This window comes from Alligator mississippiensis, chromosome 5 (genome assembly GCF_030867095.1).
Source record: "Alligator mississippiensis isolate rAllMis1 chromosome 5, rAllMis1, whole genome shotgun sequence".
In the NCBI taxonomy this organism is placed as follows: Eukaryota; Metazoa; Chordata; order Crocodylia; family Alligatoridae; genus Alligator; species Alligator mississippiensis.
In genome coordinates this window covers 92,501,412-92,562,359 of record NC_081828.1, presented here as the reverse complement: position 1 = coordinate 92,562,359, position 60,948 = coordinate 92,501,412, and the positions used below count along the sequence as shown (strand labels likewise).

General features: G+C 42.7%; 1 protein-coding gene across 1 annotated transcript; it reads left to right on the top strand.

Annotated features, from left to right (window-relative positions):
- The first annotated feature begins 316 nt into the window (after positions 1-316).
- On the top strand, positions 317-48,076 carry SPMIP7 (sperm microtubule inner protein 7). The gene is made up of 9 exons (XM_019483853.1): positions 317-824; positions 8,076-8,173; positions 9,747-9,820; positions 13,778-13,916; positions 19,587-19,654; positions 20,326-20,367; positions 21,431-21,538; positions 42,325-42,432; positions 46,597-48,076. The coding sequence occupies exons 1-9, from the start codon at positions 317-319 to the stop codon at positions 46,718-46,720; spliced, it is 1,269 nt and encodes a 422-aa protein (XP_019339398.1). The 3' UTR covers positions 46,721-48,076.
- Positions 48,077-60,948: the final 12,872 nt, after the last annotated feature.

Here is a 60,948-nt window from a genome sequence, read left to right as displayed (position 1 = left end):
CCTCTAGGTATCAGGTTATGATGATTACACAGTTACAAGTTGCATTGTGTGTTAGTGTTCCGCTGTTGCCAAGCAACAAACAGACTTTTTGCTCATCTGACAGCTTCATTCTTTCTCTGGCTTCCTTTTTTGCTCTTTTACAGGGAAGAATTCACCTTTTAAACTAGTGTTTTGGCTTTTAGGGTTTATCTGAAGTGTTTTTTGGTGGATGCACTCCTATTTACTGTGCCTTATTGGACAGGATTTCAGAAAGTGAGAAGTAAGATAAAGTCGATCCTTTAATTTGCTGTCAGCTAAGGGGGTAAAGAGAATGACCATGGTTTCCCAGGGAGCTGAAAGGCAGATTAGTGGCTTGAAAACAGTCAATCTGTCAGTCAAACCAATTCACAAGATGGGTCGCCAGCAATATCAAAATCTGTTACAGAAAATGTACATGCCTTCTGTGAGAGGACCTGATGACAGACATGATTTTGACAGCTTCCAGCAGAGAGACAGTAAATCTTTTCTTAAATTCAATCCTTACACTCCAACAGGTGGGCCGGACTATCCTTTATTCCCACACTGGGACAATGTGCCTTTGGTTGACCCCTGCTCGGGATTCATAAGTGCAGGAGCTGATGCTCTTTTGCAACCAAACTGTGGCAGAACCATTGATTCACTGGTGGATTACAGTGATGTAAAACCTCATCAGCGGGTTCCCGCTCCAGAAAAAACCCTGCAGGCTGCACACAGAAGGCATATGATTTTGTTAGAGGAAATGAACCAGGACAGACGTTGGAATTCCAGGAAAGTGTCAGATGCTTTGATCAGGGCACGACTTGGAGGTAAAGCAAGTTATTATTATTACTTGTTAATCACAGCTTGGGCTCTACAAGGCACAAAGACACTCTCTGCCCCACAGAACCTACAAATTATGACCTTAATATAATACGTTTGCATTTGATATTTACATTGAAACCAACCATGGAAAAAAACAGAACAGATGATTAATTGTCCCAAGAGCAGCATCCAGGTGCCAAATAGGAAATTATAGCTTACAAAGAGAAAGCAAAAGAATTTGAAATTAATTAATATAAAATAAACCATAATCTCTTAAAAGGTAATTAAAGTAATAAAAATGAGTAAGCTGGTATAGCTTATCAGTTTGAAGAGTAGCAACCCTAAACACTGATGTATCTTTTGACATGGCATGCCACAGAGCTAAAGTCACTTCAACCAGGGCACAACTTGACAGTGATGTGGATCGTAGAGTGGAATTCCTCTAGAACCATTGAGGTGTCTTGGTCCAAATACATGCTGTTTAGTTATATATACAACAAAATATCAGATAGTATTCAAGAACTGATACATGGAGCTGACTTGCCCATTGGGGCCTGATTCTACTCCCCTTAAAGTTGGCAACAAAACTCATTGACTTTAGTGGGAACATGATCAGACTGGCTTAATCCTTCAAACCAGAATCTGTTGAAAGAACTGAAACTATAAAACACTCTATAGGGTACTTCTAAAAGCAAAATGCATCACAATCATTAAGCAGTACAGCAAAACTTTTTTTTTACAGTTTAACAGAATCCAAAAATAATTTCCTTAATGTTCTTAGAAACCTGAACAAAATTTTAGAAGATCCTTGGGCATACTATAACAAAGTTTCTGAAAGATAAGAAGATCCATATGATCTTTAGTGTAGACTGCATTAATATTCAGAACTATAAAGAACGTTTTTACAATGCAAAAATACCATTGTTAGCACTGTAAATTAATTGTGTTTTATTCAAATTAGTCATCATAAAGTCCTTGAGTTCCACAAATTTTAGCAATAATTTTGGTTACCTTTGTCATATCATTTAAAATTTTTTGCTTTAAATAAAAAACATGAAGCCTACTATAGTTCCAAAAGTAATTTTTTAAAGCCACAAATAAATTAGTAAATGAAGTATAACCTTAACCAGTCTATCAATCTTTTCTTTGTTCAACCTCTATCACTCGTGCTCAGTTTCTCAAATTCTGTTCTTTTAATATTTTCTCTGATTCAATGTTTTGTTTTTACATATATTTCTGGCTTTTATGGCAAAATAGCACAAATCACCAGAGGTAAACAGCTGCTTTTCTGCTCGTTTCTGGAGAAGAAAATGAGGGGACGGAGGATCTTAGCTAGAGATGGCTGAAAAGGGACATAGATCAAGAGAAAACATGAAACTCTGTGACCAAGTCATTGTCTAACTTACAGTGGTCTGAAATGGCAGATAAATCCAAGACTCAGGCACATACAAGTTTCCATCACTTTATGTTGTACGTGTTCCTGGAAAATGGCGCATAATTTGCATAAAGGGAGCCCACTTTGCAATGTAACAAATAGGGATACGTTCCAAGACCTCGACTGTACTGACCCCCAGACCCATTTCTACCACTTTTGCAAGGCAGTTTTGATAGTCACCAACAGCAGACAGTACACACAAGCATAGGATGGTGGTGAATGTTGCCATAATGGGGATGGCAACTACAGAAACATGTGTTGCAGACAACGAGCAAGGAGCACAGATCCACACAGACTATATTTTAGTGCACATCATTCCCACAATGCACCTCACAAAGCGGCTGACTGTGAGCTTCCACCACACCAATCACTTAAGAGTGAATTTACCTCGCATATAATTAATTTTTGGTATAAAAAGACTGCATAAGAGTGCATTCCCATATACAGAACCTGTATAAAGCAAGGGAAACCTGTACCATCAAATACTTTTCTTCAGGTATGTCAGAAAGACCCAAGTTAAGGTCTTAGGGTTAAATCTTAGTTCCACTGAAGTCAATGGCAAAACTCAGAGTATCTTAGGAAAGACACCTGAAAGAGCCACTCCAACAGCAATTTCTTCATGAAAGCTGGGCAAAAGCTTTCCAAGCCTGGTTTTATTTACAAGTGTTTTTGGACATTGGCTAACCTGATAAGGAGAGCTTTAAACTAGATTCTATGGTGGATGGCAGCAAAACTACCACATGCAAGTGTACAGAGGATCATGACCTGGAAAAAAACGTGGTGGAATAATTCCCGTAAGTGGAAAATTGTTGGGGGGGCGGGGGGTAGCTTGTTTTAGAAGTTAGGTCCAGGAAAAAGGGATCAGACATTTCACTATATGTCAAGAATGGATTAATTTAGTCCAAGCTCTACCCCCGCCCCCTCCAAAAAATTATTTTTAAGCATATGTGGTTGAAAATGAAGGGAGAATAGAATAGTGATATTATGGTGGAGGCCTGCTATCAACCACTAAATCAGTAAGCAAGTAGATGAAGCATTTTCCTAGCAAATAACAAGAATACTTAAGATTTGTGAAGTAGTAAAAATGAAGAATTTTAATTTTCTTGAAATAGCAAAATACAAGAAAGGCCAGCACATTTTTAACAGCTTTAAAGGACAATTTTCTGGAAAACTAAAAGAAAGGAAGCAAGTAGGGGTTCCTTTATTTTGGATCTGCTTCTCAGCAACTGGGATGACCTGGCTGCAGGTATGAAGGTGGTTGGGAATTTGGGAGAAAGTGATAATGTTATTTACAATATTTACCAGAATAACCTCCCCTCCAAGCTGATCTGGATGTGGGGCAGGCTTCAAACATTGTGTCTCCCCATCTCCTATCGATCCAGGAGCTGCTGGATCAGGAGTTCCAACTGATCCTGTCCCATGCAATGATGTAGATGCCTACCTGGTCAAACGTTTTATCCTGCCATCAAGAAGAAAGGGAAGAGGGGACACCCAGAGTTAACAAAAAAATAATAAAGTCAAATATTTGTAGTAAAAAGAGCAAGACTGTCTGTTTACTTACCCAAGGACTCATAGTTTATATAGTTCACAATCTCTGCAGCATATAAACAGCGTTAACTAATAATAGAATACTGCCTTCTGGTACTAACCAAAAATCTGTTTTTGACAGCACATGTACTTAAACAATTATACAGCATACATTGAAATGTGTAACGGCATGCTTCCTAATAATCCTGTAAGCAGCTCATCCAGAAAGTGCTGCATCAAAATCAAAGTAATCCCTCAAGGGCTCTCTATTACTAGTAAAACCAATTGTATTTCCTCCAGGGATTTGATAATTTATGATCTGCGAAGTTATATATATTCATCGTGTGATAGCTTTTCACCATTGCCAAGTAGAGGAGAAATTCTTTGCTTGTTTAACAGCCTCATTTCTTCTATGTGGCTTCATTTGTAATCAACCTTTGCAATTTAAGATACTGTTTTTATTTTGTTTCTTTGTGAAATCAGTTTCAGTGGCTGAGTTTAATCTTGAAATGGTTCCATAGGAAAAGAGAAACGAAAGAGCGAGTGAGTGGTGGGACATATTTATTTTTCTGTTACACAAATCAAATTTGACAAAGAGCTGAAACAAACAGTAAAGTTTAAACCTAGGATCACAGCCACCTAATAAGGGGGTGTACCAGTAGCAGCGTCCAGCCCCAATGAAATAAACACTAGCTCTCCCATTAACCACCAGTGGATAAGGTCATGCCTTTAATGTACAATGCATAGCCTTAATGAGAGGATGCAGTGTTGACAACTCATGTCATTTTGGTGTTTTTATAAAACTTCTGCTCCTGGTTTTATGCAAGTAAGCACAAATCTCAGTTTTCACATTAAAAAAAATAGGAAATGTTTACTTCTCTTGGTGCCTAAGAAATTGAAAATGTGACCCAAGTATACCCTCAAGGGATGCTGGCGCAGAAACAAAAAGATAAATTAAAATGCACCCAAATTTATAATTGCCATAAATCCCTGCTTTGTAAGAGTTGAGGGGCTAATTTCAAATAATAAGTCAACTTGTTCTTGGTAGTTAATGTGATATAAAACCAAGCCAGCGAGTTCCCAATCTTGACAGGAGCAATCAGAGCATGCTGCCTTCAATCCTGCAGGATGAACAAGGCTACAGGGGGAAATTGCAAGCTGAGAAACTCGACCCCAGGGCAAAAATTAATATGACTATGCTGAATCTCTGTTGAAACCAGAAGGAGAAAGGACAGTTAGAAGATTAATTATTCCAGCAGCAGGATGCAGGTGTCAACATAGCAAATTATAATGTACTGTGATAGAGCAGAGGTCCCTGAAAATTCATATGTCCAATTATTAAAGCAAATGTAAAATTAGAGCTGTGTCCTTATAAGACATGCAGGCAGCACAGCTGTCATATTTATTTTATACATACAGCATGAGGAATAACTCCTGCAACATTTGGCCTTTAATCAATGAGTCTATGGAACGGTGTTTTAGTACTGTATAACCACTGGAGGAACCTACTTATAATACATCTGCATGTCTGCTTCTTGCCTGTAGAGGGCAGTCATACACATGTACTGTCTATATACACAACTAATACAGCTTTATAGGAACGAAAACAACATCAGAAAGCTTCTTAATGGGCATATTAGGCTTGTATCATCCCAGGCAGCATTCTAAGTTCACACAAGGCTGAGGCAAATTGAGGATGCAGTTGTGAACTTTTAAGTGACCCACATCTGCTTGTTTTTGAGACATTTCTCAACAGGCTTCTTTTACTTGACAATGATTTATTTGAAAAAACATTAACTGGGGGCATCTCCATGAGACGCTTACTGTGGAGTTGCCTAATTAGCTCCGCAGTAAAGCATTACCGTCTACATGTATGGAGCTGTTAGGCCAGAGCAAACTAATTAACTCCACTGTAGGTTAGTACTACCCAACATAGGTAGTATCCTACAGTGGAATTATTTACTCCACCACAATGCACATGTAAATGCTGACTGGGACTGGCTGGGGTACAAGGCTGCTACAGTGCAGTTGCTGCCTACTGGTTAGTCCTGCACTATATCACCCTCCTGCCCGAGCCAGCTCCTCCATCGTAGGCTGAGTCAGGGGAACAGCTCCAGGCTGGCAGACTGACTCCCCACGGCCCCTGCCAGCCAGGGCTGCGCCACCCCAGCTTAACATGCTGCAGTGCCAGGCACATGTGTAAACACTGCACCCAAGAGCAATAAATGCCAGAATGAACTGCACCAGGGTTTATTCAGGTGCACTAATTGCAAATGTAGATGCACCCACTATTTAAAACAGCCTAAAATGAGGTCAGCGGTAGCTGTTGGATACTCAGACCTTTTGAAAATCAGGATGCTGACTTAACAGCCTAAATACTGAAGGCTTAGTTTCATTTCCTTTTCTGAAAAATCTTGGCCTTGTGATTTAAGCTGTTTTATTAGCCCTAGTCATATTCAAAGGACTATTTGTTTCTGGGGAAGACCTGACTTTAACTACTGCCAGATACAGTGGCTCATATATTCTTGGTACTAAATACATTATAATAAGCTTTGTATTCATTGGATAACCTTGATAATTGTGCCAGAGACAGGAGAAAAGAGTACAGAGAGAAAATTTGATCCCTTCAGATTTGAGGGATAGATCCAGACATGTGGAATTTGTGGCACCGCAGATCTCTTTGTGGTGCCACAAAATGCATGCATTGCACATTAAACCACACACGATGATGCTAATTTGCAGCGCCAGGGCAAAATTGGACACTGGGATTTCCTGGTAGTAAAAAAAAAATATGCAGAAGAGAAAAGCAGTGCCAAAAAGGTCTGGGCTGGCTGCTCCCCTGTCTCCATGTGCCTCGGTGTGGAGACTCCCCCAGAGCTCCCCCACCTCAAGGCACACTGTGCCCCAGCCAACTGCTTTGTGGCTGACTAGGGTGCAGAGTACCTCAGCACAGGAGCTCCACAGTGGATTCCCTCCTCCCCACACAGCACGTGGAGCAGTAGGACAGAGTGTCCTGTAGCAAAGTTCATAGGGGCATGCACTGGGGCACAAAGTAGTGGCACAAATTTGTGCCTCTATTATTTGTGCTGCTGCAAACATACACCTCTGCTCATGTGGCTATGGCTGAGAGGGGCAACTATAATGAGGGTGAGAGATGGTATGAGAGGGGAGTATTCTCATAGCACAGACAGAACTGTGCTGTGACTGCCTACCAGCTACACCTTTTGAAAAGTATACCTCTCAGAATCAGCAAAAAACAGACTGCTTCATAAAGGTATTACTGCATGGACACTGTGCACAACTTACAACCCAATCCTCTGTATGTTGAAATGCATGCTTTTCATTTGATAAGTGTACAAGAACCTAGGTAGTTTCAGCAATGTGCATGTGATGACTCTTTTCAGTTGTATTAGTGCAATTTTATTATAATTACTGATTGGGATATTTTTCTTGCATGCATTAAATAAGGTAACTTTATTTTCATTGATAACACATCATATTCTGATATTAGGGCCAAATCAGCTCCATGTATTTTTAATTTATTTTGGTGCAAGTCTGTAAATCTCTCTGAGGTTCTAGAAATGGGTGAATGAATATAGTTTTATGGTTTTCATGATAACATATAGACTACAGTACAACCTCATTATAATAAATCTATTTATAACAAAATCCAAACCTCCACTTTTAACAATCCCACCACAGGAGTTAATTTTTTCATTGTGATTATACAACAAATTATAATAATAGAATCATATAAAATTAGGGTTGGAAGGGACCTCAGGAGGCCATCTAATCAAACCCCCCCAGGAATGTCCCCAACTATATCACCCCAGCCAAGGCTTTGTCTAGCTGGGTCTTGAAAACCTCCAAGGATGGAAATTGCACCACCTCTCTGGCTAACCTGTTCCAGTGTTTTACTACCCTCCTAGTAAGAAAATTCTTCCTAATATCTAACCTAAACTTCCCTTGCTGCAACTTGAGACCATTTGCTCCTTGTTCTATCATCTTCCACTGAGAACAGCCTAGCTCCATCTTCTTTTGACCCTGCGCCCCCTTTCAGGTATTTGAAGGCTACTATTAAATCCCCTCTCAGTCTCCTCTTCTCTAGACTAAATAAGCCCAGTTCCCTCGAGAAATTTACTAACAGTATTATAGCAAACATCTTGTTTTAATGAACTTCTTTCCCATGCATATATGGTTTTGTTATAAAAAATGCATATTATATATGCTTTCATTTAGTTTAACAAATTGTTGCTTTAAAATGATTCACACAGTATCAAGTCCTTTCTTTCAGGGTGGACAAGTCCAGTGAAAGTTACTCCTGCTCCACTTAAACAAAATGATGCCATTCCAATACATAAATGTGCATTTCACGTGGACCCAAACCTTAAGGTAATGTGTCTGATGCTACTTGTTTTAATGATTAATCAAACCTGGATTCTAGAAAACATTTTTAAGATTTCTAATCTGCACAGTGGTTTCCATTTAAAATAATTCTTGCCAACTATTTTCGTGTAATGATGGCATCTGAGAATACTACGTCAATTTCTTTGTCCAATTAGAGTGAAAGAAGCACTGTGTTTCAGATGAGTGCGTACTGTTTAGTTAAAATAAAATGCTCACTTTGCAGTAGTGAACACTGCCTCTGATGTTTTGCAAAATCTTTTTGTTGCATCTTTAAATCCTGCATAAATCAATCAAGGGGCAATTATGAAGTCAGCTACATATAGTCCTGTTCCTTAATTGAGGCTCTAGATCAGCATTTCTCAACCTGTGGGTCATGACTGAAAAGTAGGTCACAAAAATCAGTGTTGCAGACAAACTTTAGAAATAGATCAACAAACTTTGAAAACGGATTCTCCTTTAAAGGAGAAAAATTTGGGAAAACAGGGCTTTTCCCTTGCAGGCTGGCAGAGTTCCAGCCTGCAAGGGACTGCTTGTGGCCTCCCTGCCCACCACTTCACAATCCCTACCCCCCCCCACACACACTTGGGTGCTGGTGCCTGGGGGTGGGGGCTGCGGATCAGCAGTGAAGGGCACTGGGTTGGGACTGACCATCAGTGTTTACAAATGAGCCCTAGTACAAAAAAGGTTGAGAACCACTGGTTTAGATGATAGTGTGAGATTTGATTTGCAGACTACATGAATATTAATAGTTGTGTAATATGAATATATATGTCTACATACCCACACTAGAGATAGAGAAAGGGCAAAGATTTGAGATTTCAGAGAGATGCATCTAGTATAAAAATACCCCTCTGCAGTGGTGCTCAGCCTTCGGGACCCACAGGTCAGATGAGTGGCATGGGGCCAGTCCACAGGTCAGATCCTGTAGGCAGGTTTGGTCTGCGGGCCAGATCCAGATTGATCCATGGGCCAGATCAATCTACAGGATTGATCCAGCATGCAGGACTGTGTCATCCAGCTGTGGGGATCTGCAGAGGTCCAGACATTTGGCAGTGAGGGAGTGGTAGCAACATTAACTGAGGCCTCTTCTAGAGCCAGACCTACGGGAAGCTCAGTGGGTTAGATGACAGAGTCCCAACAGCCAGAGTTTGAGTACCACTGCCCTCATGCGATAGTTACTCCCCCTTTGGGGTCTGAAAAAACGAATGCATCTAAAGCAACCTCCCGATAGCACTGTTTCTAAAAGGAGATGATCCTTATTCTTCTACATTGTCATTGAACCCATTGACTTTTTCTGTTCACATGTTTAAAGTTACTTACATGCTTAAGTCCATTGTTGAAGTGGAACACAAGAGTGGAAGTTCGACTTTTGAAAAAAGAGTGTAAAATTGCTTATTCCACATTTTGATACAAAGGACAAATTCAACTTCCACCAAAACAAACCTCTCAGCTCATCTCCCCTCTGCCCCCCAAAACTCAGTTTCATGTGTGTTTGCGGCATTGCGTGAACTATTTTTTGCACTCTACCATATGCTGTACCACATTATATTTTCTATAGAAATCAAGTGACCCTTCTGCAAATTGGAGAGAAGAGAAAGCAAGGGACTATTTCTATCGCTCAAGTACCCAAAGGTGAAAAATCTTTTTCATGAAGAGATTATTTTACTTCATTGTCATCATCTGCCTTTATGCAGTTTTCAGGAGCTGTACATTTAAGTGGGGGAGTGCAGTTCAGCAAAACTGAACTACTGGGGTTAGGAGGAGTTACTCATTCTGTACCAGGAGACTGGGGGCTAATTTGTTAATCTTCCAAGTAGGGAACAAGATCAGTTCTGAATGACAGCTGTCTTTCAATCTATGTCATAATACCCATTTCCTTCAGTGCCAATTATGGGACAGTTTTATTACATATAATTCTAGACTGCTTATTTCCCTTAAAACAAAATAAGCATATTTGTTTCACCTATCATCTGTGTTTGTCACAGAATGGTCTCTTCCCATCCATTTTTTGCTGTTGCAAAAATCAGAGAATTTAAAAGAAGGATCCATTTTGATCATGGTTTTATTTTAATATGACAAAGCAATAATTTATGGTTCAGCCTCTATGTGTGGGTAATAGTGATTTCAATATTCATTACACTAGGAGTTACTTTATCCACATACATTAGAAATTCTTAAGTGTCCTCCAGCTTTGTTAAGAACTTTCTTCCCTAGAATGTGAATAGTGTTTTTACTGAAAATAGGGTGTTTCTACACGAGACTCTTTACTCGAGATTAGATGCTTACTGTGCAGTAATTGGCGCTAATTATGAGTAAATTTGCTACCTGTAAATACAAGTAGCAAATTTACTCTCGATTACTTACTGTGCAGTAGTGCATGTGTAGATGCCTGACCAGGAGCACATTTGCTGCTGGGCAGCAAGGGGCAGGAGATTGCTCCCTACCCCCAGGAGATGCTTGCTGCCAGGGCAGTCTCCACCACCAGATCTCGGGTGGGGTCAATGTCCCTCTGCCCCAGCAGTAGGGAGCTCCCAGCCCCTGGCCTGTGATCACAATCGTGGGGCTGGCCATCTCCTAGCCCAAGCTCCACGGTCATGGTGTCAGTGCTGAGAGATTCTTCTCTCCCAGCCCAAGATGCACAGTTTCAGGGCCGGTGCTGGGAGATCCTTATCTCCCAATGCTGGCCCCACAACCATGAAACTGGCATTGGGAGATAAGGAAAGATGTCCTAGCCCCAGCTCTCCAACTGTGGAGCTCAGGCTGGGAGATAAGGATCTATCTGTGCTGGCCCCATGACCATGGAGCTGGCGCTGGGAGATAAGGATCTCCCATCCCTGACCCCACAATCACAGAGCAGGGCCTGGGAGCTGCCTTCTGCCGGGACGGGGGGACATTGTTCCCACCCGGGCTGCTGTAGTGGAGTCCGCCTCAGCAGCAGGAAACAATGTTCCAGCCTCCACCAAGAGACAGCTGTCTCCTGGCCCTGTGTTCCCTGCTAGCACCCAGGGGGAACCTAGAGCTACCCCTGGCTGGTGCAGGGGCCTGGCGCAGGGCTGGCAGGGGAGGGAGCAGATTCCTGCCATAAGCATCAAATTCACTCCTGAGTCCCTGCACTTGTAGATTTGTGCCCAGGAGAGTTTACTGTAGAGTAAACTGGTCCTGGATTATTTGCACATGTAGACGTGTCCACAGTGCACTAGTTATAGCCTAAATAAATACATCTTTACTCAGTACTAAAAATGCAACACAGTTGTTTCACAGATCCTGGCAGCCAGAATTGGATGCCATAGGTCAAGCTGATGGGACACACCAGGCATCCCATGCTGTAGATGATAACATGCACGTAAGTCAGCAGGAGGGGAGAGAAGGGCAGTAGTTCTGTCCTGCAACCTAAAGTCAAAAACATAAAATCCAAGTAGGCCACTGTGTCAGCTTTATTTCAGAATGCTGCACCCTTCCTTGTGTATCTTCACTCAGGGTCATCACAGAAGACTGTGATAATTAGAACTCGGATCAGAACCTGGGAATCACCAGCCCAGTGATTTGGGTTAACCACAGTAAATACTAGTGGAAAGTCTGCAGTGGTTGTTTCATAGCAGTTTCCATCGGGAAACTCCCAGCACTTGCAAGAACCATAGCCTCTTTACTGAGGCAGGAAAAGATTAAATGATCTCTGTATCTACACAAAGCTTAGACATGGGATTTGAAATAAGGACTCTTGGCTAAGGTATTGAAAGCTATTCCACCTCACTGCCTGGATGCATCACAGAGATCTTCCTGTACTATAGCTTTTTTCTTTGTGAAATTTGCTTAATGGTATTTAGGCACATTGTTATCTGTAGGATCCAAAGCACTTGCCAAATATGGATACCAATGAGTACCTCCATTATACAGATTGTGCCCCATGCCTGTGGTATACAGACTTCCTTCATTCCAAAGAGGCAAGTCATGCCACATCAATATCATGTCTGGCAGTTTTGCAGCTAGTTCTTAACCACCTTGCTGCACTGCACCCTATCTATAGCTCTTTCTGAAAAAATGCAGCCAATAATACTTTCCAATTTCAAAGCAGTTTCTGTTTGTGTGTGTAAAGATGGCATGCAATGTGAGCATACTGAGGTTGCTTCCAAACACCTAGATCCGGTTTTTTTAATGATACATTGTGAGTCCTCTTTTTTCAACAAGCCTTTCGATAAGTCTCAGTTTAAACAGTCCTTTTCTTCCAAAACTTCTACCAGCTTCCCCCCAAAAAAGTCATACCCCAAGAGGACTTTTGAACTCCTGAAGTGAGAGGTGCCAGGGACTTTTAATATGAAACTGTCGCAGGGCACTAAGGTGTGCCTGCTCATTTAAGAGCAGAAACTGCCTAGAGAGAGGGCCTTAGGAGCCAGGCAGAAACCCCACAGGTGCAGGTTGCTGTGGCAGCAGGCTAACGAGGGAATTAGCCTGCACCTGCACCCAGTCAGCTGACCAGAAGAAGGCAGGGCCCTGGGCACATATAAGCTCCAGGGTTGGGACTGAAGACAGTTTGTGTTGTTGTTTTTAACCCGGTAGACTGGCTGAGGTTATTGGGGAAGGAGAAGGCCTCATAGAAGCAGAGTCAAGAGCCCAGCACCAGAGAGGGCCCAGTGACAGGGGCTGCGGAGAGCCCAACGCCAGAGAGGGCACAGTGACGGGCTGCGGAGAGCCCAGCACCAGGGAAGGTGTGTAGACAGAGGCCAAGGGCCCAGTGACGACAGGAGGCCAAGCTAGACTAAGGCCTCAGAGGGACAACATTTGAATTCCACCTGCAAGGCATGGGCTGTGGTAAAGGGGCAGTTTTGGAGTCATGCATCTAGCCCATAAGGCTCAGGGTGTCTCAAGAGGCATGGACTTTGAGTAAGTCCTGGCAAGGGATCCAAGGACAGCAGGATTTAGTTGGGTTCTGCAGGACCATGACCACACAATCTCATGGGCAGCCTCCCACTTTACTATTTCAAATAGTAAGACATGGCAGGCGAGATTAGAAGGCACCCACAGGGGGAAGCTGGCACGGTTACAGGGCCCTAAAGAAATCACAGCTATCTCTAGGGACCCCACCCCATGATAAAAACTTTAAGGCAGATGCATGTTTTTCAGAGAGATATTGTGGCTAAATAGTTAACGTTTGTCACTGTCATCTCAGTATTATGTTCTGCTCCCAGGCTTTGCTGGAAAGGGTAGCACCTTATTAAGACTAACTGCAGAAGAGGTTGAATTAGAAGATCTCCTGGCTCCATCGAATTCTCCTCCCCAGGAGTAAAGGGTTATATAGTAAGATAAGGATGACCCTTTTTGCTTGCTTCCACATCTCTCCAGTGCTCTCTCTGGGGGCACTCATTTGTACAGATCATTCTTTTTCCCTGATCCTTAAGAAATAAATCACATTTCTTGTGCCATCATGTTACCAGACTGTTAGGAGTTCCATTACAAAATTCAGTCTACATATAGAAGGTGCATTTTAATCCCCTAAATTGATATCATTCTGTACGCTAGTTGTAAATGTCAGTCCATATACAATCTATAATTATTGTTTTAAAACATTTTTCTTTTCTTTTCTTAATGGTCTAGAGCGTATGAAGAAGTTCCCTGGGATAATATGTTACAGCCCAAAATCCCACCTCCAGAATCAACAGTAGAAAAGATGGCTGATCCCATCTCACCATGTTTTACAATTAAGAGATATTATCCTGTGCCAGATATAAGCCAAGTCAGTATACTTTTTATGACAGTTTGTGGGGTTTCTTGTATACTAATGGGACACACCACAAATTACAGTACATAGGACATATGTATCCATATGTTTTAATTAGAGGTAGCTCCAAACCATGACCATATATCCAAATGCTCCAATAGTTTGGAAAAATTTGGATCTTGATCCTAGCCTTATAGTTCAAGACTGTCTTTTGTTTCAGGGCTTCATTTCTGACAAACAAAAGATTTAGTAAATGCAGTTGCATGCTAGAAGAGCCATTTATTGCAAATCCAGTGCTCACTGAGGCCAGTGAGAGTGTTTTCATCAAAGCTGGTCAGAAATTGTTTTTTATTCAGTAACAAGTGAAAAAGATAAACATAAAAAGATGTTTCCACTAACATTTTCCATTCCATAATGGAGACAGTATCTATATGATGGACAATAAAGATGTGTCATGCTCAGATGCTCATCTGTAAGTCTGAGTTTTGTGACCACGTTATCTCTTTCAAGATGCATCCCTAGCTTACCTCATGATGTGAGGAAACAGTTGCATCAAAAGACCCCTCTGGCTGTGGTCCATAACAGTAGTCTAATTGTGATATCCACCCTCCAGGGGATATGAGAAAATCCAGCAACAGTTCCCATGAAGGACCAGGGTTCTAAATATATAGAACTTGTCTCAATGACTCAGGAGGCCTTTTCCAATCTTTTGTCCCTCATTCGCATCTTGTTTTTCAAAGAAAAACCAAAAAATTTCACAGAATTTAGGTATTTCCTAGGAAGAATTCTGCTTGACAAACACCCAGTTTTCCATTAAAAACAATTTTGACAGAAAATCTTTGACCAGTCCTACTTCTATTGATTTCATCATACACTGGCCTGGGGCCATTGACTTCTCTCTCCTGTATTTTTATAGGACAAGATATTTTAGAAATAAAATGTATAATATAATATTAAAAACATTTTTCCTTTAGCTGAGAATAAGACAGTTAGTGAGGTAGGGTTAGATGGTTCAGGCTATTGATTTTGAAATATAGAGACTTATACCTCTGTCACCTCTTTAAATGGGGCTCAGGTTGGTGAAAGAAAGTGTTGCTAATTGATAACTACTCTGTAGCCTGTCTGATTTGGGTTGGTGGTTCCCATTTAGTTTCCTGCAGAGAAAAGTTCCCATTAAAAAATGCTGTTACAGGTAATGGTAATGGGCACCTTTGGTAGCCATTTTAACAGAGGTGAAGAATTGAGTGAGTATGATGATTGCACTATTATCTCATCCCTCCAAAAAGTCGATGGGCAGAATGAGAAATTTCCTCCAGCTCCCAGCACTGCTGCCAACCCTCTTCCCCTGCTCCCCTGCCCAGCTCCCCCGCTGAGAAGAGCCCAGTGCCACCCTTGGTCTCAGCCCACAGCAGCAGCCTGCCCTCACCCCGCACACAGATCCTGGGGTACATGCCTCCTGTGGGGTGTGCACAGCAGCAGGAGCTGCCCCCTTTGCCCAACGAGCTGCTTGGAGCTCTGTCCTGCTCGCTGCCCTGGCTGGGCAGCACCTGCCTCTGCCCCAGTCCCACTCCCTCCCTCACCACAGGGGCCTTGATCTGCCCCCTCCCACGCCCCTTCCCCCACAACAGACTTACCAGCTGGATGCTGCTCTTCTAGCTGCCAGGCTGGCCGTATGCATGCAGTTGCTGTGCATATGCATGCGGCATTTATCGGCAATATTATCGGCCACGTCAGCCAAAAAAAACTGATTGCTAATAATGTCAATTTTCCTTTAGTTGTGCCAATATGATATGGACCGAAGCATTGGTGCACCTCTGTTAATTAATACTGTGTTTGTTGAATGTAATTATTTACTTTAACATCATATTTTCTCGTATACAACATACTCTTTTTCCCAGAACAAGCTGATGGAAACTGCAGTGAGCATACCTCTCAGTGGGCACATCTACACAAGACGCTTACTGAGCAGTAGCCTAATAACACTGCAGAGTAGCATGTCAATTAAAAACCATGTTAATACACTACTGTGCAGTGTTATTAAGCTACTATGCAGTAAGTATAAAAAAACAAAACCGTGTGCCAGCACTAGTGTGCTGTAATGCAAGTTACCATGCATTGAATTAGTACTTGGTTAACCAAATACTAAACTTAATGTGTAGTAACTAGGGTGTATTAATGAATGTGTAGCCACCCCCAGTGTGCAGGAAACTGAGGCTAGGTACAGACATTCAAAAAACCTGAGGTGGAATCAATTAAACCTTTGCAGGTTTCTGTAAGGTTAGTTCAGGAGTGAACAGAACACACATTCATCCTGTGGTTGTTGGGGGGCATGCAGACTGCTGCACTGGCTGAGGCCAGCAGGTTGAAGGTGCTCCTGCCTGCTAGAGAATGCCTAGATTGGCTGCCAGCTCTATGCAGCAGAAGCCTCAGTTCCTCCCCACAACTCGTGCCTGGCTGAAGCTGACAGCTCACCACAGGCAGGAGGCAAGGCTGGGGACAGAGGCTTTGCTGACTCAGCTCTGACACCTCGGGGGGTGGGACACACTGAGAGCTCAGCTAGAGCAGCAGAGCTGGGGGCGAGTGCTAACACAGCTCCCTGTTAGGGGGATTAGCAGGAGCTCCAAAGGTGCCTGGGATACCAGCAGATGGCACCTAACATGAATCAATAGGGGATCTGGTACAGAAATTTGCACTGGTGTAACCTAAATTAATTAAGTTCTTGCGTGCACATTGATCCAGATCTATCTTAAACTGGGTTCCATCATTTTTAAATCAGTCTTTGTGTGATGCACTTCTGTTCTGTTATGGGTATAGACTAATTTTTGGTCACTTATACCAGTTTATGTGTAATGTCCAGGGATCCTGGTTTTTGCTATTTGAAAATCCCAAATTCTCTGATAAAATGCAAATTCTCTGATTAAAAACACCCAAATCCATGTTTTTCCTCAATGAAAATGAAACACCACTGTATACATAGGTATCAGTTGAACACAATATTTTATTTTTGTTTATATTTACAATTTTAAAGCAATTTGAAAGCCTACCAGTACCTCAATCATTATAATAAAATACATTCTAAATACCTATTTAGAGTATTTATTCAAAGTACCTATTTTGGTGTTTGATTTAGGATTTTTTATCATGGAAACTCAGAGCTCCCCCTGCCCTCTTTGTCACCAGGATGCGGATCCAGCTGCCTCTCAACCCCCCGCTGCTTTGTGGTGCTGAGCACCCTATATGCCAGTGTCCTGTCCCAGCCCTGCTGATGTTCCTCACTCCCAACCTGCAGCCCCCTGGCCCTGCTGGTGCCTTTCACTCCCAGCCTGCTGCTCCCCACCCCCAGCATGTAAGGAAGGGAGTGGAGAATGGGGAATGGGGGCACTGGGGGAGGGGGGCACATGCCCCTCCAGATTTCTGTCCCACAGTGGGGTGCGGGGCTACAGCCAGGCTGGACCAGCTCTAGGTAGGAACTGCCTCCGCGGCCCAGTGGGCAAGACATGTGTGGTAGAAAACACTGCGCTGCCATGGCCACCAAGCTGAGGCACTCCCATCCAGCCCAGCAGCAGCAGGGGACACAACTCCAGCACTGCTGCTGTGCCTTACCATGGTGGCATGGCACTCCTGCCTATGCCACATCCCACCCCACACATGCACATGGCGCCCCTGGACTCCACTCCCCCTGCCCCAGCCCCCCAGCTGGAACTCTGCCAGCCTGCAAGGAGAAACCCACAGTTTCCCAGTTTTTCTCCTTTAAAGGAGAAAAATCTGTTTTTCCTCAACAAATGGAAAACCCAGATTCCTGATAATGTCTGTACCTGGCCCAAGAAGTATGATGAGAACAATTTCTGCCATTTATAGGCAAAAGTAAAAGTAAAATTTGTACCTGACTCAGAAGGAGCAGAAAAATGGTTCTTTGGTTTACTGGCTTCTGCTACGCAGTTACTTAATACAAGGAAAGATCTGTTTTCCCCTTCATTCTGCCTTTCAGAAACAAGGTGTGTATTAAACTCTGGGGCACATTGTATGTGAGAAAATATGGTAGTTAAAAGTGTTTTATGACTACTGCTGTCACACTCTAAACAATAACTGAGGACAGATAAAGCTGTTTCTTATAGCAAATCCCCTCTATTTTTTTGAGGAAAGGAGAAAGAGAAACACAGTTCAGTTTGAAAAGTTCCAGTGTGTTAAAAACTTAATTGGCTTTTCATTAAATGTAATCATTTCTTTTCAAAAAGGTTAAACACTATAATCTTTGTCTGGTTTCCAGACTTTCCTGTTTCTACTAAGCCTCATTAATGATATTTTGAAAAGTAAGGCTCCGTCCTGCAAACGGGTTAGTCTTTATCTTTGAGCATATCCAAGCGAGGATCAGTGCATAAATATGTCAAGCTAACTTAATTAAGGTAGTCTATGTGTCAAGGAGTATTTGTCATGGATCATGCATCTTTCAAGGGAAGCTCTTCCTCAAGACTCCTCAAGAAGCATCTTTATTCAATCTTTCTCCTTCAGGGCCCCTGCCCTGGTGTGGCTTTTCAGGGGGCGAGCCTTTGACTTGACACTGGTTCCTCTCTGGCTTCCCCAGTGATTTGTAGCACACCCATTGCAAAGAGCTCCTTCTTTTTGGTCAATCCTGGGATTACCAAGTCCCAAAATACACCAAAGGCTCTCCAGGTATTTTGGGACTCCCCAGAAAGAGGCCTTTATTTGCTCTCCTTCCTTCAGGATCCCCTAAAGCTGACCTTGGTGTGACTTTGCAGGGGGCAAGCTTCTGCTTTTGAGATGCAGGCTTTTCTCTGTCCCTGACTTTCCTGGTGATCCATAGCAGTCTTGCCTCAAAGAGCTCTCCTTCTTTTTGGTTAGCTCCTGGAAAAATCTGATGATTGGCAGTCCCCAGAAGAACTTGGCTGTCCTTTTGACCCGTTTAATTCAGGTTGGCTTGAAACACCTGGAAAGCTGCCCCTGGGACCCAGCAATCTTATGATGCTTGGAGGTCCAGGGTCACCAAATGCTCCAGAAAATGCAAAGGGTATGATGATACTTCCCCCCTGTACCTTAGACTACTTTATCAGCACTCCATAGTGCCCGCACTTCAAAGAGCTCTTTTTTTTGGTCAACTCCCAAGAAGACAAGGTAGACTTGTCTCAAGGTGGGTTTTCTTCTTCAAAGAAGTGGGGGCACAGTGTCAGCATCCCAAATAGTACAGCAGACAGCTCAGTCCCAAACAGTCTTTGTTGTGCCACTGCAGTTCCCACCGTCTTTCCTTGGACCTTACTCTGTCCTTCCTTGAATTATTTCTTTCTCTCCAGCAATCTGCCTTCCCTAGGACTACCCTTCCTCCCCTCAACTCACTCAGAGCCTCCCTTTCTCTTCTCAGCCCAACCCGTCACCCTTGCAACAAAACTGCCACAAAAGCATAGCATTTAGCACAGGGACTAACAGTCGCCCAATAAAATTAAACATAATGCCATGTGGAACTAATCAGGGAGTAGTCTCTGTAGCTTGCTGTCAGGCCTGGACTGCCATCTCCCCGGGGTGAAAAGGGCATCTATAATGTCCTACTTGTGAAACTATTTGCAGCAACTATGTTCATCAACTGTGAGCCCGCCATAGTGTTCCCCACCAGCCCACAGGCTAAAACTCAGTCCATTTAGCCTCTTTATCACAGCAGTCTTATTTTAATTCTAGTCTGTTGGAGGCCTCTGGGACAGATTTCAAACAAGATGTTTTACCTCACCGCAGAAACCAATTGATTTGTAAGTTTCTCTCTTGATACATTTTAACGGCAAATGTCTGAGTCTTTTCAGTACTGTGATTCTGTTCTGTTTATGACATAGTTTGATTTTTCAGGTATGAAGTTATATAAATAACATGTTTGCTGATCATCTGAGTTAATGGTGACTCCTGTTCACTTCACAAATATACTGTAACTCAGGATATCACAATATTTTGATTAAAAAGTCAGGGTTTTTCAGAAGAGTTAAACATGAAAACTAGCTTGGAAATAAGCCAGCTGTCCCCCACCTTCCTCAAGCTCTTCGAACCTCAGCCCCACTTCCCTCCCAAAAGGTTTTGCCTGGGATGCAAGCCTCAACTGTTATGTCCCTGAATCATTCCATAGAATTGACTGAAAGACCAGACACCTGAGCTGGGCTTTGGAAAGCTGGGGCTGTACCTGCTAAACATTGGCAAAAATGTGAGCCAAACCCCCTGCAAAAATCCTTTTCTGTTCCTTTCCTATGCATCCTCTCAAAATCAAAGCTCTGACTTCCCTCTGCCATGTTTGCAAGTCCTCAAAAACGTATCTCTCAGTAGCTCTCTCTTTTTTTTTCCTGTCAGCTGCATAAAGTCTGCTTAACATAGTAGTCTGTAACTTACTGAGGAAAGAAAGATGTAACTAATTTGTTTTGTATTTTATTCTTACCAGTGTAAGCCCAAGCTCTCGCACTCAGCACATCCCTCTCTACACGTAAGTAAAGTTTTTTGCTATATCATCCATTTTGCAATTTTGATTTAGTTCAGCCTGGTTTTTTTTCCCCTGCAGGCTTGTAGCTTGACTATAAGATGTGATCTGCTTTTACAGATTTTTTCTTGAGGCAATGGACATATCCACAACCTGACAGCAACTTGTCCCTGCAAAGACATTCCCAATCAGGCTCTGCTTACATGCTCCAAGTGCACAAATAGACTGGTGAAGATGTTCCAGGGACATCACTCCATGGCTTATCTTGAGACCTCATAAGGTCCTACAGCTCCAGTTAAGGCTCTGATATGGTGCCGGGGCCGGGAGAGACATCCAGCTCCCATCTTCTGCAGCACACCACAGCACATTGGAGTCTTCAAGGGCTCGTAATCTAAATAAAATGTGTTTTATTTAGATCATGGTAAGCATTACTGTGCAACTGCTGAGAAAACTTTCTAACTCACAGTAAGACTTATTACAATCTAAATAAAACATGTCCTAAGTGTAATGTGCTACAGGGTCTTTACAAGTGTATTCCCATGTTTGGAGCATGCAACTAGGAGCAGAGAGGGGAGCTGTTCAGCACCATCTCTGTTGGGACATGCTGTCATTGTGTGGCTATCCCCAGTGAGTCTAACTGTCCTCTGATTAAGCTGGTGTAATGCAGCAGACGTCAGTAGCATTTGTCCTGATTTACAATACTGTAAACTGAGAATCAGGCTCCTTTGTGTCTTCTTTGCAAACATATCTTACTCTAGCATAGCATAACAGATACAGGACTAAACGGAGAGGACAGATGTTTGTCACATTATTGCCTGCTTCCCTGAAAATCATCACTATGCATATGTAATTAAGTTATCTTTAATTATATGCTGCTAGTACAGTGTGTATGTGTCTTCATCTTGGGATGTGTGTAGATATAGGATAGTTTGTCTCCATTTTTTTTCTTCCTGTGGATGACTTTAAATAAATAACTGTAATCTTGGAGTGCAGAGTACGGCCCAGTTGTCTCAACCAGATATCTTATGGATAATGTACATGTCTTTGCTTTTCCTTTTTGTTCAAATAGTGGCTGTATTGGTGCTGAGAATTTTGAAGACAAAGACAATGCCAGTGTAGACTTGATCACTCTTACCAATGTTCGGACTTTGAAACCTTGCTACACAACCACCTCCCAGTATGTTGCTTTTATACCTTCCCTTTTTATATGATAACTGTTTGAGAGTTGGTTATGAAGAAAAACATTTTTAAAAGTCCAAGGCTCTGTGGAAAAGGAAATAGGATTGTCCCTGTCCTGGGTGGAGGTATTTGAAAGATGGGAACTATTGTGTTTGCAAGTACTTGGAAAAGTTGTTGAAGTCACCAAGGGCTGAGTCAGTGAAAGAAGATCCCTTGACATCAGTGGCCATGATATGATATCAGGCCTACACAGATCAATGCAGCTGAGTCAGCTTACAGAGCCATTCCAGCTGGCTGTGCAAAACATAGTCACACAAGCTATTTGTAAGATGAGTAGAGATTTCTGCAGCAGGATGATCTAGTGTAGTTTGATTAAATTCTATTCTGCATGTTCATGTTGGAGTATTTCACTTACTTGTGGCATACACATAGTTAGGCTAGCTATAAATTCATCATGGAATCCTAGGTCATAAAGCTTGGCATTACTGCTGTTTTAGGCTGAGGCAATGTCACAGTTTTCAGTGGAGCTATGCTACTGTAAAAACTGGAGTGACACAGTAGTGAAACAGATCTTTAACCTAGAAAAAGATTAACTTAGCAATCATATTTACCCACCTAGAATCATAAGGCAGGGAGGGATTTTAAGGGTCATCTGGTCTAATCCCCTGTACAGAAACAGGATGTACCGTTCCTAAATCACCCAAGGGCAATGCCTATTCTGACCCTTCTGGAAAACCTATACTGTTCAGCATGTTCTTTGTGGTTTCTTTTCTTCTCTTGTCAAATTTTATTCTTCTTTTAAGACATCCAAATCAAACTTCCTTTAATGCAACTGTGGCTGGAACTGTCTTAATCAGTATTTAATCAGTACATGAGGAAAAATAAAGTTAGGTTGACATCTGCATTTTTATTACAATTTATTTAAAATCATTAATTTAATTACAGTAGAAGACTTTTTTTTTCATTGATTAAAGAAACTCCTAAATATTTTGAAAAATATAGTCTGGTGTTTGAGAATCATTAGGACAAGATCATTCTGTACATATGCATCTTATTGTTGTCCCACTGCTGAACAGTTGCTGGGTATTGCAGGTTAATTTCCTGTGGAGGAAAAACAAAGAGCCTAAGTATTTTTTATTTTTTTTTACACTATGCATACCAGTCCTTGAAGAGAGGTAGCCAGATAACATATATATGGATACCCACCAGTGCTACATTCTTAGGCAGCAAGAGTTGACTGTAATTATGGAGGTCCTATTTGACAGAGACCAGATTGTCCTTCTGTTTGCAACTGCTTCCACAAAAGGAAACACATCACAAAATTAACAAGAATACACCATTTCTTCAAAGACCAAACATTGTTTGCATGCTCATAAAAATAACTTTTTATACTGTTTATAACAGCGGCTCCTGGTGTGATAATATGACTTAGTAGGGCTAACAGAAACCTGGTGGGATTCATCCCACGACTGGGCGGTACATTTTGAGGGTTATAGAGGGTTATAGATTGTACAGAAAGGACAGGCTGGGGAAAAAGGGGGGAGGGGTTGCGCTCTATGTCAATGAGCAGTATACATCGACCCTCATCAAGACGGAATCCAAGGATGAGGAAGTAGAAGGATTGTGGGTTAGGCTACATGGGGGGCAAGGAGAAAGGGATTTGGTGATAGGGGTCTGCTACAGGCCCCCACATCAAGGGGAAGAAATAGATTCGGGGCTCTTGAGGCAGCTCTCGGAGACCATAAAAGCTAAAGAGGCGGTAGTCATGGGGGACCTAAACTACCCAGACATCTGCTGGGAGACACAGACGGCAAAGTCCCACCGCTCACAGGTTTCTAACCTGTGTACAGGACCTCCACCTGACACAGGAGGTACATGATCCCACTAGGGGGAATGCCATACTGGATCTGGTATTGGCAACGGAGGATGACATGGTAGGGGACATCCAGATCGGTAGCCATCTGGGGGACAGTGATCACCTAATAATAGAATTCACCATAAGACGTCGAGTGGGTAAGGTAACTAGTAGGGTGAAAGTGCTAGACTTTAGGAAAGCTGATTTCAATGAACTCAGGCGATTAGTCAAGGACACACTGCAGAGTAGGAGTTTTGAAGTGATGGGAGCCCAAGAAGGGTGGCTGTGCCTTAAGGAAACGATCCTTCGGGCACAAAGCAAGACGATCCCTGTGTGAGGTAAAAGAGGGAAAGGGGCCAGGAGGCTTCCCTGACTGACAACAGAAATCCAGGGCAGCCTAAGGGGGGCACATAAAAAGTGGAAACAGGGAGAGATCACCAAAGACAAATATACCTCCTCTGCTCGTGCTTGTAGGGAGGCAGTTAGACGGGACAAAGCTACCATGGAGCTGAGGATGGCATCCCAAGTAAAGGACAACAAGAAATTGTTTTTTAGATATATAGGGAGTAAAAGGAAGGCCCAGGGAGGAATAGGACCCCTGCTAAATGGGCAGAAACAATTGGTGACAGACAGGGGAGACAAGGCTGAACTCCTCAACAAGTTCTTTGCCTCAGTGTTCCTAAGCGAGGGGCACAACAAGTCTCTCACTGGGGTTGTAGAGAGGCAGCAGCAAGGTGCCAGACTTCCATGCGTAGACCCTGAGATGGTGCAGAGTCACTTGGAAGAACTGGATGCCTTTAAGTGGGCAGGCCCGGATGAGCTCCATCCGAGGGTGCTGAAGGCACTGGCCGACATCATTGCAGAGCCACTGGCGGGAATATTCGAACGCTCGTGGTGCACGGGCCAAGTCCCGGAGGACTGGAAAAGGGCCAATGTGGTCCGCCATTTCAAGAAGGGGAGGAAGGAGGACCCGGGCAACTATAGGCCAGTCAGTCTCACCTCCATCCTTGGCAAAGTCTTTGAAAAAATTATCAAGGCTCACATTTGCGAGAGCCCGGCAGGACAAATTATGCTGAGGGGAAACCAGCACAGGTTCGTGGCAGGCAGATCATGCCTGACCAATCTAGTCTCTTTTTATGACCAGGTTACGAAACGCCTGGACACAGGAGGAGGGGTGGATGTCGTATACTTAGACTTCAGGAAGGCCTTCGATACGGTATCCCACCCCATACTGGTGAACAAGTTAAGAGGCTGTGACTTGGATGACTACACAGTCCGGTGGGTGGTGAATTGGCTAGAAGGTCGCACCCAGAGAGTCATGGTGGATTGGTCGGTTTCGACCTAGAAGGGTGTGGGCAGTGGGGTCCCGCAGGGCTCGGTCCTTGGACCGATGCTCTTTAATGTCTTCATTAGCGACTTGGATGAGGGAGTGAAATGTACTCTGTCCAAGTTTGCGGATGACACAAAGCTATGGGGAGAAGTGGACACGCCGGAGGACAGGGAACAGCTGCAAGCAGACCTGGTCAGGTTAGACAAGTGGGCAGAAAACAACAGAATGCAGTTCAACAAGGAGAAATGCGAAGTGCTGCACCTAGGGAGGAAAAATGTCCAGCACACCTACAGCCTAGCCTGCTGGGTGGCACGGAAGTGGAAAGGGATCTTGGAGTCCTAGTGGACTCCAAGATGAACATGAGCCGGCGGTGTGACAAAGCCATCAGAAGAGCCAATGGCACTTTATCGTGCATCAGCAGATGCATGACAAATAGGTCCAAGGAGGTGATACTTCCCCTCTATCGGGCGCTGGTCAGACCACAGTTGGAGTACTGCGTGCAATTCTGGGCGCTGCAATTCAAGAGGGATGCGAATAACCTGGAGAGGGTCCAGAGAAGGGCCACTCGTATGGTTAAGGGCCTGCAGACCAAGCCCTACGAGGAGAGACTAGAGAAACTGGACCTTTTCAGCCTCCGCAAGAGAAGGTTGAGAGGCGACCTTGTGGCTGCCTATAAGTTCATCACGGGGGCACAGAAGGGAATTGGTGAGTATTTATTCACCAAGGCGCCCCCAGGGGTTACAAGAAATAATGGCCACAAGCTAGCAGAGAGCAGATTTAGACTAGACATTAGGAAGAATTTCTTCACAGTTGGAGTGGCCAAGGTCTGGAACGGGCTCCCAAGGGAGGTGGTGCTCTCCCCTACCCTGGGGGTCTTCAAGAGGAGGTTAGATGAGTATCTAGCTGGGGTCATCTAGACCCAGCACTCTTTCCTGCTTATGCAGGGGGTCGGACTCGATGATCTATTGAGGTCCCTTCCGGCCCTAACATCTATGAATCTATGAATATCAAAGCAGCCTCTAGAAAAGATGATTGGTACATACCAAAACAGATGCAAAAATAGTCAAATGGTAGAAAATGGACATCCCACACATATTCTATATTTTGACTTCGATGCATATGAGTTAGTGCATAAGTATCGAATCTGATATTTGTCAGATTTTTCTCTTTGAACTAAATACATTTCTTCTGAATGTATTTTAGTATCTGTTAAATCTTTTCTCCCTATTCCCTGAAAACTACCAAAGCAATGCACTGTACCTATGTTATCCTTTTCTTTTTTTTTTCCTTTTTTTTTTTTTTTTGCAGCATTCAATTGATAAAATACATTTGATATAGAAATATGCTAAGGAGGATGTATGTAATAATGTAACAAATAAATAATTTAAGATAACAATCTAAGTCCATATGCTCTTCTCAGCTCTTTGTTGATATCCATGATGCTAGATTTTCATGCCACATGTTATATTTGTAAGTCTAATAGTATCTGCCTATGTAAAACTTAACCTTATCATGAAGACATTGGGAGCTATAAAGTATCTATGATAATACCTATGGACTACTGTACCTCTGTACTGTACTGTCCATGAGTTATTGGCTATGGCACAGATCTGAAAGAGAAAAAACAAATTATGTTGTTTGCTCTGCAGCTAGGTTCTCAAGGAAGACATAGCTCAGGTGCCTGCTGTGTACTGAAATTCTCAGCCCTGCCTTAGGCTCCCAGTCTACCAACATGTTGCACAGGAGAGTTAGGTGCCTAAAAAACAAGATCCACAAAAATCAGCAGGCTGAGGAAGAAGCTAAAATAATCAGTAGAAATGCTGAGAGGGGAAAGGGTTAAATATTAATTATAAAGCCACAGAGGGAAAGAGAAAATAATTCTTTGGTGTAAAGCCTTGAGCACTCAGCTGGGAGATGGAACTGTCAGGGTTGAATTCATGTTCCAGTGAATATTTACCTATTTACATAGAGTGGAACTGTGTTAACGGGAGGGATTAAGAGAAATCTATGCTTGGAAACCCTGCAGGCCAGTAGTTAGGACCATGTCCCAATAAATGAAAGATTTGGGGTTAAAATCCTTGCTTCAAATCAGGAAAAAAGGAAATTTTAGTCAGGTATCTTCTTTCTCCTGAGGAGTGCTGTAAGTAGCAGGGTATTGGAGGGGAACACTACCATCTCCGCATACCCTTAGCTTTTTGGGGTAGACATGCTCTGTGCTTATCTAAAGGACTAAGCCCAGCAGGTAAAATAGGTGGGAGAAAGGCCTAGCTTGTGGGTACTGATGTCACTTATGCATGAGGTAGATGTAAGCAGTTCTGCATGTGCTCAGAGACAGAAATGTACCCTTCAGTGGGACTTCACTTCCTGACATTTATGAGTGTGGGACTCTTGGTTCCAGCTAAATGCAGGTTCTGTGAATCCCAGTGACACCTACACTTCAGACTTGGCCAGGAACAGTAGCAGTTGGGAACCTAAGTTCTGCTTTTGCTGTAGCTTCTTGGCCCCTGGGGAGAGTCCCTAAAAAGATGACTAACATAGGAATCAAGGACCTAACCTCTTTAGGCACTTTTGTTAACCCCACTAGATGCATGTCTGTATCTTTGGTTGCTTAATACCTTTCTAAATATAGTTCTTGAGGTCTGACCCAAGGTCCACTAAGTTATAGATTATGCCAGCTGGCTCATTTTTTGTACAAGTGGGTTCTCATTTTGGATATTTGGTTTCTTAGTTCCCAGCTTTTAATACCTAATGACTGATGTTAGAGGGGCTGAGAATCCACTACTTCTGGGGAGTTCAGAAAGGACATTTCATAGATTTCATAGACATTAGTGTCTGGAAGGGACCTTGTGAGATCATCAAATCCAGCCTCCCTGCCAGAGGCAGGAAGTCTGCAGGGATCAGATGATCCCAGCAAGGTAAACTCCAAATGCCTTTTGAATGAGTCCAGAGTAGGTGCTTGCACCACCTCCAGGGGGAGTCTGTTCCAGACCTTGGACACTCAAACTGTAAAGAAGTTTTTCCTTGTATCGAGTCTGAATTGGCCTTCTAGAAGTGTGTGGCCGTTAGACCTAGTTATCCCTTGGGGAGCCCTGGTACACAACTGTTCTCCCAGATCCTGATGCACCCCCCTTATATACTTATAGGCAGCCACCAAGTACACCCTGAGCCTTCTCCTTGCCTGGCTGAAGAGTCTCATGTCCCTCAGCCTCTCCATGTAAGGCTTGCTCTCTTGGCCTTTGATCAAATGGGTGGCTCTCCTCTGGACTCTCTTGAGCTTATCCACATCTCACCTGAAGTGGGGGGCCCAAAACTGGATGCAGTACTCCAGCTGCGACCTCACGAGCTTTCAAATATCTTGGCCATAGGGCGTGCTATGATGTCTGCCAGCTCTTTTAAGACTCTGGGGTGTAATCTGTCCGGGCCTGCGGACTTATGGATGTCAAGCCTCTCAAGGTGTTCTCTCAGTTGATCTACATCAGTTGTGGGCCCATCTCCCGAGTTCTGGTTGCTTTACGTCCTGTCTGACAGTATGACCCCCTTGGGTAGGTAGAAAACTGATGCAAAGTAATCATTTAGAAGATTGGCGTCAGCTGCCCCATTTGATCTCGCAGGGGGCCAATACATTAGTGATGTTAGTCTAAAATCAGGCAGAAGGCAGGGCAGGTTGGCACCTTAGGGTGCATATACACATGCTAACTTTCTGACAGTTAAGCCGACTTAGCTTTTTTAAATCAACTTAACTGTCAGAGTGCACACACCTATGTGGAGCAGAGTCAACTTAAATGCAGCACAAGATAATACACGTCTGAGGTGTATGAGTCACATTAGTTAAGTTGATTTAGCTCACAAGACGGCCATCACCATGTCAAGGAACTGTAAGTGTGTGTGGTCTAATGTGGCTTAACTTAAATTGACTTAGTTAAGTCACCTTATTTTAAGTCAGTTGAGTATGTGTGTACGTACCCTTAGGACATCTTTAGACATTATCTGGGGTGGGGGAACCTTCATTAAAGCAGCTCTTGGGAGCCGCTCTAATTAAAACGCCCACAGTGTCTTGTGTATTCAACATCCATGCTTCAAAATGGCAGTGAGGGTGCTTTAACTAAAGCTCATTTGAGCTTGGGCCTACAAAGTTAGGGGCTAGGATCCAAAGTACACTGAAGTTGAAGGAAATCTTTTCAATGACTTTAAGCTATGGATCATGGTCAGGCTGAGCAACAGAAGTTCCTAATCATTTAAATAAGAGCATGGATGTGCATCACTTCTGAAAATAAAATTTTTCATTACCTCCATAATATGGATATAGATATTTCACGTTAAATGCCGAAGTTAACATTTGGCATTTCTATAGACCATAAACTAGTCACAGGGGTGGGCAATTATTTCAGGCGGAGGTCCGCTTACTGAGTTTTGGCAAGCCATCGAGGGCCGCGTGTCAGGCAGCCAGGGGAAGAGAAACATTAATTTTCTAAATGTTTTAGGGGCCCCACGGGCTGGATAGAATGGCCTGGCAGGCCGCATCTGGACTGCGGGCCACATTTTGCCCACCCCTGAATTTTGTTAGTAGTAGTATGTAATACTGTAACAGGAAAAATAACAACAACAATATTATTGTTGTTATCACCTTAAAACAGTAAATCCTTAAAGGCAAAGATTACAGGAGATTTTTCTTTCATTAAATATAATAAGACAAAATTCTGGGGGAAATGAATATGTTGGCTACGAATGTCCAACTCGGGATCCTTAAAATTCTGGTTTATTAGGCAGATTGAAACACTGTAATGAAGTTAAATCATAAACCTTGGGGCTGGTCCCCACACACGCGCGCGCGCACACACACACACACAGTAGCAAGCTACAAGAGTCAGGTATACCTGTCCCATAGGTGCTAGAGTCTGCTGTTGAGGCTTCTTTCAGCGTGGTATTATCTTCCAGAAGGGGGTCGCCAGCTGGTTCTTCTGGCTGGACAGGTTGGGTGCTGGTCAAGTTGGAGATCAAGAGGGCGCTGCTGAGGGTCACTTTTCACTGCTTTTTATCTGTCCTTGGTAGACTTTGGTGACTCCCCAGTTTTCAGGTTTGCCCAATCCAGGGGTCATTGACCCTCATGGGACTTCCCCCTCGGTGGCTACTGGCTGGCATCTGTCAGCCCCAGGGGTCGTCCACATGTACGTGCAAGTTTGGGAGTTCATTGATGAATTTTGAATAGGGCTCTGGGAGCGGTCGATCTGGAGATATTCAGCCCAAAAGTTGGTCCCCGGCATTGATTAACTCAGGCCAGGGCTTTTAGCCCTTGATCAGTGAGGTTTAGAGATTTCCCGGTTGTTACATTGTCTTCTATTGAGTTCTTCCATTGGTTGATCTGTAGTTTCCTTAGGTGTTAATTGCTGTCTGCTGCTACAGTGTTATACACATTCAATCACTGATTCACTCGCTCTTTCAGAGGCCAGCCTGATACAGGGAAGCGGCAGTTTATCTCCTGCCCTTGTTAACATTGGTACTAAACACATTTATAGTTGAAAGGTGAGGAGTATAAAATATAAGCTACAAATGCCATGGCACACAAATAGATAAAAATACCAAAATACACAGGGAAATACAAAATGCACACATACAAATTTTAAAACACAATTCCTTATCTTAAAGTGAAAGAAAGAGGAAGGAAGAAAAGGTAGAAGAAGAAAAACATATTTAAAGAGGGGAGAGCAAATGCAGGCAAGAGGAAAAGGGGGCTTTCTGCTACAAATATAAGAATTCAATAGTTTGGAGAACACTATAGCAAGGAAATGTAGTACCACTTATTTATTTGCAGTTTGCATAGAAATATCATGTTATATAAGTAAAAATCAAGCCACAACAGACCTCTTCAAACTTTATTTAATATATCTCAATACACATGTTTTAACAAAATCCCTGTGAGTAGGTGGTGATTTTTCTAGCCATTGTTTATTTTAGGATTTGACATAGCAAAAGCACAGCAATTTCTAGATTTTGGCATTCAGCTTTCTGAAATGGAGTTAGATTAAGATCTGATACTAAATTAGTGTAAGTTCCATATTACTGTTGCACACAGTAATATTATGAACATGTCTATCAGGTAGCAAAACAATGGGATTTTCCCTGAATAATGTAAGACCCTGAAGTTGACTATTAAATGTGTGATATGAGATGTGGCCACTAGATGTCCTTTGAGTTTGCAAAAGCTTCTTAAAATCCAGTAAAGTTGCTGCTGCCTTTTACTGAGAGCAGGAGTTGTGAAAGAGTTTTTAAGGAGATTTGGGATGGTCAAGAGTATTCACCTATATATATGTTATTCTAGTTTTAAAGGTGGTAGGAAAAAAAGGAGGAAAGAGCTTGATTTGGATTTTGGATGTGTTTTTTCATCAGACACCTTTCCCTAGGACTCAGCTTTCCAAAGCTTTCAGTGAACAAACAAAGTCTACATTTGAAAGGAAACTGGAGGAGGTCTATTTCTATGGAAAAAAAATAAGCATAGAAAGGTCCTCTAAGGCTTGATTGACCTTTGGGCTAGTGTACGTGGGGCAGAGCAGCTTCTGTACCCAGTGACACACAAGGAAGTGCTGTGGCTATTCAGACTGTGGCGTAGAAGGTATATCTATATTGTGATCCTGGGTATATCACTTCCCTGAGTCATTGTCTACAGAAACTGCTCTACTTCAGCTAAACTAACCCAAAGGTCAGTGAGGCCTTAGAGGACCTTGACCTTTATATTTTGACATATCCTGTAACATATGCTGCTACCCTTACACACTAGTTTGGATTGAACTATTTGAAGAGGTAGAGTACTATTCTCTGCAATCAGGGGTAGCAGAATCTGACCCATGGAATATGCAGTATACCCCCCTTGAGCAGGGGGCACTTTTAAATGACCTGATAAGGTCCCTTCCAGATGCCCTACTTTCCTTATCCTGTCCTATGATCCTACTTCTAATGGAAATAATGAACACAGGAAGATATTAATATCACCTAGTCTGACTTCCTGCACAACACAGACCACGGATTTCACCCAAACCCATAATTTCTGGTGGAGCTAGAACAAAAAATAATAGAAAATGGCTCTCCAAAATACGTTTAAAAAGATAGGGTCATTCTGCTAGTCTGGTCCTTACAAGGCTGTAATGGTGGCATCCAAATAGGTGGTGCATTTTCCATTTGCCTTCCTAGTACAGTATTTCCTATTTGTCCTTCTTTTGCTGCTTCTCTCATAGAAATATAGTTCTTGTAAGCCACATGGATTTTCTGCAGCCAAAAGAGGTAATAGCTTTGCTCTAAAAATAACAAGGGTGAAAATATCAGAGGCTGCTGTTGAAAGCAAGGGTTGTGAAAAGCTGATTGCCATCTGCAACTTCTGTTGAGCTACTGCTAGAACATGCCATGATTCTGAAGCTCTGCTTACTAGATAGTAAGATTCCTTTAATTTAAGCAGATAATGAAAAAATCATTTTTTGTTTTGACTTGCGCTATTGACAGCTTGTAGCATATTAGAAACACTTGCAGGTCAGTTGCTCTTCCTGTCCCAAGCACTAGGGTGATGATATCATTTGCCTGCACTGCTCTGAGGGCAAGTTATATTCTTCCCCAAGCTTGAAAACCAGGGGGCAGCAAGAGTAGGAACGTAGCTGTAACTAATGCACGCAGCTGACTCAGAAGTTTAGGGTAAAGTTAGACCATATTAAGGGCATTTAAAATGCAAGCATCTGCTTGTTAAACCTTGATAACTCATACTAATGGCTCTCTGAGAGTGCCTGTACACAAGCAGTGAGGTTGCTCTGACACACTGTAATTACAGCGCATCGGAAGCACTTTAACTAAAGCTCATTCAACAAGCTTTAGTTAAAGCGTCCCCTCCACTATTTTTAAGTGTGGGAATGCTGGTACACGAGGTGTTCCAGGCTCTTTAATTAGCATGACTCTTGGAGCCACTCTAACTAGACCCCCACCACCACCACCAACACCAAGCATGTGTATAAATGCCCTCAGTGCCTCTAAGTTATGCCACTTCAAGAGAGGGTTAACTCTGGGTGGTGCTACCCAGCTCATGCTGTTCGGGTAACTTCAGCCTACTCCACAGAGATCAAATGAGCAATTTGCAGTCCTCCAGCATCCCAGAATGCACTGCTCCTAGTCCTTCCACAACCCCCGATCAGGAGTACAGCCCAGGTATCCTGTTCCTAGCCAACCCCCTGCTTGCCAACCCTTTCGTGACAAGTCAGAGCTGTGCAGGCAAGAAATGGTATTAACCCTTCATGTGCAACTGCTTATAGCATGTACTAATGTTGATACCACTTAACATTCCTCAGATTTAGTATGACCCAAGTGTAACATATAACTTCACCCTTAAAAAGACATAGGCAGGGAGTGGTAAGTCTGAGCATGTCTGGGGTGCTACTTTGGTGCTTCCCTTTGTGGAACATCTATAATTAAGGGATTAGAAACAACACTTGGTACATCAAACTTTGTATTACAGTATTGTTTAACACACCCCACATGCCTTCATCAGGGTCTCCCTATGCCAGGTGCTGTGCCTAAACATAAAAAAGACAGTCTCTGACTTGAAGACTTTACTCTATAATTAGGACATATTATTATTCACCTCAACAGATGGGGAACTAAGGTGTGGAGAGATTTAAATGATTTGCCTTGAGGTACACAGTGAATCTGTGGCAGAGACAAGAACAGAGTACACTCTGAGCACTACTCGTGTCTTCACCACATGCCTGGAATTCCTCCCTCCCCTGTCAGTGTGTAGAGGGGGTTCTCTTCAAAACTCAGTATTTCTTTTAAGGATGCATTATACAAAAATTCAAGTTGACCATATCTCTCAGTTCTGTCCAAATCAAATATAAAATAACTGCTGGAACATCACTTCCATGTAAGAAGCTTGTGAGGCTCAGCCATAGGTATCAACCTATTTTGATATTTTTCAAAACAATGTTTGTGGTCCAGTAGTGGCTGAGTGATATTGGTCTGCCCTGCCAGGAGAGACACTGGGAACTGCTTTATGAATCATCTCTTGATCCTTCCCAGCTAAGAAGATATCCCAGGGGGCAATCCTGCTCCCCACCCTTGCCCAATCAGTAACATCGGAACATATGTCAAAGTGCTGGGGATATCAAGGTTTTAAGCAAGCATTGGAAAACAAGTAGGCAGAAAAACATTTACTGGCAGTAGTGGAGAAAGCCGTCTGGAAGCATCCGTTGTAAGGACATATATACCACTTTTCACCAGTTGATCTGAATGCTGTGCATGAAAATGTCAGTATTATTATCCTTATTTTATAGGCGGGAAAACCAAGACACAAAAAGCAGATGTGACTTGCTCGTGGTCACCCAGCAGGCCAGTAAGGCAGAGCCAGAAACAAAACCTGGGTTTCCAGAGTCCTGGTCTCAGTGCTCTCTTTCCATATGCCCACACAGCCAGAGCACAGCAGCTGCAGGAGTGAAACTTTCCTATTTATGGAGCAGTCAAGTGAGCTTTCAAAGTTAATGTCTTGGTTGCTCTTCTGTAAATAAAATGGACAGTCCCCTGGTGAATTTGCCAAGATGAGTGTTGGTCAGTGCTAGCCCCATCACTGTCAGGTCTGTCTTTGTTTACCCACCATCTTTCCCTTCATCTGGCTTATTTCTTCTCTCTACTGTACTCCAGCATCTGCTCTTGCATTTCTTTTCTTTTCCTTCTTTCTGTTTTTATTCCCTGACCCAATTTTTGGCAAAGCACTTTGGCATAGCTTTCTTCATTGGAGGAAACTTAGAGCTAAGTCATACGAGTATCTCTGACACTTAAGGACATGCTTAAAAGCTGAGTAAGGAATGAGTGGAACATTTGCTTATGTATTTTGCTAGGCTGGAGTCTGCCATTTGTTTAAGAAATTGCTTTAGGGTTTGAATCAAACTGGACTGCGTAGTTCGTTTGGTTATTACTTGTCTGTAAGAAATGAATAATGCATTTGGTTTATTTGTAACAGCTGACCAATGATCAGGCGTGGAGCAGTTCTAGATAATGAACTTGTCATGGATTCTCCAAGAGAACACTTGCTTAAGGACCCCAACCCTTACACAGTCTTTATGTCCTGAAGCCAACCCAGGCATTTCTTCTAGAGTGGGTGAGCCCCTAGCCCCTTGAACTCTAGAACCCAGCCTTTTGATCCTGAATCTCCCTGGTTATCAGTGGCTGCCTCAGAGATCTATCTTCTGGCTTAGCTCCTAGAAAAGGATTTTACCCCCCTCAAGGGGATAGTGTGCACCTGAAGTCACATGCAGCAGAGCAGGCAGCTCTTAACAAAAACAGCATCAATCAACAGCAATGCAACAGGCAGACTCCTCAGGTCACAATGCCTAGGCCAACTCCCAGGCAGAGTCCCAGGCAGGTAAACAGTTCTGGTTGTTTCCTCTAGTTCAAGACCCTCTTCCTGCCTTTCTCTCCCTTTTGTCTCTGGAAGTCTCCTTTTCAAGCCCGTCTCTTTGCATTGGGATTCTTTGAAGGTTTTCCCTGGCGCCAGACACAGGAGGGAGTCTCTTCAGGTACCAGAGCTTGAATTCACTTGGGCCTGACTGTCTGGATCTGCAAACTGGATCCTTATTTGCTTGATGGTCCAGTCCATCTTAGTAGACTATGTTGGTAGATCCTCAGAGGTCTGCTTCAGAACACTTTTAATCCACTCTTTCTCAGCATACAAGCTAGGGAAACTGAGACACGAAACATTATTGTAACAAAAATACATGTAACCCTGAAATATTAGAGACAGAACTATCAGTAGTCAGACAGCTAAACAACATTAGTGGATCACAGGCTGGATATTCAGAAATACCTCAGCAGTCCCAACCTGGGGAGCAGAGGGTTTGGCAGTTTTCCAAAAGAGCTCAGCAGGCTGAATGCATGTTGGATGCTGAGCTTTTGTGAATATCTAGCTTCCAGCTGCACAATAAGAGCACCTGAGCACTGAGCACATTTGAAACTTTGGCCTGATGCTTACTTACACTTCTGTTTGCAGACTTATGTGTATTGAGAGAGAGACAGTGGGTATTTGAGTAATGTTACTCATCTGGGTGCAAAAAGAAACAGAACAAGCCAGTTACATTTAAGACAGGCTTTTCCAAAGTACCAGAGGAATTTAGGAATATAAGCCACACTGCTGCTGGTATCTTATTTGTACCTTTGTAAATGTCTAGGTCAATATGTAAATAGAACATGATAAGTAAGGAAACAAGGCAGGTTAGATATGCACCTTATAGACTAACTAAATAAGAGATGTACAGTATAAGCTTTCAAAAGCTTATATATAGAACATAAGCTCTTGAAAGCTTATGACATATATATTTCTTATTTAGTCTATAAAGGTGCATTATCTACCCTGCATTCTGCCTGACTTCAGACCAGCACAGTCACGTCTCTAAATAAAATTTAAAAATCATTCTTCATTGTTATTAACAGATAACAGACACTTGGATACTTTAAAAATAATTTTGGCTTTCAGAATTTGCCTTGATACTGTAACTTAATGCATTTTTAACTTCAGCTGGTGGATTCACAGGGCCATCTGACATACTTTAATGTATTTAAATGTCTATGTGAGTGTGTCACCCTATATATTTCTTTTCCTTCACCTCTCAACCACCAGTATTTTCCTTTAGGTGACCCCTTCCCCCATCAGCTGCTGCTGCAAGGTTATACTGCAAGTGATATTTTAGGTTTGCAGGTGTTCTAAGGGTCAATGGAAAAAACTCCCACACTGCTCATGGGGATTTCCTTTGTAGCATTCATGTGAGGAGCGCTCATAAACATTCACCATGACAAATATTGCATGAATAATTCTCTTTCTCTCCTGGCACTGCTGTCACTGATAAATAGTGTGGTCAATTCCAAGGTATGGACCAAGGTTTCTTAAAGTGAGAGCAATTTCCTAAATGAGCACGTCCCATGCTCTGCACCGCTCTGTCTGCAGTACACTTCTCATGCTGTAACAAATATGATTTAATTTTTCACTCTTTTACATGCTGGGACCACATGAAGCTTCACAGGCATAGTCAGGATAAAATTTGGACCAGCATTCCTGTCTCCTGAACTAAATGGGAATCCTGGGTAGCCATCAATCAAAAAGGGCCTATAACACACAGTTCTCTTTGCTTCTGTAGGGAGCAGGGCTGCATGCACACACTCTCTCTCTCTCTTTCTCTCTCTCTCTCTCTCACACACACACACACACACGCACACACACACACACAGTCACAGGACCATCTTACATGCACATACATGCATTTAGGTTTCATAGATTTTTTTTTCATCTACCTCTAGAGTAACATCTAATACTTACTATTTAGCAGCAGTTTTCAAAAGCTTAACTAATCGATCTTCACAGCACCTCTCTGAATAAGCATTATTATACAAATCCCCCAGACATGATGACTGAGGAACAGGGATTAAATAAATTGCCCAAGGCTGCAGAGGATAGATGTGTCAGAAATAAGGCTATCTCCCGTTTTGCAAGCAATAGACTGCAGTATATATAGTTCCTAAAGGATCAGGCCTCTTGAATTCCAAGTCTTGCACCTAAACCAACTTCCCTCAAATGCTTCCAGCACCTTTCTTTACAGCTGTCCCTACATGTTTATCAGAATTTTTACTTCTAAGCCTTGCAAAAACACTGCCAATTCTAGTCTCACACCAACCTATCTGTAGTGACTTCAGTTGCAGTTCTTCAAACGTATTCTTTAGTGAGACCAATCTCTGGCTCATTGTGGGTACACAGCTCCAACTCATCTTCAAGTTACAGGAGAAACCCAGTAGACCAAAATTAGCCAGACAGGGACTTCCACCACCTTTAACCTTCTGCTGTCATTTGCTCCAGCAGGTTGGGAATTTTTCCAGCTAACCTTCTTTCTTAGAAAATGATCATTTGCTAAAACTGAAACAGTTCCCAGGAAAAGACAGGTTGCCTTAGATTTCCCAATTTGAAAAGTATTTGGGGAAATAAAATAAAACCACTTCAAAATAGTTGAAATCTTAACTTTTGACCTTTTCACATTTAAAAGTTTTGCTTTTAGGTTAGGTTTTTGTGTTAATTTGTAGTACAAAAAAAATAAAACTTTTGACATCAAACCTAAACACTTCATGATGGTTAACATGAATTATTTTAATTGATCATATACAATGTGTTTGTTTGGCATTTTGATTGAATACAATTTGTTTAACAACATTTTTGGGATTTTGACTGTTCGGTCTTTTGAGGAATCTGGAATCCTCCCATGAGAACATTTTCTACTAGATTTGTTATTTACATCTGGGTAAAGTGGCTGTGAAGTGCTACCCAATCAGAATACCCTGCTATAAGTGATACTGATGTAGCATTTTCATTTTGCTTTACCTAGGTGTAAATAGAATAGTCAATTTGATCTCACACTTACACAAACCAGAAGTAAGACTATTGCCACCAGGGTAGCCCCATTCATGTAATGTAGGCAGGAGCTTAGAAGCAGGCCCAACCCTATAGGTATTGTTTGTTTCTTTATGTGAGCATATTGTGGCACTGTGTAGCACCTTCTTCTTGTGGAAGTGACACCCAAGGTTCTAAGGAAGAATAGACATTGTGGGAACTTGTTTGCTGATTATAGGTGCAATATAAAGTGCTTGGTTAGTACTGTCTCCGAAAGGTTACTCTGTTATAGAAGTTTCTTCTTGTAACAAGAATGAATGCTGCCCTTGCACACAACTACCACTCAAGCCAAAAGTGCTGCCTATATTTTCCAAACTGACTGGGCATTTTTGGTACCTCATTTTTCAGGCACCCATTCTGGGACATCTTCTGGTTTTTGGAGAGGTTCCTCAGCACAGCCAGTAATTGAGGCACGGTAAAATTTCTCTCTTCCATTGAAATCTTAGACCCAGTGTAGCTTCCGTTGCTTATGCTGTGAGCGTTTTTTGTGGGGAGTGAGTGTTGCTTCTACAATAACAAGGAAACCCAAGAGCAAGAGAGACGTCATGGTGACAGAAAGAAGACATGATGATGAGAAGTTTAACCACAAAGAGGACCAGTTTTAGCTTGGTACTTAGTTGTTTTCAGCGTAGGCAATTGGGTGCAGTACCTCATCAGAGAAAATGCAAGAGAGCTAGATGGAGTGATCCAAAAACAAAAAAACCAAAGGGGTATTTTTTCTAACCTCAGTTTTTTCTACTTCACAAGCATAACCACAGCACATTTCTGCATCCCTTCTGCAGGCTCCCAGGAGAGCAGCTGCTCAACTGTAGTGGAGGCTTTCTCAGTATCCTTGTACTTTCAGCTTCTCTCTTCACAGTTTCCTTCTCTTTCAGGGTGACATCCTCCAGCATGTTTTGAAGTTAGCAGCTTCTGTGAATCACTTCTAAATGGCAGACAGCCATCAAGATCAGTTCTTGCACTGGAAGCTTCTCTCCAGCTTATTTTGTGTTTCTGGGTTATATTTGTGCTTTAACATTGCTTTTTCTCTTTTCTTCGTTCCAAGGAAAACAAGTTAGTGAAAGAAATTAAATTGTAACTAATGGTGCCAAGTTAGGTGGTTCTGCAAGATTTAAAGGTCAGAAGATTTACAAAATCAGATGCCTCACACTGCATAATGAGATTCAGAGGTCTGCACTGTTGTACAGTTATCATGCGAATTAATTTTAAATAGCCTTGTGATACATTGCAGTTTATTAAGGGATGTCATGCAATAGTCCCGCATCTCCTCTTTGATAAACTGGTGAAATTCCATGGAAGTAAATATGGTTGCACTACTAGAACAGAGCATTGTACCTGGCTACATAGCACATCATACCAGGGGAATAAAACTCCATTCACAGTCTGATGGGCTTCCTTGAAAATGATCCATATCAAACCAAATATTTAGATGTAAGTGAATGCATATGCTTGCTCAAATGCACCAGCTGTACACCCCAGACTGACTACCTTTATGCACAAACTGGGTGCTTCCATTTTCACATAAATAAGGGATTGTACATTTGTGCATGAGGTGGCTGAACTTTGAGAACTCACCACAATGAATGGTTCTGAAAATGAGTAATAGTAGTGGGGCCAGACTGTCAGCCCTGTTGCAGCTGCTTTATCTTTTCTGCTGGCTCAACCAACTAGTTAGAGAGTCCCTGTGATGCAAAGAGTTCTTTAGGTAGCACAGGATTGCTGTGCTGGCTCGCTAAGCCATCTTCACTCTTGTAGGGACTCAGCCAGTGATCCCTCAGGTCAGTGTAGAAGGCCTGTGGAGGGATGTACTTGTAGATACAGGTACTAGAAAAACAGTTCATTAACTAATGTGTGGTAGGCACTGACCAGTAGCAAATTGCTTCCAGTCAGCCCAGGTGGCAGGGGGCCACTGAGGGTGAGGAGAGCTGTCCTGGCTGGGTGGAAAGCTGCCTGCCAGCAATGTGGAGATCCAGACATGTCCCAATCTCCACGTGGCTGGCAGAGCTGTCCGGGCTGCCCGAAAACTGCCTCCCTGCCCCGTGCAGATCAGGACAAGATTGGGACAGGCCCAGATCTCCATGGGGCAGGAGGCAGTTGACTGGCAGCCAGGACAGCTCTCCCTGCCCCACAAAGATTGGGACCAGCCTCCATGCCCCCTGCCAGCCTGGAGCCTGGCATCCAGCAGACCCTGGAGCTCTCCCTGGCTGCTGCAGGGGGACAGAGCAGGGCAGGAGCAGCCCTAGACTGAACTGCTCCTGTCAGGAACAGGGCACTCCCAACAGGCACATGTTCAGAAGTGCGTGGGAATGCAGTTTAATGCACCTGAATTTTCTGCACAGAAAATTTAGGTGCATAAATGGCACATGTAGATCTGCCCAGTAACACCAAGGACTGGATCAGACTCCTGCCATCCCTAGCATCAGTGCAGGTGAGGCAGATAAGCAGATAAGCATCAATCCTCTTTTACATTTCTGTGCCAAGCAGAGCTCATATGGAGAAGGAGCCCATCAAGTTTTAATTCTCTATCATATACGTATGTTATAATAAGTGTATTCTGACATCATCTCTACCCCTATGAGAATGTAGAGCATAGTGTGCTGAAACCAGTTGTAGAGAGACATCTGGCCACTGGGCTGAAAATCAACAGCTCTAATAACATCAGCAACCAAGATACATTTTTCTTAGGAGCACATGGGTGTCAGGAAAAATCAGTGAGGTAGTTGTCAAAGAGGCACTGTTATAGTTTGTGAGTCCACAAAAGAGAGATGCTTTCCAGTCCCAAGGACACAGGTGAATCACTGGTTGAAGAAGCCTGTCATGGAACACACTCTGCTCATGTATGGACAGTCGGAGTAAATGTGTGATTCAGCAGTTACCTATTGTGTGCTGGCAAGATGGAAGAGTGTGGGTAGCTGCTGATGCTAACATCTGGTCACCCTCTGACTGATTCTGTATTGCATTCCCCCCAACAAAGCACAGACTCCCTCCTGAAACACGTGCTGTCCGACTCATCCTGCTTTCTCCCAATATGGGTTCCCTAAACATTCTTCTCTCTTTCCCCTTTCAGGAAATAATGCCATAAGCCTTTCAGCTGTGTTCCTCTGTATATTTATAATTCTTTCCTCTGTCCGTCTGAGATACTTCTGCTTTGAATCCCCCATTAAAACTTTTGTTTTCTCTTTATGATGTATGGCCAATAATAGGAAAAGGCTTAGTCCTGTAAGAGGTGTTCCACTCTAACAAAGCATTTAAGGAAGCACTTAGTGTGCAATCTTAAAAGTACTAAACATGTGCTTAAGCAAGTGCCTTGATGAATTAGGTGAGGGCATTCAGCACCTTTGCACATCTTTTTCTTTAAATGTATTTATACAGGTAGTTAAATGAGATTAAATTGAAGACTGGTAGAAGCTCATTTGTTGCACTAAAATGAAAATGAAATGTAATCTAATTATCTTAAATCACTTGTACACAATAAAAAATACATGGATGGGTTGATGCCCTGCTTCCATTTGAATCAATGGAAGAAAGAAAAGAAATCTTATGAGAGAATTATCCATATTAACATTAACTTAATTGTACTAGAAGTCTGAAGAGTGTGAAACAGCATAGGATATTTGGGATCCAGCCAGAACATTCAAATTCGGCTTTCTAAAGTCAGTCATCTAAATCCTACATTTGAAAGTGAGACCCAAAAGTTCCACTTGAATCATATGTTTTTAAACAATTGCTTTAATGTTTTTGTGAACCTTGTGATTAGTAACTCTTTTTAGATGTCATGGTGTTCCTGGTTGGAAGTGGTATGCAGACAGTCAAATAAAACCTTCCATTTTCAATGCTGGAGAACTCAAAATGCATTTTTGCCCTGTCTTCTAAAGACTCAGTTTAGGGACCAGATGATCATCTGGTATATGCTGAGGTAGGTGCCTGGAAGCCAAAGGAGCTATGCCAGATTGCCACAGTTGGAGTTTTGGCCCCATGGTCTTGCCCCTTAAATATCACACATTTACATCCGTTATCTCCTACCCACTTTAAATAGGGAAGCACAAGCAAGCACTTTAATCTTTTACAACTCTCTGTGAATCATTATTTCAAGCCTGTCATCATTTAATTTATTCCCCTCTTGCCCTTCCCCCTTTTAACTTTTCCCTTTAGCACTCCAAATATCCCTGGATATACTGGCAAGGTTCATTGGACAGCAACCCACCCGGCAAATTCTAATCTTCCATCAACATCCCCTTCAATAATTGCACGAATGCATGGGTAAGTATGAGGCGTATTACTCAATTTGTTCAGAAACGTTAGAGGAAAAGTCCTAATTATACTTATTTCATTAAAGAACAATTAAATATTAAGCATGACATTTCTTTGATTTAAGAAACAATATTGGAGTCAGATCCCATCATGTAGCTGCTGAGATGATCAGAGACTGGTTTTTAGGATTTCTTTGAAACTTCTGACAGTGTGCATTGAAATGTACATTTAATGCTGCAGGAAATCAAGGTTTCTTAAACAGCAGCTGTTTTTATTTTATTCCTTTAGAGTGCTGGCTACATTGAGTCTCCTGTGTGTTCTGGAATTCTTTGGACTTTGTACATTTAATGGTGCTAAATATGAGGTTGTGCTTGCTTGGAGATGTAAAGCCCTCATGATATGGATGATTTCCATACAGAAAACTGTCATTACTCCATATTTCCCTTTTATACCAGGTTTATCATTATAGCAGTATCTGAGGCCCAGATTTTCAATACATATTTAGGCACATCATTCCCACTGTTGTCAGTAGCAGTAAAACTCAATTTTTTTTTTTAACCTGTGCATCAACATCTTACAAAAACATTTTCATTACAGTTCCTCTAGTTGCTCTGTGCCTAGCCCTCTCTCTCAGAAGCAGCTAATGAGTTACTTATCATTTTTTGTCCCCTTCCTTAAGTGCTGTTATATTGTCTATCCAGATCTTGAATATTCTTTTTTTTTCCCCGTAGTAAAGAAAGACTTGGTGACATCATCAGAAAGCCCACTAATTCCTAAGACATTCATCATTTTTTAAACTACCTTTTATTTTAATTGTCATTAGGAGACTATCTGCAAAGATGTCATCCTTTTCTCTGTGCTACCAGTGTGCAGTGTCCTAAATTACTCAGCAGCCTTAGGAAGCTGACTAATAGTAATAGGCATCTATCTGTCTGTCTCGCAAGACAATAGAATTATTCCAAGTAAGACGTCAGCTTGCTAAACATAATCCTTGCTTGAAAGATAAAGTGAAGCAGGCTGGGTACTAAAGAATTCACCTACCTTCCAAAGTAATTAATTGGTGTGCAGAACACACTGGATTCCATATACACTTCCTGCACTCCTTTGCACCTCTATTCTGTTCCCATACAGCTCTACCTGGAAAACAGGCATTCACTGGTAATAGCAGTTTGCTGGTTATAAAGACTGAAAATATGTGGCAGGGTCTTGGGGTTTTACAGGCTTCTCAAGCTGAACTCAAACCATCTTGATGTGAGCCTGTGGTACTTTAAAATGTCATGTGCAAAGAAAGATGCAGATGTGCCTCAGCAGACATTATTGGTGGCATTCAGACAATACCTGATTTCAAGAGCAAAGTGTCAGATGCCAGTGTGATCTAAAGAAAAGGAAAATATGTCTGTCCTTTCCTTTGACTTCACTAGGGGTATCAAGCAAATGCAGTGAACAGTGGATGGATTTTTTTCCATAATGTGGGGTGCCTATAGAATCAGGGCAGTGTCTTGTGACTTTTTTTCCTAGGACCATGTATGAGAAAAGTGAGACTGGGAGACACATGCCCAGTGGACCAGATGTATTTCCCTGGGAATAGGAGCACTGGTTTTAACATACTACAGTTGCATGTTATGCTTACTGGGATACTCATTCGCTGTGAGTGGAGATGGCTGCAATATTTATAGCCCTGTTTAAAACAGCAGTCTAAGTATAAGTGAGGCCCTTTGAGGGCTGTGTTTCCTCCATGGTTAATTTTTCATGTGCAGGGCAGGGCTGAGCTGGTGCCCATCCCCATCCCACAGGTTCTCATGGAGCAGGAGAGGGAGCTGCTGGCTGCTGAATGGCCAGAGCTGGGGAAAGGAGGCAGGGAATGGGGGCCCCCTGCCTTGTGCCCCCCCCCCAGCCTACTCCAGATGGGGGGAGTTGGGTTGGGCCCCCAAGGCAAGAGGGATCCATTCCCTTTACCAGCTCTGGCCAGTGAGCAGCCAGGAGTAGCCAGCATGGAGCTACTGGCTGCTGAATGGCCAGAGCTGAGGGTGGGGGGAATGGAGCCCTCTAGCTTCATGGGCCCTACCCAGCTCCCCCCAGTATGCCAGCCAAGGTAGCTGAGGTGGGTCTTTGAGGCACAAGAGCCCCATTCCCTGCACCTCTTCCCCCCCACCCCCTATTCTTGCCATTCAGAAGCTGAGTTCCCTTGCTGACACTGCTGGAGTGCCCCCGCCTACTGGCCTATGCTGGTGCAGGCTGGCTCCACCCTGCTTCCCCCCGCCCAAAAAGCAAATGTCTGTTAGGCTGCGGGGGCGGGCTCTAACTCATGGCACTTTATGCAAAGCACCATTAATTACAGCGGAGCCTTAACATCTGTCTGCACCCTTAGAGACAACACAGGAGAGTCTGTAGGCTTCTGTTAAATGATAATTATAGTAATGATTTTAAAAAGATGATTCTAACACATGCTCATGTGGGAAGTATCAACTGTAAACAGCTGGCACTATTCATAGTTTCTTATTTGGTAAGGTCAGAGGGGACCTGAGCCGATCATCAAGTCCAACCCCCTGTCATGGCAGGAAAGAACACTGAGGTCAAACGACCCTGGCGAGTTGTTCATCCAGCTTTCTTTTAAAGACCCCCATGGTAGGAGCCAGCACCACTTCTCTTGGAAGTTGGTTCCAGATCCTAGCCACCCTGACAGTGAAGAAGCACCTCCTGATATCTAGCCTGAATCTACCCTCTGCCAGCTTGTGACTGTTATTTCTTGTCACTCCTGGTAGCGCTCAGGGGAACAGGGTCTCCCCCAATGCCTGCTGTTCCCCTCTGACTGGTTTGTAAAGAGCCACTAGATCCCCCCTCAGCCTTCTCTTGTGGAGGCTGAACAGGTTCAGGTCCCTTAGCCTCTCCTTGTAGGGCCTGCCCTTGCTGACCCCTGATCATGCTGGTGGCCCTCCTCTGGACCCTCTCCATGTTGTCCACATCCCTATTCAAGACCATGGTTTTACTTTTTTCATTTGGATCAAAACTCTCAGAGTTTGGGGATGAAACTTCCTTGCAAGCTTGTGGAAATCAGTAGTGTGACATGGACGGTATAATAGCACCAAAACCACTTCTTCTTTTAAGTATGAATATTTTTGTTAGATACATAAAGTATTATTATTATTTTATCTGGTTTTCAGACACTCTGATAATGGGTGATAGAAAGATGGGCAGGTTTCAGAGTCCTTTAGTATAGTGGTTCTCAAACATTTCTGATTCTACAACCTACCTCCAGCCTCTTGCACAATCCCAAGCCCACCCCTCCTCAACTTCATGTCCCCCTGTTTTCAGCTGTGTCCACACCCTCCCACCCACTTACCAATACATCCCATGGCTGCCCCACAGACAGCCTCCCGTGCACATCTCCTCATCCTATCTCCTATGCACTGGCTTGAAACCAGACAGGTATAGCCATATCTACATGATGTGGAGCTAATTAGCATAAGCACATGTCGATATTCAAGTGGCTAAAACTAACACATCGATTATATTAGTTTTGGGGAAAAGAGCTGGCTTCCCTTAGCAGGCTGTTGTACCACTTTTATCACATGAGGCTTTAGGAGGGGGATTTTTAGATAGGAAGAGAGATCCATTTGTTTTGGGAAATGTGTGCATAGAAGAGGTGAAAAGACAGTAACACTCAAAAAAAAAACCACCCAGTGAAGTCAGTGGTGGTAAACAAATGTAAATGGAGGTGGACTTCAGCTCCTATATTTTCACATAGACTAATTCTTTCAACCATCAACTAATTCCATCAACCTGTCTCCTACCTCCCCACAAAATCTCTGAATATCTGGAGAAGGGGACATCTGGTACAGCAACTTCATCCACATGCAAGGAGTTCTCTCATGTCAGGAGAATTCCCTCACTGACAGTTGTGATCAGATCTGGTCCCATCCTTTCATCTTTGCTGGTTTAATACAACAGAGCTCTTTGAGACTTGCCCAGAGGGAAAACAACCACGCACAATTCTGTTCAGTCTCCTGACCCTACTAGGGAACAGGCTGGTTCTCATATAAGCCTTCTGGGGCTTCCATGACTGGACAGTCTTTCTCCAAGGCCACCAGGAAGAAATGTGAGAGAATAATGTATTTTTGGGCAATACAAACACAGCGTTCCTAAAAGAGGTTTCCTTCTGTTTTGTAATTGCAGGTACATCTCCAAGCATGGAGGCTCATCTCAGTTTAATCACCAGGGGCCTTTGTCACAAATGCTTACTCCAGTTTATCCACAAAATTCTTTCAATAAGATAGAACAAGAAACAATTCAAGTTTAAAAGAACCACTCCTTTACTAGACTAACCAAGAGCCTCTGTAGGACTGGGGAGGAGGAAGGAAATGTGTGAAGTGTGTGCGTATTTTAAATATGGAACAAAAGAAAAAAGAATATAGAAGTGGGTGTTTGTGGTAGTCCTTATTACATGTTATTATTATACTTGTATTTATGACTTACTGTTGCTTATGGCTGAAATCTTTGAGGAAGTAAAAGGAACCACAAAATAAAAGCCTGAAATTTGCTTACTGGACTGGTCTGCATCATATTAGGTAAGACAGAAACTGATGCAACAGCAAACTACCCATAAATATTGCTCAGATTTGTGCCCACTGATGCTACATCACTGTAGTGACAAGCTACATTGCTGTAGTTCATCACTATGGTGATATAGCATCACGTGTAGATGTGCCCACTGTGTCATTTACTGGACCCAGAGTGTGCAGAGCAGGAGTAATGGATGTTTCCTGGCAGTGTGGATAAGCCCTTGGAGATGCCATGTAGAGCTTGCAGCTGTGGAAGTTGGAGGGCAAAGGTGGCTTCATTGGATTATCAGACCTTTGCTCCAAGGTCTGGAGTAGCCTCCATCATAATTTAGGAGCCCAAAGGGGCAGGTGCTAGGTTACCATGGGCCATTCTGGGCTCCCAATGAATGGTGCGACACTGTGAGCCCACCAACATCAGTACCCAGCTTGGTCCCTGATACCAGGCAGTGTAGGTATGGAGTATGTCTATGAGGGATAATTTGCTCACAGCTGGCTTCCCTGACCTGTGCATTTTGCAGCTAGACATAAAGTGGGAGAAAAACCCACATGGAGACACTGAACAAATAGAAAATCAGTCCAAAACAGTAAAACATTTGTCAAGCAGAGGAAAGAATCCAGGGCTCCTGACTCCCAGCCCTGTGGCTTCACAAATAAGACTGGTGTTCTTCATTCTTACAGCACATTTCATTCCTGACATTTCTAAAGTAAGAGATTTCTAAAGTAAGAGATTTCTAGCTTGGCACTTGACCAGCAGCATAGGGAGTTTGGACACCTAGTTGCCATATAACTGCAACTGGACATCCACATCCCTTAGTTTGCTGTACAAATGTCAGCCATGCAATGTCCTGTGGGGTGGAGGGAGGCAATTGAGTGGGATGAGCAGAGATACCATTTCTCCCAAGAAACATGTAGTGTACATTTCAACAGGAATAAAACAATCAGTTTATTTTTTGAAGCACAGTCACTTTCATTTTCTGTAATACCTTAACTAAGAGCAGAGCACTCCAATACTTGATCTGTAACACTGCATAGGTATGTTTACATCCAACCTCAGATGTCTTCTATTGACTTGGAAATAAATTTTTAAAAACTTAGGAATGCATTTCTGTTTTGTCTATGAAAAACTTCCTCTAATTTTTTATTTTGATGAAATCTAAACTTGGGACCCAAAACAACCTGATAGTGCCCTTTTAAATTAGGCATCATAGGCAATCTCTATATTAATGAAATACCTTTCTAAAAATAAACAAAAAGATAGGTGAAACACAATATAATACCCCGTGACACAGTAAGACCAGGTTGGGTGGTTGACAATTTATTTATTGAGCCAAAAGTAAGTCTAACCAATTCAGTTTGATCCTCGCTGAAATCAGAGGGTTTATTTTGTATTGTTTTCAACATTTCTTTTTCCTTTCTTGGCAAAGCCAATTCCTATGCAGAGTCCAAAGTAGAGATTTAATGCTTGATGCATTTGACTTGATGCATTTGTATGTCCTTTGACTTGATGCATTTGTATGTCACGTGGTATAAAACATGCAAATGAAACTTACTGTTAAGTAATCACAATTCTAGCTCCAATTAGACTCAGTTCAGCAAACTGCTGGAGTTAATGGGACTGCTTATAAGCCTAATGTTCTGCATATGTTTCAGCACCTTGCTGAATCAGGGCCTTTATCTATGCATGTTGCTCATAAAACAGTGAAATTTCAAGTCACGAAAAAGTCATTCTTGGGCCTGTTCCTTTTAGCGGTGGCACTGATACCTACATGAACAGGAACAGATTTAGCTTCCGGTGTGCAGTTAAACCACTAAAAACAATTCTGCTGAAAGAAGGCAGTTTCCTGGGTAAAATTATGCTGGTTTTCTTTTAAAATAATAATTTAAAACTGATATTTTAGGTCTCTCAAAGAAAAGCCTTTCTACTCAACTTCTGCTTACAGCATTACTATTTAATATGCAGGCTTTGAAAATTAATTAACCTAAAGTCACTGGATACAAAATACTTGCCATTATATTGTGACCATGCTTTTAATATTGCAACTGAATGTATATGGTAAATAACCATTCTGTAAATGATACTATTGTTTTTTATTTATTTATTTTAAATCCTCATAGATTTTGCAAATAGATGACCAAAGAACAACTCACAGATATATTTGATCAGAAGTTGCATGCCATAGATCATAAAGAAATGTTTCAATATGGGCAAATAGGCTACAAAGGAACACTTATTCCTTCTTTAAGTAAAGTTTATGGTCTTTTCAGAGTACATTCTTCTCCCTCTTGGTCCTTTCAAAGCCAGGATCAAAAATATGCATTTCAAAATATTGGTTTCCTTTAGTTTGCTTGTTATTTTATTCCTAATGCTTCTCATCTGCCATCTAGTAAAGGTCATAGAAATATTAATGTACTTCTAAGGCAAGAGGACCAAAAAGCTTAGCTTTCAACATAACTTAGAGTGTGGTGATGCAAATTGCAAAAAATCAGTGGCCTGTATCTTCTCACAGAATTATTTAGTAATGAATACCAAGGGAAAGAGAAATGTCTGTTGGGTAAAATAATACGCACAAACAACTGCTTGGTTGAAAATGATATACTATAGCAGGCTCTAGTGTCCCTGGTCCTGAAATCCTAAAAATGAATATGGAGAAAATACTGTGCTTAAAAAGGAGAGGTGGAGGAAACATTCCAAAGCTCCACTGTGTTTTGTTTTGGACCAAAGTCCATTGTAATTAGTAAAATATGCTAAAAATAGAAAAAGCATCACAGCTAAACAGGCATTATATGTATGACCCTGAGAAATGATTTGCAAGTTAAAGTATTGTCTAATTGGTGCAGATGGGTAGACTGGAGGTCTCACAGCCCCTGCTTTCTGCTATATTTATTTCAGATACTGTGGTCTTTTTCCATTCTGGAATGCCTATTGATAGGCTGACAGACCCAGGTGGGTGGGGGTGGAATTGGAAGAGGTGCATAAACCCCAGGAAGAACAATATATTATTTCTGGATAGGGAGATCTGAACTGTCTGGTACGGGGTGGGCATACAGAAGCCCCAAAAGAGATTGTCCCTTAGGAAACACTAACTGCTAGCACTGAAACAGGAAAATTCTTTCCCCTCTCTCTGCATGGTGCAATGTGTACTGAGATGTGCATAACATCTTAATGGAGGAAATGAATGAAGTATAGTAAATCCAGCAAACTGCAGGGGAATCCAAGGTAGGGAAATATAATTTCCTTTGTTGTCATGGAGGCCAGGGCACCATGACCTTCTTTTGCACAAATTGCCATGGAATCCCTAATGAGGGTAAGTGATTGCGATCTTAGCTTTGTGTCTCATCTAAAAAGGTGCACCTGCAAGAGCAGCAGTAGTGACACAGAGGAAGATAACCACCAACTGACCTAGCCCTTGCTGTGCCAAACAGGGATTTTTCTTGGAGTTTTCACCTAGGTTACCCTCAAGCCTAGTCCAATAGATCTGACAAGCTCATCACCTAAAGTGATGTGCCCCTTATTACCTCTGGTGTTGAGCATAAGAAGCATCTTTATGATGGTAAATGTTGGATCTACATCTCAATCCAAGTGTCATGACTGAGGCAAGTCAATTTTTAAAAAACAAGTCAAATTAGAAAACATTTCAAACAAAAACAAGTCATTCTGAAACTACAAATTTTGAATTAGAAAAAATGCCAAGCTATGTTTGTGCAGGGTTAGAAAGAAACTCTAGCTGAGAAATTCCTTGCAGCTTCCTACCACCATGGCCCATCTTCAGTAAATACCAATAAATTCAGAGGAGTTGGGTAGCAAGCTAAGAAACACAATAAAAAACATAGACTAGCTCTAGAAGAGGCATAATTCTGTGGACAGAACACAGGCCTGGGAACCAAGAGACATAACATCTGTTCCTTGCAGCAAGCTACAAGGTGATCTTAAACCAATTTCTCTCTCCCTTTCCTGAAGTTTTCCCGGAGGTAATGACTCCTTTGAGATCTATGGATGAAAAGGGGCTAAGTAAGCAATTAGTGACATTGTTATTTTATTAAAATCAATGCAAAAACAAAAAGCAGTTTCTTTCCGTGCATTCTCCACATTCAATGGCCTATTTCTACATTCATCTCAATCTAACCCTAACCTGAAGAGCTATTAGTGTGAAATTTTACTGACCTTCCTAGGCTCATTTCCATATTTTTTGCTGACAGCCTTGCCATGGGACCATTAAATAATTTGGGCAACCAGTCACCCCAATCAAAACATTTTTCCAGCTAATTAGTACATCAGATATCAGCAAAAAAGCATATAATTGTATTAGGCACAAATAGTTTGACACAGTAAATAGGATAATATTTACACAACTGAAATAATGATACAATAAGCAGACTAGAAATCTAACCAAGTTATCCTTAAAAAATGGTTCAAGACTAGAAGAGAAATTATTGGAATAACTAAAGGTCACATGTATCCTTGAGAAGCAAGCAACCTCACCAGCCTATTGTTTTTAAGTATTCTTTAATGAGAACACTGATCCAGTCTTTGCAGCTGATTTTAAGGGCCTTGTCCAGAATCCATAAAAGTCAATGCACAGACATCCTTTGATTTCAGTGGGCTTTGGATCAGGCCTAAATTCTCCAGTGATCAAGAGCTAGATCCAGGCTGCTGCTTCTGCGCATAACCCAAGGTGCCACAGTCTCAATAGCCAAGTGATAAACTAACTTCTAGGCCAGGTAGGATCCTGAATCCATATGGAGGAAAGTGTCCTAAGAAGCCCAAACCAAGCAGGCTTCAGTGGCTTTTTTTCAGAACATGGCAGCACAAGGTGGAGGGGATGGTGCCTGACTTCATAGATTTCATAGACATTTGAGCTGGAAGGGACCCCGGAGGATCATCGAGTCCAGTCCCCTGCCCCAGGGGCAGGAAGTCAGCAGGGATTGTAGGATCCCAGCAAGATAAACATCCAAATGTGTCTTGAAGGCGTTCGAAGTGGGTGCTTGAACCGCCTCCGGCGGCAGTCTATTCCAAACCTTGGGGGCTCAGACAGTGAAGAAGTTCTTTCTTATGTCCAGCCTGAATTGGTCACGGTGGAGTTTGTGACTGTTTGATCTTGTCATCCCTTGGGAGGGTCTGGTGAACAGACGTTCCCCCAGATCCTGATGAGCACCCCTGATAAACTTGTAGGTGGCCACCAGATCACCCCTGAGCCTGCACTTTTCCAGGCTGAATAGCCCCATGGCTCTCAGCCTCTCATCATAAGGTCTGTTTTCCTGACCTCTGATCATGCGCATGGCTCTCCTCTGCACCCTCTCAAGCTTCTCCACATCCTTTTTGAATTGAGCCCACAACTTGACGTAGTACTCCAGCTGCGGCCTCACCAAGGCCGAGTACAAGGGGAGAATGACATCCCGGGATTTGCTTGAGAAGCATCTATGGATGCAAGCCAGCGTTTTGCTCACTTTACTAGCCACAGCATCACACTGAAGGCTCATGTTCATCTTGTGGTCACCCATGACCCCCCAAGTCCCTTTCATCTGTAGTACTAACCAGCGTAGCACTACCGAGCATATAAGCATGCTGCAGGTTTTTCCTCCCAAGGTGGAGAACCTTGCATTTTTTGGTGTTGAACACCATCAGGTTCTCATCCGCCCATTTCATGAGTCTGTCCAGATCCGCCTGGATCACCCTCCCATCCTCAGGTGTGGATGCTTTACCCCAGAGTTTGGTGTCATCAGCGAACTTGGCCAGTCCGCTTCTGACACCAATGTCCACATCATTGATGAAGATGTTAAATAGTATAGGCCCTAGGACTGAGCCTTGTGAGACTCCACTGGTCACAGCACACCAAGACGATTGGCTCCTGTCGACCACCACCCTCTGGGTCCTACTCCAGAGCCAGTTCCCCAGCCAGCGGATCGTGGTGACGTCAAGGCCGCAGTTAGCCAGTTTAGCCAAGAGGTGATCATGGGATACCAGATCGAAGGCTTTTTTAAAGTTGAGGTATACAACGTCGATTTCTTCCCCCTTGTCCAGGTGATGTCACCTGGTCATAAAAGGAAATGAGATTGGTCAAGCAAGACCTACCCGCAACAAACCCATGCTGGCTATCCCTCAGGATATTGTCTTCAGCTAGTCTGTTAAAGATGGCCTCCTTAACTTATATGAGCAAGCAGGTCACTGGATATATCCAGTGACCATATCCAGTATTGATATAGTCCTTGGAGGAATGGTTCTGCAGACTCCTCCCACCCAACTGGGTGCTATGGCCAAGTCATGCTCTGCCCTATTCTTTCTCTTACTCTCCAGTTCAGTGAATCTTGAATTCTCCTACAGCATCAACAGGAGGGGTGGAGAGTGGCCCCTTCCCTCAGGAACAATCTGCTATCATAGTGTTTAGGGCACGTGTGCATCTGAGTCCTCTCAGACAGAGGAGGGAAATAAATGTGGGTCTCTTGTTTCCCCGAGAAGGTCTTCTAATCTATAGAGGCAGCTTCTCTTCCTCCTCAGATCTCCCCTGTCCTCTTCAGCCAAGGTTGAGAAAGAATGATGTCTGCTTGGCTTTTGCCAGAAAGGCTATAGGTGCTGACTTTCAGGTTGGGTCTCCAGCACCTTCTTCCAGCCCAGAGGAAGTGGCTGGATTGAAGACTTGCCTCTGTCCTCACTATCTGTAGTATTACAGAGTATACTATCTCAGATGTCCGCATGCTGAGCATATGAAGTTTCTGTGGTTCACTACTCAGCATTTTGGCTGTTGTTGATCCCAGTCTGGTGCATCTGGCTCTACTTCTGTACTGTTTACAAAGCCAAGGCACCTAATTCAGGCTCCCTGACTCCATTCCAAGGTATAAGCACTGAACTTTTAGGCACCTAAGTCCTTTTTTCTGATCTAGCCTGGAGTGACTACTCGTGTGAAAGGAGTTTGTGTCTGCAGAATCAGGGTCCCTACAAGGACTACTACATTCCCTGGTGCTTTGCAGTTCTCCCCAAGACTACATTCAGTGTCCCACAGATGCTGATCTGAACCCATTTTCCTAAGGCAGCTTCAAACACTAGGCCCTATTCCATTGCAGTTGACTTGCAACATTTAGCCTGCTTCCATCTAGCCTCTGCTTGCTGGCGGGGGGCAAAAGTGCCCATTATATCAGCCACACTGAGTTCTAATTTATCTTTTAAGTGGGATAATGCAATGCAGTGCTATGGCTCAGCCTTTTAAAAAATGTTTCCTGAGCACTGAATGGCAACAGAAAAAAATCAAATGTGACAGACGGGCTCCCATCATATTTGTAAAACTTTCCCAGGAAGGAAAACCTGTCAACTTTCAAAAGTTCCTCATCCATCCAGACATTTCAGTTAGAGCTGTGTTTTTGTGTATAATAAATTGCTTCTAGTTGGCTGAAAATCATTTTTTAGCTCTTATCTCTGTGATCGGTTACCTCTGCTGTTCTTTAATGGACTTCACCTCATTATGCGACTAGTCATTAAAAGCTTAGTACCCAGTACAATGGTAGCTTATGTAAAGTGATCTATGAGAGCTTTATATAGGCTTACCAGCCGCAGCCTTAATTTTACTCATTCGTCTTAATTTTTTGTAATCATTTTTTGTAAAGAGGGTATAATGTCAGGCATGCTTCCCTGCTACTGACAGATCCAATCTAGCAGATAATTACCATAAGGAAATTGATGCTTTAGTGTGCAGAGGAGAATTTAATTTACTCAGACATCCTACAGTACAATGCATTCCAAAAGATATGAGGATTTAAGTTTTTAAGAAATTAAATTTCACTATTTAACATGATTACTTATGTTGAACATCATTAACTAGCTTTTTTTTAACCGTTTGATATAATTACAAGTACAGTTATTTGGTCTAAGATCCAAAGTCTTCTTTAAATAAGGGTTAAAGATCCATGAAATATGAAAGAGAAGGTTGTATTCTCTCTTCCCACCTCCCCAACCTCAGCCTTCTAGCAATTGCATTTAAAAATCTGTAGAGATTAATGGAGGCTGTGCATTCTTTGTGCTATAAAGCTTTTCCCAATGATGTTTTAATAGATCCTTAACTGTCGTTCTATTCCAGTTCAACTCTGTTGGCCTGGAAAACCTGTTCAGCAGTATTTGAATATGCAATAACTTATCATAGGTACTGAAAAATGCCAGGATATTAAAGTAGCCATCCTGACTTGGGCCCCAGTTCAGGAAAGTGCTAATGTGTGTGCTTAATTTTAAGCATGCAAGTAGTCTCACTGCAGAGTTGGGTTTCTGAGTAAACATTGTCCTGAATTACCTGCTTTAAACCATTTTAAAACTGTAAGGAAATTTCCTTCCTAACCTACTATGAATACACTATGAATCCAATAGGTGCCAAGAGTAGTAAAGAAGGTATTATGGTATTGGTTGTAAAAGCTTCAGTGATTGTGAAACTTCTGTTTCCCGCCAGATTCATGGCTCATTTTCTTAATTGTTCAGCGTTTCCATTATTTCCTCATCCAGAGAATTATACCAGCTGACCTTTGTTGTGGTCTTTCAAAGTCAAAAGCAAAATAAAAATAGGAGGCACAATACCATGTAGAGATGCCTGAAAATTTTCAAATTAAAAAAATTTACTTCATCAAAATTTTGAATTTCAACATAGGATGAATATTTTGGAAAACATTTTGGAGGAAAAATTCTCAATTCTGACCAGCTGTAAGATATAAAGAAAAGCTAATTAACTCCAGGCAGTGGTGTCCAGACAACTGAGAACTGCAAGGATTTGTCAGTGGGATAGTGACATAATTAGAAGTTACCCAATTCTTCCAGTTGTTGCATGCAAAAAGCATCCATTCATTTAAAATAAATCAAAAGTTTCTCTTTCTGGATTGTAGTAATTCCCCTAAAGAAGGGGCAATTAAAGGGACAGTTAAAGTTAGACTGGGCAATACACTTATATGCTACCAGGAGCAATCTGGGAGCTGAGGTAGTGTAGGTACTAAGGCACACAGTTAGCAGCCTAGAGGTTGCAAGTTTGAAGCCATAGCAGAAGCAGTCATGGTGTGGCCCTGTCAGTTCTATAGATGTTAGGGGCTGGAAGGGACCTTACAGATCATCGGGTCCAGCCCCCTTGCATTTGGGCAGGAAAGACTGCTGGGATCAGATGACCCCAGCAAGATGGGAGTCAAAACATTTTTTGAAGATCGCCAGGGTGGGTGACTGTACCACCTCTGGGGGGAGCCTGTTTCAAACCTTCGGCACTCAACTCATAAAGTTTTTCCTCATGTCTAACCTGAAGCAATCTTCAATCAATTTGTGCCCATTATTTCTTGTCCTCCCCTGAGGGGCCTTGGTGATTAGATGCTCCCTCAAGCCTTGATGTATGCCCCTAATATACTTCTAGACTGCCACCAAGTCCCTTCTGAGTCTTCTCTTCTCCAGGCTGAACAGTCCCAAGTCTTTCAGCCTCTCCTCGTATGACCTGCTCTCTAGGCCTCTAATCATGCATGTGGCCTTCCTCTGGACTCCCTTGAGCTTCTCCACATCCTTCTTGAAGTGTGGCATCCAGAACTGGATGCAGCACTCCAGTTGCAGTCTCACCAAGACCGAGTAGAGCGGGAGGATGACATCCTTTGCCTTGCTTGAGATGTCTCAGTGGATGTTCTAACAAACGTGAATTCTGCTAAATACTTTATCACAAGGACATGAAAAAGGAAAGGAAGAAGCAATCCTGCATTGGTGAAGAAGTGAGCTAGATCATTACTCTAATGGTCTGAGGGGATCATTCAGGTTGGCCAAAAGAGGATTGCCAGGCCACGTGGCACTGGTATACAGGGGTTAAATCGCATTTAAAGAAATAAATTTAGAGACTGAATTCAATGGGAAGGAAAGTTAAGCTACTTCTAAATTCTTCTGAAAATCCTGCCATAAAATATTTTTCTAACAAAGCTTTGCCATATAAGAAAAATCTGTATGTACCATGGAGAAGTTAAAGATATGGCTACATAAACTAGTTACGAAAGAGTAAACTAGACCTACTGCTCTGTAATACTGTCCATCAGCAAACTCTTATCCTGTAGCAAATTCAAGCAATTTACCCTATTTCCAGTGCAGGGCAAATAATTACACACTGACTGCAAGTGATAGTGTGGGAGTATGCACATAGCTACCACAGTGTAGCAGGCACACTGCAAGTTCTCATCATAACTTGGTCATGTGCTCGCACACTGAATGACTGTGAATGAGCAAGGTTATTACATTGCTCAATGTTATTTCTAAAATAATAAAATAATAATAATTATAATAATAAAAATATAATAATTATAATAATAATAATAATACCATGCTATTTTAATTGCTGGTACAAGGCAGGATAGATTTACATCTTATAGACTGTATGTGTGTGTGTGTACATACACACACCTATACACTTTGGTTAGTCTATAAGGTGCCTAGTAGACTTGGTCCTGGCTAAAGGAGATGACCTGGTGACCGACTTAAATATAGAGGGAAGTCTGGGCAACAGCGACCATGAAACCATTATGTTCACTATCCAACATAAGGCAGACAAATCAGATAGCAAGATTGAAGTCTTGGACTTCAAAAATGCAAATTTCAACAAGCTTAGGTCACTAGTAAGGTAAGTGCTGCAGGACCAGGAACCAAAAGCAAAAGGTGTGCATGAAGAGTGGTTGTTCCTTAAGGACACTATCCTTGAAGCACAAAAGAAGTCTATTACCATGCGGAGAAAAGGTAACAGAAGGGCTGGGAAGGCTAAACAGGGAAATTACGGTCCTCTTAAGAAAGAATAATGAGGCTTATAAGCAATGGAATCTCGGGGCAGGCCCCAAGGAGGACTATTCCACGACAGCCCACATTTGCAGGGAACAGATAAGACAGGCTAAAGCAGCGACCGAACTGAGATTAGCAAGGGAATCAAGGACAACAAGAAGTCCTCCTTTAGGTACATAGGGAACAGAAGGAAAACAAATGGGAATGTGGGGCCATTGTTCAGCAGCTAAGGAGAGCTGGTTACAAGTACCCAGGAGAAAGCTGAACTCCTGAATGACTACTTTGCCTCAGTCTTTCACCAAACCAAGGGGAAAACCATGCCAGGTAAAGTAGAGGATGAGCACGGTAGGAATAATTGCCTTCCTACTATTGTTGTACAATTGGTGTATGACCAATTAAAAAAATTAGACATATACAAATCAGTGAGACTAGATGATCTTCATCCAACAGTGCTGAAGGAGCTGGGCAAAGTAATTAAGGAACCCCTGGCAAAACTTTTCCACAACTCATGGCACTCTGGAGAAGTCCCTAAGGACTGGAAGAGGGACAATGTTATGCCCATCCACAAGAAGGGCAAGAGGAAGAAACTGGGTAACTATAGGCCAGTCAGCCTAACTTCCATCCTAGGGAAAATCCTAGAAAAGTTCATCAAGGAGTCTATCTGCATTAAGCTGGCAGAAGGTAAGATTCTGAATGAGAGCCAGCATGGCTTTGTTGCAGGCAGGTCTTGCCTTACCAACCTCATCTCCTCCTATGACCAGGTAACTCGCCACCTAGACACGAGAGACCTGGTTGACTTTGTATACCTAAACTTCCAAAAGGCCTTTGATCTAGTATCTCACAATGTCCTCGCAGGAAAATTGGAGGATTGTGGGCTTAACTCCAAGATAGTCAGGTGGGTGAGAAATTAGCTGCAGGATAGAACCCAGAGAGTCATAGTGAACAGATCTGTGTCATCCTGGCAATAAACGGGCAGCGGTGTCCCGCAAGGGTCAGTGTGTGGTCCAGTACTTTTCAACATCTTTATTAATGATTTGGATGTGGGGGTGAAGAGCTCACTGGCCAAGTTCATGGACGATATCAAGTTATGGGGGAATGTGGTCACACTTGAAGATAGGCAACAGATACAGGTGGACCTAGACAGGCCGGCAAGTTGGGCGGATTGGAATCTGATGAAGTTCAATGTCAAGAAATGTAAAGTGCTCCACCTTGGGATGAGCAGCCTCCAACACACCTACAGGCATGGTGGCACCAAACTGACTAGCACCACAAATGAAAGGGACCTGGGGTAATAATAGACTACAGTATGAATGTGACCTAGTGGTACGATGCTGTAGACAGTAGGGCAAATAATACTCTGGCATACATCAATGGATGCATATTCAGCAAAACTAAGGAGGTGATTCTTCCGCTCAGCACTGGTGAGACCACAGCTGGAGTACTGTGTCCAGTTCTGGGCACCGCACTTTAACAAAAACATGAACAAGCTTGAGAGAGTACAAAGAAGAGCCTCCCATATGATCGAAGTCTTAAAAGGCAAGCCATATGAGGAAAGCCTGAGAGATCTGGGACTCTTTAGGGAAAGAAGGCTGAGAGGGGACCTGGTAGCAGCTTACCACTATACTAGGGGAGTACATCAAGGTTCTCGGTGAGCAACTGTTCACCAGGGCACCCAAGGGGAAAACCAGGAGTAATGGCCACAAACTCTTGGAAGATCAATTCAGGCTCAACATTAGGAAAAACTTCTTCACAGGGTATCCAGACTGTGGAATAAACTCCATCCAGAGGTGGTGCGATCACCTATCCCGGAAATCTTCAAGAGGAGACTACACAGTCACCTTGTTGGGGTCACCTGACCCACAGCTATCTTTCCTGCTTGGTGCAGGGGGATGGACCCAATGATCTTCTGAGGTCCCTTCAGGCCTTACAACCTATGAATCTATGTATCTGTATCTATATCTGTATCTATATAAAAAAACACCTTGGTTAGTCTATAGAGTGCAAATCTAGCCTGCCTTGTACTTGACTTCAGACTAACATGGTCAACTGCACCTCATTTTAATTTCTATCCAGAGTAAAAAAGGAGGCAGGGTTATGAAGTGAGTTTGTTTTTTTCATAATGGATTATGCATGCAATAATGCTACAAGCTGCAGAAATGGGGCAGCAACAGGGGAGTCATTGAAAATATTGGGTCCTGCTCCTTTGGCAGTTTGAAGGAGCTGTATGGTGATTGGGTCCACCTCTCTTTGTAGACTCTCAGGACCAAGAATGAGGAAAGATGACTGACCCTGTGAGAACATTCCATCAAGGAGGCCCTTCTGCAAAGTGTGTTAATCCAGTTACTAGGCTAAGCAACCTTTTTATCTGTGATTTCCTTGCTTTTAAGTATTTAACACATTTCACCCTCTGCTGACAGAGTTTTTTGTGTGTTTTTTATGTCTCTTTTCTTGTAAAAAGTAAAAGAGATAAAGCATTGTTTCTCCTCGCTCTCCAGGAGTTCTCAAAGGTCTGCCAGCTTACAGATTTTAACATCAGGTTAAAATTCCATCATCCATAACTCTTTATCTGGGGAAGGCATTTTTCTTTCCTTCACATGCATTTCTAGCCTCCTCCCTCAGCTGCTCTGCAGCTGTTAGCAAGTGTTCTTCCATTCATAGCATCTGATAAAGTAGGCTCTTGCCTACAAAAGTTCCTGTCTCTCTGAACCAGTTAGTCCCTAAAGCGCCTTCCTGCCCTACATTTTACCTGATTTCAGACTAACATGGCTAACCACCTCTCAGCAAGGGCTCTGTATGCCAGCCTCTGAAAGAAAGCCTGGTTCAAAGTCCATTGTGCTCAACTGAGTCATTCATAGAATCATAGAAAAATAGGGTTGGGAGGGACCTCCAGAGGTCATATAGTCCAACCCCCTGCAGGATAACCTGTATCCAAACTAGACTATACAACCCATAGTGTAAACCCTATATAAGCTTGTCAGCCTTAACACAACACAGACCTAACACCCTAATGTGCCACAGGTAGAACAGAGAAAACATGGCAGGCAATGTCCTGCTCCTATCAAATGTTATCAATATATGCTCAAGAGATCTGGGTTAAAGGGTCATGCTCCCACTGCAGAGGAAGGAAAAAATCCCCATGCCAATGTAACCATGGGGCAAAATTCCTTCCTGACACCAAATATGGCAATCAGTCTGACCTTGAATGGAGAGGCAAGACCA

What these genes read in the sequence shown, in the direction of transcription:
- SPMIP7 (XM_019483853.1), top strand. Translation starts at nt 317, where the DNA reads ATGGTTTCCCAGGGAGCTGAAAGGCAGATTAGTGGCTTGAAAACAGTC. An exon ending in ACGTGGACCCAAACCTTAAG is followed by an intron (nt 8,174 to 9,746) that starts GTAATGTGTCTG and finishes TATTTTCTATAG; the next exon opens with AAATCAAGTGACCCTTCTGC. An exon ending in TATCGCTCAAGTACCCAAAG is followed by an intron (nt 9,821 to 13,777) that starts GTGAAAAATCTT and finishes TTAATGGTCTAG; the next exon opens with AGCGTATGAAGAAGTTCCCT.